We start from the raw sequence: 72,089 nt of genomic DNA on the forward strand, positions 1-72,089 counted from the left end.
CTTGTTTGGCACCAGCCATATTTGTCCTCCTTAGAAGCTGAGCATATGATACCTTGGGATCTGTGGTGAGGGGACCCATGGCTAACAAATGTGATAGGACTAAGCATGAAATAAGCTACAAGGACCATGACCCAATCATTTTGTTCTCTGACAACGTAGAAAAAAAATTTATTTTTTTTAAGATTTTATTTATTTGACAGACGGAGATCACAAGTAGACAGAGAAGCAGGCAGAGAGGAGGAAGCAGGCTCCCCGCTGAGCAGAGATCCCGATTCGGGGCTTGATCCCAAGACCCTGGGATAATGACCAGAGCCGAAGGCAGAGAGGCCTTAACCCACTGAGCCACCCAGGCACCCAGAAAAAAAAATTTTAATCAAGAGCATGCCTATGTAAAAAGTTAACACTTTAAGTGATCTGTGCTCTTTATAATGTTGCTCTTGGCCTATTAAAGAATCTTGTGATAAACTGTAATGCAAACCTGAAGCATATTCTCTTGTAACAGGCAATGTGCCTGAATAATGCTTAATAAAGGTAATGAAGTATCCTGAAATTTGGCATCACAATCTTGTGACTCAAAACCTAGATCTGTAATCTTCTGTTACTGAGTACTTTGGGTCAATTACTTAACCTCTAAATCATCAGCTTTATCAGCTGTAAAATGTATTCTGACACCACCTGTCTCACAGGACTGTGTGATATGAAAACTTTCTTAGCACACTACATAACACAACTACTAGAATTATTTTAAGTTAAAATATTTAATCTTCTAGAATTGGTAATTTACTAGTTGCTTAAAATCTAAGATAGGCTTTAAGAGACTACTGTAGTAGACAGGAGAATTTTGCTTGATGTTTTATCTTTTGATGTGACGATTATGTCAAAATGAAATCTTATTAACTATGAAGCTTGGATCATGAGAATAAATGACAGAGTAACTGATAAAATCTTCACAAGTTGGGGGCATCAAGGCTTAGGAAAAAAGGATTGGGTAGAAAAAAATATGAGTAGAAAAGGAGACTGTTCCAGCTGAGGAAGAAAGGGGCAAGCAAAAATGAGCGCAGTCTCTCTGAAGGGGCCTGGGGGATCTGGGTTTAGCAGAGGAGTTAAGTGTTGAGATAAAGGAAAAAGATGTACTTAAAATTCCATGGGGTGGAGCCAGGTTCTGGAAAATCAGATTACATAGATAGATAGCAAGTGTGGAATTTCTCATTGTCTTGCTTGCAGTTAAAAAAAAAAAAATCACTGTAGTTTGATTAGCAGGGGATTGACGGATGTAGTGAAAAATGTTCAGAGGCAGAATTGTGAAACTTGGGAAGTTGTGCGTGTTTTCTCTACACTGAGGCCAAGGATGAACTATGGGATTATCCCTGGACTTCCCATGTGTGACACATTCCTCAAGCTGTTATTTCTACTCTTGATTTTTCTACCCACAACTAATGCCATGATCACTTCAGTGAACGTTGAAAACTTAACAGTGAACTCAGGTATTATTCTCTGATGATTTAAGATTAAGTTGTATGGCCTAGTTCTGAGGGAGCCTTCCCCACCCCGAGGGCCTCAAGAGCCAGGCATCTCAGGACCTCACAGTCCCATAGGTGGGCGGCCTCAGCACTGGGCGCGAGGGGGCTGGCGAAGGGGGGTGCTGCGTTCAGTCCCACCGCGTTTCTGCTGCCTCTGGACTCCAGTGTTCACGGTTAGTGGTCAGGCTCTAGCCCCTGCTGTTTGTGTAACTGGGGTCGCCGGATACCTCTACTCAGTGTGGTTGCTTCATGTGGATTAATTTATGGAAGCGTAAATCTATGTGTGTTCTGAGTATTTCGATGATAATGTTACTGGAACAGAAAATTCTTAATCCAGAAGGTAGTATTTATAATGCATCATCATTTCCTTATAGTGAAGTGCTTCAAGTTAACACTTGTTTAGATTTTTTTTACACTACAGCATTTATGCAGTGGTTTACAGAATTCATGGAATTATTTTTACCAGTCCAGGAATTAATTAAAACTTCGAATTAAAAAAAAAATGGTATGGCTAAGGAGAAAACACAGTGAAATTCTGGGGTAAGGGCTTGTAGAAGGATTTCTTCCTTTGAATGAATGAATGAATGAATGAACAAATTAATTAATTTAAAAGGACATATATTTATTATATATACTATATATATAGTATATATATAGTTAAAACTTTAATTAATAAATTACACACAAAAAATTAAGGGGGTACTTTGTAGTAGGCATTGTTTAAAACCTTGGAGATAGAACAAAATAGTGACCCACCCGAAGAGATTAAACCAAGATCACTGGCTATACTGCACCTTTTAGAAGCTCATTAAAATATAAAAAGACTCCATACAGCTCTTTCAAATCCGAGGGGGGTGGAGCCCAGAAGTCTGATTCCATAAACTCAAATGATTCTAATGCTTGCTGAAATTTGATAACCACTATCCTAGATTTATTATATGGATAGAATTTGAAACATCACAGGTTTGCCACCTGAGGATGGGAGTGGAAGACCAGGGAGCAGCTGAACAGATAAAGGCTCTTCGGTTACCGATCTTCTCTTTGGCTTTTTCCCTGAAGGGAAATACCAGGATTACAAAGGTGAGCTTTCTCGGAAGACCATTTCCGTAGTCATGGTTTTCTTTAAATATCTAGACTTGATCTGAATGTTTGTGGAAGATTTAATGTATATTATGGAATGTAACCATATAAAAAAATGAGAAAGCCAAGTCAGAGAAAAAAAATGAAATTAAGAAAAATGAAATAAGTGTTGGTAAGTTTAGCACATAGTCAACGTTCTAGGAAGACACACTATTCTCCAACTTTCCTTTCTCTTGTTTTCTGTAAAAATATCTAATCTCTCTTTTCACTGTCCTCTTATTTCCTTTTAACTTTGTGCTGACTTAAAACATTTCTTCAAAATATATATATATATATTGAGCATCTAGTATGTCAGGTGCAGATACATCTAAGAAACTCTAGTTTCTTGTGGATCGAGAGTGGCCAACAAATATATTCATTCATACTTTATATTAGATACAAAGAAAATGAGAGGAGTGAATGTTGGGAGAGTATTTTCAAAAGGGCCTCTTTGAAGGGACATTTGAACTGAGAACTGAAGGTAAGAAAAAAGGAACTAGAATTACAAAAATATGAGAGAAAATCATTGCCAAGCTGAAGAGCACAGATGGATTTATCATCATAACTGGAATGGACAATGGTTCGGTAAAGCTAGAGGTGAGATTATATGCAGGCAGGAAGACCACGGAGAACTTGGTTAGCCATTTGGATTATATCCTAAGTGTACTGGAAGGTTGTTAGAAACCTTGATTTAGGTTTAAAATAGTACTCTGGTCGAACTGAGGATTTGGAGGTGTGAGTAGGGGCAGGGCTGAACATAAACTAGTTGAGATGTTGTAAATGAACGAATTTTAGGGTGAGCTGGGGAATCCTGGATAGTGTTTTAGATTTGCTAATTTGGGGGACGCCTGGGTGGCTCAGTTGGTTAAGCGGCTGCCTTTGGCTCAGGTCATGATCCTAGCGTCCTGGGGTCGAGTCCCACATCAGGCTCCTTGCTCGGCAAGGGAGCCTGCTTCTCCCTCTGCCTCTGCCTACCACTCTGTCTGTCTGTGCTAGCATGCTCAATTTCTCTCTCTCTCTCTCTCTCTGACAAATAAATAAATAAAATATAAAAAAAATAGAATTGCTAATTTGGGGTGCTTATTAGACCTTCAATTGCAAATGAGTTGGGAGTATTGTATGGAGGTAGAAGATTAAATTGGATAGTGGTACTTAAGTTTTTGGATATGTAATTATTTGGGGAGACACTGAAACTAGAATAAGGGATTAGAATTGATCCATGAAGCACCCCAAAACTTAGAGGCTCTAGAGGATATGAGCTCAAAAAAGATTGCTGAGAAGCAGACCAGTAAAGTAGGAGGGATATCAGATCTATGATCTTGATAGCAAAAGAAAGAAAACATTCCAAGGGGATGGTCTTGGTCAACTTTGTTAACTGCTGCTGAGAAATCAAGTAAGATAAAGCCAGGAATGGTTGCTGGATTGTGAATGTGTTCAGTTGGCAACTGATCAGTCTTTTCAGTTGAGTGATCTGGGCCATGTTCAGGGAAGCAAAACAAAGGAAACTACAAGGAGGTTCAAGAATCCAAGCAGCAAAACAGAAATTGGAGCAAATTCAAAATGGATGGCAAGGAGAGAGAAAATATTTGCAATTTGTGTATTAACAAGTGTATGCTCTTTTCACTGTATAAATAGCTCTTAAAATGAAGGAAAGACGACCACAAAAATCAAGTAAAAGAAAACGGGTAAAAGTCTAAAACATAGAGTTCACAGAAAAATAAATGAAATAGCCCTTTAGCATAGGAAAATAAAATGTAGGGGCTCCTGGGTGGGATTGGCAGTTAAGCAGACAACACTTGATTTTGTCTCAGGTCAAGACCTCAGGTGCGCACGGAGATCAAGCCCCATGTTGGAAGCACGCAGTCCGCTTGACATTCTCTCTCCTCCTTCCTCTGCCCCTTCCCCCTGCTGCTCACACTCATGCACACTCTCTCTCTAAAATAAATCTTCTATAAAGTGTAAGCTGAAAATAATATAAAGCCAAGTGGGCAAAAAATTTGACACCCTTACTCATGTTGCTTGGAATGCAAAATTGTACAACCTTATGATTGGAATCCAGCAAAATGTACCAAAATTATGGGTATATTTTTACCAGGAATCCCATTTCTAAGGAATATGCCTTCTCTGAACTTTGGCCTCACGACTGCTCTGCACTCAAATTACTAATGAAGAGCCCAAAAAGCATTTTGTGTGTCGTATCTGTAGTCCCTGTATTACAAGTGAAAACTTAGTTTTAAAAAAAGTATCAACTTACTAAAAGTAATCCTAACATTTTTATGAGGAATCCTCTGAGCAGTTACAGGAAAGAGGGGCATGGTTTTACAATTTTGCAAATCTCTTTAATTTCTGGTTCATTCAATAGCTAGTACCTATTACATCTGCTCCAGCATTCCATCTATTACAGTGCTATTTTACTTGAAATGTATAAAGAACATCTGTCCTCATACAAGTACATTGTTGGAAAAGGAGAGCACATTCTAATAGCTTTTTTTCAGATAATTGTGACTTTTCTTCCTGAAATCACCAGTAATGTTTTCTGTTACATTAAAATATTGGTCTGTCTTACACTTTGCATCCACATTTTACCCTTGCATAATCTCATAATATCACGTATTGGTCTTTCAGAAAATATTGGTTCACTGAGTTTTCAGACTTTCCACATGTTGATGTATTTCAATATACAATATCCAAGTCACATTTGTTAATATCACCACCAATTTTGTCAGAAAAGAAGCTGTCAAAGTCTTGAGGAGCTGTTAGGCTTACAATAGTGGATACAAGTTTTCCAAAGCCAGAGTTTTGTCATTGACAACTAAGACACTCAGTTGGTTTCCTTGAAATGACAGGGTCACTCTGTTAGTGTTTGAGAAAATATCTTCCAATTTGCTACATCTGAATAACCACATTTGTCTCATTTCTTCTTTCAACAAAAAAAATGTGCTGTGAAAAAGTGTGGCTAGTATAGCTTGTAACTTAGTTATAGAAAGTGTTTTTCTTGAAACAACCACTGTATTCCTATATGCAGCATAAGTGCTTTATACATAATTTTCATTTTGTCACCCAGAATAGTAATTAAATCCTGTACTCAAAAGTTGAATTAAGAAATTAAGAATACTCAAGTAAAAAAAAAAATTAACTGGGAGTATGCAACTATGTAGAAATTGAAAAATACAGTACAGGGGTGCCTTCGTGGCTCAGTCAGCTAAGCATCTGCCGTCAGCTTAGGTAAGGATCCTGGGTTGTGGGATCAATGCGTTGTATTGCTTCCTGCTCAGCGGGGAGTCTGCTTCTCCATATGCCCCTCCCCCCAACTCATGATTGTGTGCTGGCTCGCTCTCTGAAATAAAAAAAAATTTTTTTCAAAAAGGAAAACACAATACATGACAACAGTTGGTGCTACTTTCTTGATTAATGGAAAGATGGCAACAGTTTTATCTGTGATTAGTGCACATGTCAACATGGTAAAAAGGCAAATCAGGTCTTGAGAACCACACTTTGAAAACGGCTGCTTATTCTAACAAATAACGAAGTTATCTCATATATACAGTTAATCAACTTCGGAATTATAAAAATGTTTTGCAGATCTTAAACATAATGAAAGGGCAGGAGGTTAGTTAATCACCAGGTTTCAGTGGTAGTGAGAGCATGGGGGGGCAGGGAGGGGAGAAGGAAGTAAATCCACAGATTAGGGGGTTTTTAGGTCTGTCAGGTTGATTTGTTTCAAGGGACATTGTCCAAAGAGGTGGTTAATGAGATGAAATGGGAACAAATGTAAATAGGATAGAGGAATTTTTTTTTCAAAGAAATCAATACTTTGTACTATGGTGTACCCACCATAACAATGGCTGGAGATGGAGTTAGAAAGGAATTAAGGCAAGGCAATTAATCAATGGGGAAAAGTTTCCCAAATTAAGCGGTTAACCCCTTTTGAAATAATAAAATGTTTCTAGAAAAGACATAGAATTGTTGCTCGAGGGAATCAGAATTGTCTGGAAATGGGGATGCTGGAGATAACGCCTTGTTCTGTTTCCTGAATTCAAAAAAAATCCCTTTAGTATTTTTGTAAAGTTGTTATTTTGGGGGTTGCCTTTATATTTTCTTAACCGGTGTCTTTATTGGCCAGCTCTCAGGCGACACATGTGTTGGGCTTTGCACACGACACCTGAGGTGCCTCGCTCTCAGGCGCATGCGGACTTAGAAAATGGGAGCCCCTTAAAGTTGGCACCCACGTGCCGCTCCCTCTTAAGGAGGCACTGGAAGCAGCCAGCGCATTATGGTTTGCGCAATTCCTGGGAGAGGGAGCGCTTCCTTAAATGCCTAAAGCCAGGCTTTTGCCTCTAGTCCCGGATGTTCTCCAATGCTTATTAATGCGCCTTGCTTTTCCGTAAGTACCTTTTTTTTTTTTTTTTTTACCTTTTGCTGCCTTTTTTTGTTTTTTGTTTTTTTAAACACCTTACAGGACAACGATGTGAGAACACGTATAACTAATTCTCAGCCAATAGCTGTAAATCCTCAGAAAACCCGAGAGCCCCTCCAGTCTGAGGACTTGGTGTAACTCCTGGGGTCTTTCTCCCCAGGCGTGTGGCGGAGGAAGACCTGCTGGTTTGAGGCGCCCCGAAGGCGCGGCCCTGCTCTGAGGCTCGGTCGTGGGTTGCACAGGGACCGTGAGGTCGGCAGCTGTGAGTGCCCCGCTTCACCGTGACACTCTTCGGTTCCGAGCGCAGGGGAATATTCCGCGGGAGGAGCCGTCGCCCAGGACACCTGCAGGGATGTCCGAGAAGCTCCGCTCCCAGTTACAGCATCAAATCCCAGAAGATGCCTACTGTGGGGAACACCAACAGCCACTGCAGCTGTTCTGTGATGACGACCAAATGCTGCTTTGTGGCCAGTGCTTCCACCCCGAGGGGCACGAGAGTCACGTGGTGTTCGGAGTCCAAGAGGCTGCTGGCCGCTACAGGGTGAGCCTCCTGCAGATCCCAGAACACTCAGGCACTGGCTGCCTCCTCTTACTAACTTATTTGGAGGACAGATTCCCTGACCCCCCAAGACCATTCCCTCAGGCTCTGCTTATCAAAGAGTACTAGATAAGTACCGTACCTAGACAAACTTCGAGACTAAGCCAACATGGGGCTATTGGCCTTTTCCATAGTCTCCGATTAATAAGCTAACTGTTGTAAAGCAATTACTTGAGCTAGAATCCTGTGATCTGTTTCTCTGCAGGAGTTATTCCAGGAGATATTGAACACATTGAAGGAGAAACTTGAAGTAGCTAAAAGCATATTGGCTGATGAGCAAGAAAGAATGGTGATGATTCAGGTCAGTGCTTATCTCCAGCCTGAGCAGGCAATTACCTATAATGTTGGATCGCGAAAAGCATAAAGTCAGAAGATAAATAACAAAGCGGGGAAAATATTTGAAATCCATAGGTATGAAAAGTGTTAATTTCTTTACGAATAAAGGGTTCTTAAAAGTCAATAAGCAAAAGGCTAGAAATTCAATGAAAAAATGATTGAAGGAGTTTTCACAGAACAGAAAATGCAACCATCTTTTGAGCATTTAAAAAGATCCTGAACTTTGTATATGATAAGAGAGGTACAGATTAACTCTTGAATTTGTGAAACATCATTTGCGAGCCTTATTGACAGGCAAAGAAGATTGATAACACAGTTTATACCAAGCCAGGGGAGAATGAATATCTCCTCTACTGTTGGTAGCCATATAAATCCTGAAACGATTTAAAAAGGCAGTTTGAGGGGTGCCTGGGTGTCTCAGTGGGTTAAAGCCTCTGCTTTCGGCTCAGGTCATGATCTCAGGGTCCTGGGATTGAGCCCCGCGTGGGGCTCTTTGCTCAGCGGGGAGCCTGCTTCCTCCTCTCTCTCTGCCTGCCTGTCTGCCTACTTGTGATCTCTGTCTGTCAAATAAATAAATAAAATCTTAAAACAAACAAAAAAATAAATAAATAAAAAGGCAGTTTGAGAATTACGTCTGAAATGAGGGCTTATCCTCTGTTATGCCCACATTTCACTTCTGAATTCACATCTTTTCTTCGTATTTAACTGTGTTCTGTGCCAAGTATCCCAGATTCTGGGTCTTCTTCCTTTCAGTTTTTAAAGAGAATAAATGGCCAGTTGAGGATGGTAGAGGAGGAGAATTGACTGGCTCTCCAAGAATTTTTCAACTGATCCCCATACATTCAACAGATATTGGGGCCCTGCTTTTGGGAGAGACTATACTAGGTGCTGGGGATTTAGCAGCAAGAGAGGAGGGGAAAAAAGTCAGCCCTTCTGCAACTGAAGGAAGGTGAACAAAGCAAGTAAAATGAATGTTAAGTGGTAAATGCTATGCAGTCTTAAAAAAAAAAAAAAAAGGAAAGCATAATGGGGTGTACTTTGAAATAAAGTGACCTTGTTCAGAAAGTGGCGTTTGAAAAAACTCAAGCTGGTGAGGAACTGAGTTACGCAGTCTTTTTTTTTTTTTTTTTTTTAAAGATTTTATTTATTTATTTGACAGAGAAATCACAAGTAGACAGAGAGGCAGGCAGAGAGAGAGAGAGGGAAGCAGGCTCCCTGCTGAGCAGAGAGCCCCATGCGGGACTCCATCCCAGGACCCTGAGATCATGACCTGAGCCAAAGGCAGCGGCTTAACCCACTGAGCCACCCAGGCGCCCCCTGAGTTACGCAGTCTTGGGAAGAACCTGGTATGTACTCATTTGGGGTTGGGAAGGCAGTGGAAACTGGTAGGTGAGGTCAGAAGATAAGGGGGCCAAATCATACAGGGCTGCTGACTTTGAATGAAATAGGGAAACATGGAAAGTTTTGAACAGGGGTAGCTTGATTGAATTCCAGTTTTCACAGAAGCACTCTGGCTGCTGAGGTTAAGACTAGACTGTAGGAAGGTGAGAGCAGTGGTGGGGACACCCACCGGGGGACTGTTAAGGTCATGAGCCGTGGTCAGATTCTGGATAAATCTCAATTCCATGAAGTCTCATGAGATGAAATATAATTAAGCTGTCTACTCCCAATGTACATCTCTAGCTCAGTCTTCCAGGTGATAGACTTTCATGTTCATCTTCCTACTGAGCATCACTCTTTGGATGTCTGAGTGACTATTTAGAATCAGGATGTCAAAACCTGAGCTGCTGATACAGTCCCCACCTCGATCTATCTCTTTCTTGTTTCCCTTTTTCTGTTGCAGTTGCTTTCTCTAAAAACCTTGGGAGTCACCCTTTCATTCCTGTTTCCTCATTGATCCTATCCAAAGCTTTTGCAAAAGCCATTTGCCCCACCTTTCAGTTTTCCTGTCTCCTCTTTGTCATGTTGATCTTAAGATTTCTCAGTTTTCTAAGTCAATTAACATTTTTTTTTTTTAAGATTTTATTTATTTATTTGACAGAGAGAAATCACAAGTAGATGGAGAAGCAGGCAGAGAGAGAGAGAGGGAAGCAGGCTCCCCGCTGAGCAGAGAGCCCGATGCGGGACTCGATCCCAGGACCCTGAGATCATGACCTGAGCCGAAGGCAGCGGCTTAACCCACTGAGCCACCCAGGCGCCCCTCAATTAACATTTTTTTACCTGCATTTCACGTTTAAAGATTATGGTGATGTGTTCGTTGATCTTGGCTCAAAACTTCCTTTGTCCTTTGTATATATGCCTTGTATTTCTTTCCCTGTACTTCAGATTTTCTTGTCTTTATGTCAGAGTTGGGTCTGGAAATTGACCATAAATATTTATCCTGGTGTTTAACTTGAAGTCTGTCATACCTTTATCTGTCTTGAAGGGAGAAGAACAGGATTTTAAAGACATGATTGAGTCTGAATATAGGATAAGGTTCCAGTTGATGGTTGAAGAGAAGACGAATTTCCAGAGGCTTCAAGAGGGTGTGTCCAACTCCAACACCAGGGAAGAAGGTCTGAATCAACTGATAGAGTTCGCCACAGAGCTGAAGGAGAAATCCCAGGAAACGCTACAGGTGAGAGGTGGAAAACTGCATGCTCACAGTGTGTTTGGGAACTGAGAGAAGGGAGAGCCGCGCATTATGCCAATTCTAAAAATGAGACATCCAGTGACAACCATGAACGTATTAAAAGAATATATATATATATTCACCCAGCAGTTCTGTTTCTGATCATTCTCTTATAATACATTTACATGCCTATAAAAAGATAATAGGGAATGCTGTAAATATTCCAGTATAAAGCCATGGTTTACAGGTAGTCTTTGAAGGCAGATTGATGAGGATCCTATCTGGCTTCTGCTATTTACTAATCTGTAAGTGGCTAATTTAACCTGTACACATTGTTCAACCTGTGACTCCATTTCCTTCACTATTAAAATGGGGATAATGCCCCTACTTTATAATACTACTGTGAGGATTGAGTGTGATAATCTACATAAAGCTCTTTTTTTTTTTTTTTTTTTTACATAAAGCTCTTTAAACAGTGTTTGTACATATTATGCAGTCAGTAACTATTAGGCATTATTATTAACACTGTAATGTTTATGATAGCAGGAGATTAAATACAACCTATATCCATCAATACAGGACTCTCAAAATAAGTTGTATTATATACTTACAGTGGGATGCTCTTCAGCATTTAGAAAAGATAACACAGCTTTATGTGTACAGATTAGGAATGCTCTCCAAGAACATATTATTTTTTAAGAAAAAAAGCTGTGGGGTGCCTGCATGGCTCAGTGGGTTAAAGCCTCTGCCTTCGGCTCAGGTCATGATCTCAGAGTCCTGGGATGGAGTCCCGCATTGGGCTCTCTGCTCCGCGGGGAGCCTGCTTCCTTCTCTCTCTCTGCCTGCCTCTCTGCCTACTTACGATCTCTGTCTGTCAAATAAATAAATAAATAATCTTTAAAGAAAAAAAAAACAAAAAACCTGTGACATCAGCAGTAGGGTATAATATGCATCATTTATGTTAAGGAAAAAAAAACAGCATCTTTGCAAGGATTAAAAAAATCAGTGGCTTGTTTATTTCTTATTAATTGATTAAATTATTAGAATCAAATCTTAATGAAAGAAATGGAAACTTTCTGAACAAAATAGCAAAATAATATGATTGGTTTTACGGTCGGGTTGTTTTCTGAATAAGTGGACTACATGCACACCTTCCACATCAATATAAATACATCGTGTCAAAGAATCAAGTTTCAATTGAGATGTCTTCCTTAACACAAAGGGGTATTGGGCCTTATCTAATTATATGTATTTCTGAAATGGCAGTCAGTAAATTGGGTTTAAGGGATGGTTAAATTAGTGAATAAAAGAAGTTAACCACTTGTTAAATAGTAACAAGGAGATGCTTCTGCAGAGACTGAGCGATTTGGGGAAAGAGAACATGAATAAGCTGAAGGAGAGTGAAGTCAGGCTTTCTGAACATATCTGCAGCCTCCAAAGGATCATTGCAGAGCTAGAGAAGAAGTGTGGGGAATACAACTTAGCGTTCCTCCAGGTAAGATTCCAGAAATGATCGTCATTACAGTATTTGAGAAGGGAGAGGTGGACAGTACTCACTAGGGGTCAGTTGTAGAATATTCGATGGTTTTCAAACGTGCATGAGGGTGGTATAGGCTATTTTTCAGTCACCAGAAACATTATGAGTTGTCTAAAATCCTGGCCTAGTGAAAGCTACTTCATGATGCAAATTCTCACCTTGAAGCTATCAATAATTAGTTTGAATTGAGAGGTCCCTCGGTAGGGTAAATAATTGATTAGTCCAACTATGACATCAATAGAGTAGAATATTCTGCAACCAGAAAAAAAAAAAATGAAACAATTCCATAGTGGTAAAAGTTATTTTCAGGACATTTAGTTAAAGTGAAAACATGTAGAACTGCCTTTTGTTTGGTTTTAGTGGATATGTATCTATGTATAGACATATGGTCATTAACATTCACAGACTGCCTTTGGCAAAATAAACACAAAGAACACAAACTTTGAGCGGTAACCTTGGAAAAACAAGGGTGAGATTTATTTGTATAATATTGCATATTTTAAACCTTGTACCATGCGTTACCTTTCAACAAGTTAATTATTGTCTTTTTAAGACTCTGTCCACATCCTTCTGCCACCAGGCTTACGTTTGCAAAGTGGGTGCTCTTATTTGGGAAGCCCCTGCACTTAAACTATTAGGTTCTATTCTAGGGCCAAACCTACTTCAGGACGGGTAAGGTAGGGGTGACTCCGTTAAGCTCAGCTTCTGACCTAGCTCCATCCACTGTCCTCAGTTCATTAGCATGTTCCTTCACCGCAGTGTATGAAAAGAAAGTAAATGGGCAGAGTTCGAGTGATGACTGTTCAGGATAAGATAGCTGAGGTAAGATATGGAAAATATGGCCTTTGAGAAATGCAAATCAAACCCACAGCTGTTAGGTAGATCCTCTCAGCTGTTGTTAGAATGGCTATCATCAGTAAGAGATGATGTGTGCTGGTGAAGATGTGGCAAAAAGGGAGGGAAAACAATATGGAGGTTTTTTTAATTTTCAAAAAATTAAAAATTGATTTACTGTATGATCCAGCAATTCCACTTCTGGGCATATACTTAGAGGTAATGAAAACAGGATTTCCAAGGGACACACACACTCCCGTGTTTAGAAATAACCCAAATGCCCATTAACAGATGAATGAATGAAAAAAATGTAGTACCTTTATATAATGGGATTATATTGCATTTATGTAATGTAGTACATTTGTATAATGGAATATCAGGAGAAAGTATCTGTGCCAAGTAACCGGAAAATATCCTTCCATCTGGACAACATGGATAGACCTTGAGCACATGATGCCTTTAAGCAACATAAGGGAGAAAGACAACTATTGCATGATGTCACTTATATGTGGAATCTAAAGAAATTTAAATGTGTTTAAAAAAACAAGTAAAATGTTGGTTATTGGGGAAGTGGGGTAGGGGTAGAGGGACATTGATAAGAGTGATGGTGTTTCAAGGTACAAACTTGTAATGAATAATAATAAACCATAGAGATCTAATTCATGGTATAATGAATATGTAAAACAATACAGTGATATAATTGTATGATGTCATAAATATTGCTTTATTGGCAATCATTACATTATACAAGGGTATCAAAATAACACATTATACACCTTAAGCTTACTGTTACATGTTAAATTTATTTAATAAAAGAAAAAAAGATACCCAGAATAAATATAAATCTTGCCAAGACATCATCTGATTGAGCAGGTTCCAGATGCCATATAAAATAACTATAACAGTACCCAAAGAAGACAAAAACAGGAACATTTCCCTTGGGAATGTAACAATAATTTCAAGCATTTTTCTGACTTTTACTAATCAGTGTTTAAATCTGATCTCTGAGATTTAGCACCACAAAGCTGGGGAAATTACATACAAATCAAGTTTCATCATTAGAACATAATTTTCAGGGGCACAGCTCAGAAGAGGCATGGCTCAAATACCAGAAGTGTGGCTCAGATAGTAACCTTATCTCTTTTTCACCCTGTAGAATGCGAAATATTCTGTGGAAAGGTAAGTTTTCATTTTGGAAAGGAATGGAAGCATTGGGGTGGGATCCAGGGTCTGAAACGTGAGCACACGAGAGTAGAGATACTGGGGTAAGTAAGGATCATGAGGTCATGTAATGACATCCATTCTCTGATTGGTGGGGGCCTTGGGTCTGCACAGATAGCTGAGATTGTCCTTTCTTTAATAGGAGCGAATCAATACTGCTTGAGTGTCTGGAGCCCGCCCATATCACAGACCTGAATCTGTGCCAAGTAACCGGAATGAGCAGGATGCTCAACACTCTCCAAAGTAAGTTGACACACATCCGTGATAACAGGGCACTTGATTTTTATATCTGAGAAGTCAAGTGAACATCCTACCATAAATAAAAGTCGATTCTGGAGAGCTTAAGGATTTAAAATGACTGGAGAGTTTAATACACTATATACATTGAATAACTATTTAGAAAATAATTTTATGATCTTATGTTGAAAGTCTCTCTTTTGCATATCTTTTCCCACTTTTCCAAGCCTGAAACAGGATTGCAAGCAGAGTCTGATAGGGGAAAAAAAAATTAAACTTCTAGGGAAAAAATGTTGGGGTGCCTGGATGGCTCAGTCAGATAAGCATCTTGATTTTGACTCAGGTCATCATCTCAGGATCCTGAGTATGAGCTCTGCTTGAGATTCTCTCCCTCCCTCACCCTTTGTCCCCTCAGGCTCCTACTTTCTCTCTCTTTCTCTTTTTGTGTCTCAAATAAGTCTTTAAAAAAAGAAAGAAAAAATGTCAAGAAGTATAATGAAAGATTTATTATCTCCTACCCCATAGTTCTGCCTTTTCTGGAATGTCCCGTCGGTGGATCCATGTAGTGTGTGGCCTTTTGTGTCTGGCTTTTTTCACTTAGTGTAAAGCATTTGAGGCACATACTGGTTTGTTGTGTATCAGTAGTTGATTCCTTTTTGTTGTTGTGGGATACTCCATTTTATGAAGATAACCACCATTTATTCTCTTGAAATTCCAAGGCCATTTGAGTTGTTTCCAAATCTATGCTATAAATAGTTGCTTACGGAGTTTTACGTGGCCGTGACTTCATTTCTCTTCATTGTGTATCTAGGAAAGGGATTGTAAAATTTGTTTTCCAAACTTACTGTGTCATTTTGCATTCCCGCTGGTGATGTATGAGATTCAGTTATTCCACATCCTCACTAGCATTTCGTATTGCCATTTTTTTTTTACTTATTTAAGGCAGACCTGGGATCCCTGAGTGGCTCATTGGGTTAAGCATCTGTCTTAGACTTGGGCCATGATCTCCAGAGTCTTGGGATTGAGCCCCACATCAGACTCCCTCATCAGGGGGGAGTCTTCTTATCCTTCTCCCTCTCCCCCTGCTCATGTTTTCTCTCTCTCAAGTTAAAAAAAGAACAAACAAAAAACTTAAAAGAAAATTATATTTTAAAAAGTAACTTACTTAAAAAAATAAATAAAGCAGACCTAGTAGCTACGTAGTTGTATTTCACTTTAAATTTAATTTGTGTTTCTGAAATAACTAGTGATTTTGAGCATATTTTCATATGTTTATTTGCACTTGATTGTATCTCTTTGAAGTATATATATATATATATATATATATTACTATTTTTTAAAATTGTGTTGTGTATTATTGAGTGCTGTGATTTCTTTATATATTATCCCGATTACCAGTCCTTTGTCAGATGTTTTGAAAATATTTCTCTCACTCTGTGATTTATATTTTCTTTTTTATTGTTTTAATCCTCATATTGTCATCAGGCAGTGTTATATTAGTTTCAGGTGTACAGTATAGTGATTCAGCAGTTCTCTTCATTACTCAGTGCTTATCATAAGTGTACTCTTAATCCCCTTCACCTGTTGCACCCATCCCCCACCACCTTCCCTCTGGAAGCCATCAGTTTGTTCTGTGTAATTAACAGTCTTTTTTTTTTTTGTGTCTTTTTTTCTTTGTTTGTTTGTTTTCTTAAATTCTACGTATGAGTGGAATTATGTGGTTATTTGCCTTTCTCTGACTGGCTTATTTCATTCAACACGATGTATTTCCAACCGCGTTGTTTAAAATGGCAAGATTTCATTCTTTTGTATGGCTGAATAGTATTCCATTGTGTGTGTGTCTGTGTGTGTATATATATATACCAGTTTATCCATTCATCAGTCAGTGGACACTTGGGCTGCTTCCATATATTGACTGTTAACGAACAGTGGGATGCATGTAGCCCTTGGAATTAGTGTTCTTGTATTTTGGGGGTAAATACCCATAGTACAATTAGATTGTAAGGTTATTCTATTTTTAAGTTTCTGAGGAGCTGTACTAGTTTGGCTACTACTACTAGTGGCTGTACTAGTTTGCATTTCCACCAACAGTGTATTAGGGTTCCTTTTTCTCCACATCTTCACTAACACCTGTTGTTTCTTGTGTTGTTGATTTCAGCCATTCTGACGGGTATGAGATGGTATCTCATAGTTAGATTTACATTTCCCTGATGATGAGTTTTGAACATCTTTTCATGTGTCTGTTGATGATCTGTATATCTAATTTTGAGAATGTCTGCCCATGTCTTTTGCCCCCTTTTTAGTTCTATTTTTTGTTTTTCAGGTGTTGGGTTGTATCAATTCTTTATATATTTTGGATGCTAACCCTTTATTGTATATGTCATTTGTAAGTATCTTCTCCCATTCAGTAGGTTGTCTTTTAGTTTTGCTGATTGTTTCCTTCACTGTGCAGAAGTTTTTTATTATTATATAGGCCCAGTAGATTATTTTTGTTTTTATTGCCCTAGCCTCAGGAGACCTATCTAGAAAATGTTGCTATGGCCTATGTCAGAGAAATTGGCACCTGTGTTCTCTTCTAGGATTTTTGTGGTTTCAGTTCTCACATTTAAGTCTTTGATCCATTTTGAGTTTATTTTTTCATATAATGAAAGAAAGTGGTCCCATTCCATTCTTTTACATGTAGCTGTCCAGTTTTGTTTTTCCATTGCATATTCTTTCCTGCTTTGTTGAAGATCTATTGACCATATAGTTGTGGGTTTATTTCTGGGTTTTCTGTCTGTTTTTGTGAAGTAATATACTGGTTTGGGGTTTTTGGTTTGTTTTTTTTTTTTTTAAGATTTTATATATGTATTTGAGAGAGAGAGAGAACACAGGAAGAAAGAGAAGTAGACTCCCTGCTGAGCAGGGAACCCAACGTGGGGTTCAATTCCAGAACCCTGGGATCAACACCCAAGCCAAAGGCAGATGCCTAACCAACTGAGCTACCTAGGCACCCCCATACTGTTTTGATTACTACAGCTTTTTTATATAATTTGAAGTCTGGAATTATCCTTCCAGTTTTTTGGCAGCAAAACTTTCTGCTGGATTAGACATTAAAGTAAGATACAAGGAACTATTCCAGGCTTTTTGGTTTATGATTTAGCAACTGAAGAAGTAAGTATGCTATTAAATGAAGTAGAACTGAAAAGGGGTAGTTTTGAAGTTCCATTTTGGACTAGTATGTGTGAAATGCTTCCTTTATTTCTTACTGGTATTTGGCAGCTTCTTTACGAAGTAAGCTGTGAACCTATAGAAGGTATTGAAAACTAAGGCTAGGTGAAGTCACCTAGGGAGAAAGGAGTACAAGCTATAAAAAGGAAGATCCAGTCCTATGCCCTGAGAAATCACAATATTTAACAGTTGAGGAGAAAGAGATAAGAAACAGTTTGAGATACGAAGTAAAGTGTCACTTCATTCAAGTATAAGAAATCACATTGAGCTCTCTTGTTCACAGCTTGATTTTTTTCTGGAGGATTCCCACAGGCTTTCCCCTCTGTTAATATGTTCTTTTGATTTACTCAGTATTAAGAGCCTGCTGGCAACAGTTTCTAGGCATCTGTGTCACACTGTGGTGATATTTAAGGGGAGAGCAATTCAGTCACAGGGAAAACCCAGGAATCACGGGGAATCACAGCCAGTCACTGGGAAAAGCCTGCTCTGTTAGGAGATTCTGATGAGTCTTTAGGGGAATGAAGCCTGGAGTTCCAGGTTTGGAGATCTTTAGGGGAGCAGAGTTGGCTCCCAGCTGATGCGTGACTAAAATTGGATACCATTTTTACAGTCTGCCAAAATTCCTTTCTGGTCTGACAGGTTCTTCTAAACCTCCGAGTAGTCTTCTAACTAACTTCTAACCTCCGTTAGTCTTCTTCCTCCTCAGATTGCATCTCCTTCCAGTATCGTGCTGACCTTCTCTTCTGTGATGTCCAGTTCTTGAAACAAAGCTCAGAGGTCACCTTTCCTGAACTTCTGGATTGCCTCTTCCCATATCTATGCCTGCAACTTGTACCCATTCACTGACAAGCCTCCTCTTGTTAGAAATCCTCCAAGTCTGGTGGTGGCATGGATAACTCTAACCGAACTTAAATGAATTTCTTTCTCCCTGCAGGAACTGTCACTTTGGATCCTAAAACAGCTCATCCCTTTCTGGTCTTATCTGAGGATCTGAGAAGTGTGAGTCTCAGAAATGTCCAGCAGGACATTCCTGGCAGCCCAGGGAGATTCATCTTTGGTGCCACTGTGTTGGGTGTGGAGGGTTTCACCTCAGGGAGGCACTACTGGGAGGTAGATGTGAAAAAGGCAACCAGGTGGCAGTTGGGGGTATCCAAAGACCCTGCCAGCAGCAATTGTGACCTACCCGCTGTTTCCAGAGATAAATTCTTACTCACAGGTTCTATGATGGGAACCGATTATACGTTCTGGGTCTTTCCCCCTCTGAAAAGGGTCTTCTTGAGAGGAGAGCAAATGCATAAAGTTGGAGTCTTCCTAGACTGTGAGTATGGGCAGGTAGCCTTCTATGATGTGACAAATAGATCCCTCATTTATAATTTCTCTTCTCTCACCTTCTGTGGAGCTGTCAGGCCCATATTTTCTCTTTGTATCCCAAGTGGATGCCCAAGTTCAGACTCGCTAAGCATTTGCTTTCCTCATGTTTCTTCTTGTGATGTTAATGTTAGTCCACAGTCTTCCTCGGCATGAAATCTAAAACCACAAGGGGCCAGAAAGTAAAGAGTTTGACTTTGTAAAAGAATCCATATAAAGTAATCCAATAAAAGTTTCTAACACTTGATTGAATTGGAATCCAGTTCATTACCCCAGAGTTTTCGCATTCATGTGGCTTTCAACACGTATTTAGTGAAAAAGGTTATGTTGAAACTGAGTGATGAATGATGATAATGGAAGGACCCTACACTAATTAGAATAATAAATGCATATGCAGCATAAAATTGGGAACTTAGAAAAGTAATATAGTCTGGGATCTCTAAGACTAAGTTAAGGACTCTAGTGTAATTTATGAAAACGCAATTAGATATAATCAAGACTTTAGATTTGAGGATATCATCATAGTGACATATGAAATGAAGACATCCTAAGACTGATCCTATTACTGACAGTGTTAAGACTTCCTGATATCATTCTAAACAGAGAATTTAATTTCCCTGGATAATGTATTTGGGTAGGGAGGTGGTGGTGTAGAAAATGTGAATAATTTAAAAATTTTTTTCTCAAGTATTCTACTACTTTCTTACAAGGAAAATTAGGTTTCTTAAAAGAAGCCTGATAATTCAATGCTTTGGAACATAGAAATAAAACTGTAATGTTGTTTTGTATTTTCTGCCTTCGTTGATCCCCTGGAAAGGTTTTCATGGAGCCTTGCTCAGGGGTGGTTCTACAATGCTGAGGTGATGATGACAGAATATTCATAAAGGGACTTTTACGTGAATGGTTTATCATACTGTATTTCCCTTCATATTTTTAACGACCTAGAAGTACATATTAATCTTAACTCCTCATGTAGAAACTGGGACTCAGAGGTGATTCAGTTTTCCCAAAGTCACAGTAAGTAACCAGGATAATCTGGATCATCCTATAAAAAAGCAAGCTCTGACTCAAATCCTGTTGCTTATGCAGTAGGTTCCATTACATGACTAGGTAGGTCAGTGGTCTAATTTTATTCAGATTTTCCCAAAATGGAAGCTAATTTCTATAGGAAGTGGCGGGAACATTTGTATTTGTTTCTGTAGATATTGTGGGGGCTGTGTTCTTCAGGAAGGACAGAGTAAAGGGGAAGAAAAGGAAAATACTACAAAATGGCTTCAGTCTTTTGGGGGATCTGAGAAGGTGTAAAGTCTTACCTATTTTGGAGGACAGTTTTTTGTTTTGTTTTGTTTTTTACATTTATTTGAGAGAGACCGAGCACAAGCCGGGGAGGAATAGAGGAGGAGGGTCAAGCCGACTTCTGAGAATGGGCCCAGAAGCAGGGCTCAATCCCATGGTCATAGGATCATGACATGAGCTGAAATCAAAGTGTCAGATGCTCAACCAACTGAACCACCCAGGTTCCCCTGGGGCAGATTTCTTTTTTTTTAATTGACTATTTGCAATTCTCAGAATTTGCTTTTACTACATCATATGGATAATTTGTGTGTGTGTAGAGATGTAAGCTTAGAAAAAAGTAATTTGCACAAATCACAAAAAGTCTTGGAGGAAAATAGCCCCCATCTGAGAAGTGGAGGGTTAGGTTAGGTGAGTGAGTTGTAAGTGAAACAATTATTTGAGACACAGATCAAGAATTTGGAGCAGTGGCTCTCAAGCCTCTCTCCAGTTTCCTGAGGGAAATGATACATTATGTAAGAATATGAGAATTTAATGTCTCTGTGATTCTTAAACTCCATCCACATCTTGGGTCAGATTTCTCCTGCTTTTGCAGCTTACCTATTAAGAATTATTTCCAAAACTTGGACTCCAAGAGAGTGCAGTATGTCCTTGCAGTGCCAGTCTGGGATGAGGGGCACCTAGATGGCTCAGTTGGTTGGACATCTGCCTCCTCTCAGGTCATGATGTCAGGGTCCTGGGATCAAGCCCCGTGTCCAGCTCCCTGCTCAGGGGAGAGTGCGCTTCTCCCTCTACCGCTTCCCCATGCTTGTGTACCTGCTTTCTCTCTCAAATAAATAAAACCTTTAAAAAAAATTCACACGAAGTGGTTCAGTTGGCTAGGGCAGTCAGTCATACTGAAGTAGCACAAAGTGGGTAGCTTAAACAACTGAAATGTAGTGTTTCCAAGTTCTGCCTAGAAATCTGAAATCATGGTGTTGGCAAGGTTGATTGCTTCTGAAGACTGTCTCATGTCGCTTTCCTAGCTTATGGTGGTTTGCTGACGGTCTTTGGTGTTCTTGGCTTATTGATATTGATACCATCCCCTTCTCTGTCTTTATCTTCACTTGGCATTCTCCCTATGGCTCGCTCTCTTCACATGACTTTTTTTTTTTTTTAAATGAAGGAATCATTTATATTGGATTAGGGGCCCACCCTACAGTATGGCCCCATTTTAAGGACCGTATTTATACACGAGGTCATATTCCTAGGTACAGGAAGTTAGGGCATCTTTTTTTTTTTTCATTTATTTATTTGACGGAGGTATGACATGTAGGCAGAGAGGCAGGCAGAGAGAGGGGAAAGCAGGCTCCCTGCTGAGCAGAGAGCTCAATGCGGGGCTTGATTCCAGGACCCTGACAACATGACCCGAGCCGAAGGCAGAGGCTCAACCCACTGAGCAACCCAGGCGCCCCGGAAGTTAGGACATCTGGTTTTATATATATGCTACAGGGAGTAGGGACAATGACAGTTCAGTTCATAGCAAGTTATAGAAATTAATTTTCATGTACAGTAGCAGGTTTGCAAATTTGGTTTATCTTAAAATCACATGAGTTTTAAAAAAATCTTAATATCTAAGTCACCCCTCACGACACACACCATTTACATTCAAATTTCGGTTGGAACCCTGGCATCATTTTTCCAGACTTCTCTGGGTGTTTATAATGTGCAGCCAAGATTAAGAAAATTAGGAGAGACAAGAAACAAAACATCTGGTTTGGTCAGTGGCTGTAGCCTTTTGTGTGGCTCAGGGTTCCAAGTCTTAAAGTATAAAGACCTGGTGATAATACCAGGAAGGTGGACTCTTTGGTTTGCAGATGAGAGTCTTTTTTTGGCCTCTAGTGATGAGCAGGCATGTGTGGTTCAGGTGACTGGGACTGCCAATCAGACTGATGTTTTAGGAAAACTGTTGGTCAGGTAAGGTAAAATAGAAGTTGCTTTAAGAAACTATGTCTCTGATATCTGGGGTAAGTAAGCTAAAGAATATCTTGGGTCATAGGAGCCACCAGTGGTGTGAAATGCCTAGATTCAGCCCACCACACTGAGGAGATACTGCTACCCTTAAAGCATTTTGCATATGGTTAAGTTTTTCACCTGGGATACATTTAAGTTAAAAATCCAATTTTAGGGGCGCCTGGGTGGCTCAGTGGGTTAAAGCCTCTGCCTTCGGCTCTGGTCGTGATCCCAGGGTCCTGGGATCGAGCCCCGCATTGGGCTCTCTGCTCAGCGGGGAGCCTGCTTCCTCCTCTCTCTCTCTCTCAGCCTGCCTCTGCCTGCCTGTGATCTCTGTCTGTCAAATAAGTAAATAAAATCTTTAAAAAAAAAAATCCAATTTTATACTGCACTTACAACTTGGAAATCGTGCTCTACAAATATGTAGCAAAGTCAAGCTGTGAGGCTCTTTATAGATGAACTACTGATACCTTTCTGGGTTAAGAATTAAGGGAAGGCTCACAGCAGCTACCAGTCTAGACCTACTCCTGCCTTCAGTTGAGAGTCAGGGAAGGTTGCTTGAAATTCTGTCTGTGGCTAAAAGAAGGAAAGGTAAGTGACCTCACTCCAGTTAATTTTCTTGATCTTGTATAAAGCAAGAAAAGGATAAAGAGAAGATAAAGAATTCATGGGAAATTATTTGAGGTTCTGATTTTTTGGCTTTCCTGATACAGCGTGATAAACATCATCTATCAGTGGTACATGGAAGTTTAAAAGCAAATAGACAGGGAATGTGAAAAGATGGAGAAGGTTACATTTTAGTTGTGTCTTGACAAATTGGAAAGTATAGGAGAGAATGGAAAATTGGCCCTCAGAAGAACCTAGTGTAAAACAGGAAATTTATACCCACAGGAGAAGAGGAATTCTCTGAAGCAATAGATGAATGTGGTATGATGACAAAAACTATAGTAAATTTAAATACTACATATTAAGATAATTTAAGTTGATAATATGCTGTCTGCAAGGTAAGTTTCCAAATAATTTTATATGTATCATCTTGTTCTTTTAACTCTCTTAGAATCAGAAATATGCTAAAAATCCCCAAATACTAATAGAAACTCTTAAATAACAGGCAGCTTAATCTCTTCACCCACAGGTTGTATTTCCCAAAAGGTATTCAGTCAGATAACTGGGATTGACTGGAAGGGAAGGTGGGGGAAGTCAAAGCCTGATAAGATGTAAAGTGAAATTCACATTTCTCAAAAGCAGTTGATGGAGAGGTAAAAGTATTTTGTGAAAATAATTCTACATTATGTATTTGAATAGTAAAATTTTTAACAAATTATTAGAACTTAGGTGAATTTTTTTTCTAAATGAGCATTTCAATGATCTTTGTGTTTATTCTAATGGATATTCTCCAGTCAACTAAAGATACTCCTCATGTGTTTCTTAATACAGATAGAACTATGTGGTCATTCTAGATAATTCAGAGATATTCCTGTGAAGAAGGGGATGGATCTGAGGGACGAAGGGTACTCGTTGCAGTCTCCTTAACTCTTGTTCTTTGGCCTGTGAAATTTCTGAAGCTAAAAGCTATTTCTATGTTTTGGTGTTGAAATTCAGAACTTCAGAGGTGAGGAACCTTAAGTGTGAATTTTCTCTGAGAATATACTATCCTTTTCACTATTGTGGAGTTAGATGGCTTGTTTTGAAGGAAAAGGCAGAGATTCTACTTTCCCGGAGTATTTTGAGGAACTGAAGACAGATTGTGACATGCCTCACCTCTTTAGGACCAAAGCTTCTTTAAAACCTGATGAAAAAGACGTGTGAATATTCATCAAGAATATCTTTCCCACCCTCAGAGCCCACTAGGTTCCCAAATGTGTCAACATCTTAGGCTTCCTGTGCTTTCTGTAAACTTCGTGAAGCTTTGTTTCAAATTACTCTGGAGTCTCACTGATTACTTTATTTCCGCTCCCATTCTATATTGAATCCATCAGCAAGTGCTATTAACTCTATCTTTCATATATATCCCAATTCAGACTTTAGTGTTTTTAAATTATTTCGCCTCTTAGAACACTAGTCCAAACTTGTCTTTCTTTCACCCATACAACTGTGGTGGCCTTTCTTTTTTTTTTTTTTTTTTTTTTAAAGATTTTTATTTATTTATTTGACAGAGAGAGATCACAAGTAGGCAGAGAGGCAGGCAGAGAGAGAGAGGAGGAAGCAGGCTCCCCGCCAAGCAGAGAGCCCGATGCGGGACTCGATCCCAGGACCCTGAGATCATGACCTGAGCAGAAGGCAGCGGCTTAACCCACTGAGCCACCCAGGCGCCCCCTGTGGTGGCCTTTCTGAAGCGTTCCTTCCACTCTTGTCTTCCTCACTCAGCTACTGATAAAAATGGGTCATTATAGGTTAAGATTTTGTACTAACTAGAAATCCCAAGAGCCCTTTCCCTGTTAGTTCATATTAGTTGCCCTGGGAAACTCCCCTGTGGCTTTCACATGAGTATCAAAATCCAAGGCATTCTGAAGAGGCCTGTTTGGCATTTGCCAAAGGAAAGCATTTGCCGTTCCTCTCTTTGGTTACTTTCCCCTAAATTAGAGTTTCTACACAAGGTTTAAAACTATTCTGTCATTTTAAAAACTAGGTCCAGGAGAAGATAATGCATATCATTAGGTATCAAAAGTATATATACATATATGTGTAGATACAGACATATATAAGACCACTAGCTAATTGAGAACATGACGAGATTTATTCCCCTAGTGGAAGATTAGTGGCTTATTTTTGACAATAGAGCTATACTTTTATAGCGTATAGCTTAAATAATGCATTTTCCCTTTGGAAAAGATATCTTATTTACCTCCGTCTCACTTTAAACACTATGAATGTTCACAGTAGCTATTCATTAAATATTGGGGAAAAGATACCTGATTTACCTCTGACTCACCTTAAACACTCTGAATGTTCACAGTAGCTATTCATTAAATATTGGTGAATGGCTGCCTTGTTAAAAATAAATGGCCTTTTGGGGCTCCTGGGTGGCTCGGTCAGTTAAGCATCGGCTTTTGGCTCAGGTCATGATCCCAGCATCCTGGAATAGAGCCCTGGGTTGGGCTCTCTCTCTTTGAAAGAGAGAGAGAGCGAGCGCAAAGCAAGCAGGAGTGGGGGAAGGGCAGAGGGAAAGAAAGAATCCCAAGCAGACTCTACATGGAGCCCCATTCAAGGCCCAAACCACTAATTTTCCACTAGGGGAATAAATCTCGTCATGTTCTCAACTAGCTAGTGGTCTTATATATGTCTGTATCTACACATATATGTATATATACTTTTGATACCTAATGATACGCATTATCTTCTCCCGGGTTGGGCTCCCTGCTCTACAGGGAGTCTGCTGCTTCTTCCACCCTGCCACCACCCCCACTCTTGACCCTCACTGTCTGTCTCCCTCTCAAATGAGTAAAACCTTAAAAAATAGAAGGCCTTGTAATGTCTTGGCTGATAGTTTACTGAAAAGAGGGAAAATAAGTTAAAGCTCGACTAGTGAACAGTGAAACCCAGGTCCCTAAATGGCTTCTGGAATGTTGTCAGTCAGGTTTATCCCTTACCCTGAGGAAGACTAGAAAACTAAGAGGGAAGACCTTGTATTTGGTGTTTCACATAGCTTCTCAGTCACCTTTTACGTGCCCTACTCTGATAAAAATTAACTACAAGGGGGCCTGGGTGGTTTAGTCAGTTAATTTCCTGACTTGATATCTGCTCAGGTCACAATCTGGCTGTGGGACTGGGCCTTGAATGGGGCTCCATGTAGAGTCTGCTTAGGATTCTTTCTCTCCCTCTGCCCCTTCCCCCACTCCTGCTTGCTTTGCTCTCTCTCTCTCTCTCTCTCAAATATTTTTTAAAAACAGCAACAAATAAGGGCACCTGAGTGGCTCAGTGGGTTAAAGCCTCTGCCTTCAACTAGGGTCATGATCCCAGGGTCCTGGGATCGAGCCCCACATCGGCCTCTCTGCTCCTCGGGGAGCCTGCTTCCTCTTCTCTCTGCCTGCCTCTCTGACTACTTGTGATTCTGTCTATCTAATAAATAAATAAAATCTTTAAAAAAAAGCAACAAATAATTTAAGAAAACTCTGGAATGTGATAGACAAAGACCAACAGTAAGAAGTAGAATTTGGAGGAAAACCTCAAAACCATTTTCTCATAGAAACGAAAAGATACTCTAGAAATACTATATACAAATAAAACAACAACAATAACAAAAACTTCACAACATAAAAAACAGCAGTAACGAAATTGAGTAAAACCATTGGAAGAAAATGGAAATGTCCTAGATTAGGAAAACAAAAAGATGAAAAATAGTTGAAAAAGATAAATCTAATCCAGGGAGTTTACCAAGTGACCAATGGGAATTACAAAGAGAACTGAGAAAGTGGAGGGGAGGAAAATTTCAAACCATTTTAAATTGATGGATTTTTACATTGAAAGGGTCCCTCATGTGCTGGTATGATGAATGAAAACATCCACATCAAGGTAGAACATTCTAGGGCTATCTCTGAATATCAGGATAAAGAGAAGAGTCCTAACAACTTCCAGGAGTAGAGAGAGTAGGTCGTACATAACAAAATTCTATTTCGAAAGGGCTTTGGACTTTGCAATATTGATAACTAGAAAGTAGATAATAGAAATAAAAGGACTCATGCCTTTCCCAGTTTGGGGGAGAAATGCTTCCAACTTACATTCCATATCTAGCCAAATTATCAATTTTGTGTAGAATATCTTTGCTTGCAATGCCATAATAGAATGTGCTCCATTATAATGAGGGAGTATACCAAGAAAAAAAAAATCTCAGAAGTGCTAAGTGGAACACAGGAAAGAGGTAAGGGAATTACCAAAATCATGGTGAAAGACAAAAATCCCGAAGATCAGCAGTAGCTTGCCCAAATTAGAACAAAAGACTCATGGAAAGAAGTGGAAAAAATAAATAGAATTGATTTTGAGAGAGATCTATCAAGAGCTTGATAGCTCCATAGGAAAATTAAAGGAATGATTTAGGTGATTGGTACTTTGAAGAATAAGGAAAGAAAACATATCAAAAAATGATTTAATGGTTAACTCCATAGAAAACAATGTTGGTAAAAGAAGACTATATTTGCTCAGCTGAAGGATATGTCTTGGGTCATAAAGTTCAGTGAAATGTGATTTCAATCAAATGTTGGCATCACTTTATTGCAATGATGGGGGAAAGGAAATTTATCTGGGGGTGGGAGATAATAAAAATTCTGAGTTCTTATGGTAGGGAGCTACTGATAATGCCTAAAAAGGAAACATTAAGAAATCTAAATTCTGTAAGTATTGACTTGAGTATGTCTATGGAATGGAGGGAGGTGGAAGGCTTGGACATACAGATTTCATTTTGATTTTTCTTCATATAACCCTCATGGCACTTCTCAATCTTATGAACTAAGATTTTTATTTGAAAAAAGTAAAAACACTGAAGAGTCAATGGTATCATTTCATTTATAATGACTACACAATCTCAGCGTTTACCTTGACTATCAGATTATTTCCATGAGAGTATTAAAATATTCTAACTGTGGTGTTAATCAAGATCTTTGGAGCTCATGAGAAAATTACATAATTCTGAAGAAAAGCAAAACATGCACACCTCAATTTCACCAATTTAAAGAGAGAAAGGAGAAAAAAAGGCAATGAGAGAGAAGGAGGCTAGGCAGTGGGAGCTTGTCAGACAAGCTTCAATGCTGGCAAAGAACGTGGAACTTGGGTAAAGATAAACTATCCACTGTTGCTGGATCGCTGAAGTTGGCACTTTAAAGAAACTTGATAAAATGAAAGTCGAATACAGAAAATTATTCTTGTAAGAACATAGCTGGAGGAAAAAAAAAAAAACACCACATGAGAGGTTCCAGCTGGGATTTGGTACAGAGCCCAGTGTTTAGCTACTGGTTATTTTGTGAGTGATTTTGGTCTCCACCAATACTGCTGTGTTTCCTTAAACTTGGGTTTAACAAAAAACTTGTGCTTTTCAGGCTACTGGTTTCCAAGTTTGACAGCTGTAAACAAGTAGTAAGCACCAGTTTGAATCCCGGATGGATGGGAATTGTTTTAAATATTTAAAATTAATAAATGTTTACTCTTAATTAATATGTGACAAATTGAAACTCCTTAATATTATTTATATTAAGTTAATACCAACAATTAACAGGTCATAAATTAATCAGCTGACAATTGTGGAAATGCTAGGATCTTCCAGGCACTCAGAATAACAAGGAGATTGGGAACAATAAATCTAGGGGTTGACTGGCTTTTCTTGTCCCCTCAGGATAATGAGGTGTTCTGACACTTTCTGTCCCAGGTAGATCCCAATGTTTGCAGAATTTCTAGAAGTGGAAATATTATGAAAAAATCATGTCTGTATTTTTGAATGATAATTAAGCATTGCATAGAAAGTGTCTATGATTCAGCTTGAAACTGTACTTTGGGGATCTGTCCTGAGACTTACACAAAGGATGTCAGTAGCAACTGGAAGATATACTAACCTGTCTGCTCTTGCTCTGCGTGGCTGCCTTCCTCCAGTGAAGTTTCTCTGCTACTGATGAAAACAATTGGGGAATGTCGTGTGACCTTACTAGGGGTTCCTGCCTTTCTTTCATTTTTTTTTTTTTAAGATTTTTATTTATTTGACAGAGAGAGAGAGATCACAGTAGGCAGGCAGAGAGAGAGAGGGGGAAACAGGCTGTCTGCTGAGCAGAGAGCCCGATGTCAGGCTCCATCCCAGGAGCCTGAGATCATGACCTGAGCCAAAGGCAGAGGCTTAACCCACTGAGCCACCCAGGCACCCCCCTGCCTCTGTTTCTGTGCATGCTCTTCCTGCCGGTCTGTCTCTCACTGGAAATGCTCTCCCTTTGCCCTAACCACGTTGAGTAACAGGCAGCACAGGGTGGTGAATCCCAGACTTATTTGACAGTCCCACCATCCGAAGATTGGTCCATGTCCTCTTCACCCTTGGCCATACTCCATCCATTCTCCCCTCCCTCCCTTTCTCAGTGTGTTGCCTTTTGTCCTGAGAGGGGCTGTCTTTGACCACAGGCAGGCACTGGTTGTAGCTTTGGGAATTCGTCCAAATAAGAGCATCCAGAGCTGGGCAGGGAGGGAGCATATGTGTTTTTGAGAATCTTTAAGATAAATTGGGAAGTGAGTGAAGAATATAGCGTGTCAAGGGCCTGTGTCAGGTAATTTCTAAGGTGGGTTTTGCAAGGCAGAGAGACTAAGGGCTTAAGTATTGCTGAGCATGCTGTTGGTCTTGCTAATCCAGTCATTTTAGGTGGTTCATAGTCTTATCTTTCAGGAGTAAATTGCCTGAAGTCAGTTGCACAATTACCTTTGGTCTTAATGTTTAACATAGGGGTGGGGCGTTATGTTGATTTCAGTTCTCATTTCGTAGGCACAATTTTTCATAGTTTCCAGAACGCTGCCCTTACCTTAACTGGGTCATGTATAGAATTAAATAAAACAACTTAGTGTGTTTCTCCGTGTATCTCTTGAGTGTGTGGAAAGATAAAGTATCATAGAAACTAGATCACATTAGAGATGCCCCCCCTTCTTTTTTTCTTCCTCTGTGTTACTCAGGGAGTTGGAAAGCATTATTCAGCCTCTTCCAGTTCCTGTTTGTCCCCATTTTGTCAGTAGACTTCTTTAATCTGAATGCTGATAATTCTGTGTGAGTCCCCCTTTCTCGTTACTGTGTTAAAGCTAGAGCTGATTGTGACATTCTCAGGAACTGTGCCAGCCAGCTGACATGACATTCAAAGCCTGAAATCGGTCACAATGAATGCCACCCCCCCCCACGCCATGCTGCCATCAGAGCTGCTCCCCTCAGCTGGTTGGTAAGCATTGACCGGCCCAGCACTACCTATAGGTGCCACTCTTTAACCACATATTTGATTTTAAAATAACTATAGGGGCACCTGGGTGGCTCAGTTGGTTGAGCGACTGCCTTTGACTCAGGTCATGATCCTGGAATCCTGGGATTGAGTCCCGCATCAGGCTCCCAGTCCCATGAGGAGTCTGCTTCTCCCTCTGACCTTCTCCCCTCTCATGCTCTCTCTCACTCTCTATCAAATAAATAAAATCTTAAAAAAACAAACAAACAAACAAAAACTTTAAAATAACTATAATTAATTTTTCAGGGAAAAAATCGAAGAATTGTTTAACCTTAATACTCATTTGCTATGAAGAACAGCATTTCCTGTAGGCCTTCTGAGGTTATGACAGGGGAAAGTTATGAAAAACATAAAGGTGTTTCACTTTTCATGCATTTGGAAACCGAGCTTAATTAGGTTTATTATTCTTTGACTCTTTGACCCATCTATCTTGTAAGTGTTCCTCTTTCTGATTGGCTGTATTATTGTTTTCGAGATTTCATGGGCCTTTGAGCAAGCTGACTGGCATGTGAAATATGCTGATGAACTCCTACAGGTGGCTCATCTTCTTGAGTTGGTTATTAAAAACTTCATCTGGGGGCACCTGTGTGGCTCACTTGGTTCAGTATCCAACTTGATTTCAGCCCAGATCATGATCTCAGGGTCCAGGAATTGAGCCCCTGAGCAAGTCTGAGCTCAGTGGGGATTCTGCTTTGGGATTCTCTCTCTCGCACTCTGTCCCTCCCCCTACTCACTGGAGCACACTCTCTCTAATATAAATAAATAAATCTTCTTCAAAAAATTTCATCTGAAATTTTCCAGTTCTTTAAATGAGAATGTATGTGAGAAACGCTATCCTCCTCTGTGCACCTTCTATGTTGTACGTCTGCACACCCTTTTCCCAAGCCACCTTGCCACCTGTCCTGCAGTTTATCTCTCAAAATATTTGAAAAGTACCTTGGAAAAAAATGCCTAGTAGCTAGTAGGAGCTCAGTATTGTTATGCAGTTGTTATGCAATTGGAAAATTATCAAATATATCAGGCACTTTCTTAGTTTCCTAGGACTGTCTGCTGTAACAGGTTGTTATAAACTGATTGGCTTAAAACAATAGAAGTATATTCTCTGGAAGGCAGTTCTGGAGGCCAGAAGTCTAAGATTAAGGTGGTTTTGGTGCTGTATTCCTGCTGAAGGCTCTAGGAAAGAATCTTCCTGTGCTTATTCAACTTGGGATGGCTCCAAGTGTTCTCATCTTCTGCCTGCACCGTTGCAATCTCCGCCCCCACCTTCAGTTGGCCTTCTCCTACTTCTCTGTATGTCTCTTATAAGGACACTTGTTAGTGGATTTCCTGCCCACAGGATAACCCTCATTTTGGGGTCTTTAACTTGATTATACTGGCAAAGACCCTTTTACCATCTAAGGTCATCGCCACAGGTTTATAGAATTAGACCATGACTATATCCCTATTTGAGGGCCACCATTCAACCCACTTGTATGACCTAGACCTAAAAAAATGATTAGAACATTCACTGAGCTGACCATGAGTTCACAGTATACAACCACAGAACTCAATGGCTGTGATCTTGAAGAATCACATACAGGGTATTAGCAGAACACAGAGGAAGAATGCTTTACCTCATTATAGTTGGGGTGAGGATGGGTTGCTGAAAAGTCCTAGAGGCAAGTGCCCTCTATACAGAAATTTAAAGATGAGTCTTGAGTTTTCTAGGGCAATGGGTGGCTTGGAGAAGGCCATTTAGGCAAAACAAATCACACCATAACAGCAAGAAGACAAGACACTGGTTTGAGTAGGAAAATCACAGTATTGCTATAGTATAAAGTTGCACATTAGTAGATGGTAAGTAAAGGTGAAACAGGAAGTGATCAGGGCCTCTTAAACATTAATGTACAATGAAATCTTATAGGCTTCTTGGTAAAAAAGTGGACTCTGATGAAGCAGATATGAAATGGGCCTGTAATTCTGCATTTCCGAAAGTTCTAGGTAATGCTGGTGCTACTTAGCTACAGAGCACCCTGCGTACCACAGATTTAGATTAGTGAATTGAACTCCTACAGGTATAAAGAAGAATGAAGCAGGGCAGTGCTAACTAGGGTGTACTAGAGGCATTCCATTCCACAAAAATATTGGCTGGTTAGAAGCAAAGGGTCCATTGCTGCCAGATCTTCCAAGAGAAATACAAATCAGTATTTCTATTTGAAGTCAAATAGAATTCTAACAACAAAAAAAAATGTTTGTCTACTAATTTTTGACCCCTGGGAAGAACTTTGGATTCTTTTAGGAATTCTTACATCTGGGAAACTGAGATAGGGAGACCCTGAGGGCACCTTGGAACACCCAACAAAAGGGGCAGAATTAGCAAGTATCCTAAAGCCAATTACAGTTAAGAAAAGAATGACTTCGATCTGAGGAGACAGAATGACCTTTGGACATTGCCTAGGATCAAAAAACAGGAATCAAAAGAACCCTCCTGATTTTATCACATACCTGTAGAAAAATGGGGTTTTAGTATTACCAGTGTTGCGGGGGGAGTGGTTTTTCAAGGTTTACCCCAGGCATGATTTGGCTTTGGAAGGTTCTTGAAAAATGGTTTTTCCTCTACATGATAATCACTGAAGAAAGCACCAGAGAAAGGTATAAGTATAAATCCTTACAAAATCAAGAGCAGATGTACCCAATTTTAATTTGCATCCGAGCATTCTTTTCAGTGATAGAATGCATGTCTGACCAAGAAAGCCAAGCATCGGGCACCTGGGTGGCTCAGTGGGTTAAGCCGCTGCCTTCAGCCCACATTGGGCTCTCTGTTCAGCAGGGAGCCTGCTTCCCTCTCTCTCCCTGCCTGCCTCTCTGTCTACTCTGATCTCTGTCTGTCAAATAAACAAATAAAATATTAAAAAAAAAAAAAAGAATGAAAGCCAAGCATCACTCTTACTTTAAAGGAGGAACTGTTCTGGGCGCCTGGGTGGCTCAGTGGGTTAAAGCCTCTGCCTTCAGCTCAGGTCATGACCCCAGGGTCCTGGGATGGAGCCCCACATCGGGCTCTCTGCTCCGTGGGGAGCCTGCTTCCTTCTCTCTCTCTTTGCCTGCCTCTCTGCCTACTTGTGATCTCTGTCTGTCAAATAAATAAATAAAAATCTAAAAAAAAAAAAAAGGAGGAACTGTTCTGGAGCAGTCAAAGCTATGCCGTTGGTGTAATCAGGCACCACTCTTTTCCATGTCCTATTTCCATTCTCAGGAATGGGGAGCTAGTGAATTGATACCAAAGGCTGCAGAAGAATATTGGGTTGGATTCCCGGCTTGGCCCCAAGTCTACAGCTTCCTCTTCACTAGATATGAATCCTTGAAGGAATTATGTAACCTCTCTTGTACCTCAATTTCCTCATCTATAAAACAGGGAATAATAATAAAGATCTCACTGGGTTGCTAGAAAGTATTAAATGAGTCAATAACTCTAAAGCTCTTTTTGTTTGGTATATAGCAATCCCAGAAAGAATAAAGATCCCTTGATGGTTCTCCTTTGATGCCAGGGACAGAGAAACCCACTTGGGCCCTGACTTGATGGATACTGACTGCTGACTGAGTATTAACAGCCCAGTATTGACTGGGCAGTTTTGTAGGGTGCAAGCTGTAGAGAGGACATGTATTTTCATTTTCTGGAGATTAAAGATATTCTGGATAACCTTAGGAAGGATTATGAAGACCAGAGACTGACGAATAAGAGAAAGAGTTTCTCCCTCAGAGAAAGGTCTGTGTCTTGTTTCATCTTTTTCTCTGATGCACAGGTTTACACAGAAAAACTATAACCGTAAGTTGCATCTTCATATAATTGGCTGCATCATATAGAAGGATGGAACTCATATTCAATAAGAATATGAGTCAGTCTGCATCCCCAAAAATATCCCATTGCCTGGCAGCTGGGAGGCATTCAGTAAAAATGCCCTGGAGTAAAGATTTATCTAGAGTTTCTGCAAACCCCTTTGATTTAAGGTTTATATCTATTTTCTCAGAATATAAAATTACTTTTACAAATATTAGCAATGATAAAGGAAGTTTTAGACCTCTTTCCATTTGATTTGTATGTTAGTATCTGTGGATATCTTAAGAATATCTTCACTTTCAGGAAGGAGTGAAAAGGTATACAATGTTTTTGAAATTAAGACATTGGGAATAGTACCTATTCTTGGCGAAAGAAAAGATTATAGCATAAACAATGTAATAAGAGAAAATACCATCGACCACAGATCTCACTGAGTAAATATGGCCCATAGAAAATGATGTAAAATTTCAGAAACCTTTCCAAATTATAAAGTTATACCAATTTCTAAAGATATTTTTACGTGGACCTCTATGGTGATTATATACACATAAGAACAGTGTAAGCTAGGCTAAAAGATTCTCCTAGATTATTTAATATTCCTAATTTGGAAATATCCAAACTAGAACCAAATGGCACAAATCATACAAATATCCTCTAGGAGAGACTGGGCTTCAACTATTTAAAATGGGAAAGTGGGGAGGGTCTTAAAGATGATGACAAATGATGCACATGATCTCTGAAAATACAAGGAAGAGCAGTTTGAACAGTCTTAAAAAAATACTTTTTCTTGTTAAGGTGGTGTGGCAGACAGTCTGTAAAGGGGCCTCCTGACCCCACTGCCTGGTATTCGTGTGTGAGTTAATCCACCCCCGTGGAGTATAGGCAAGACCTCAAATTTGCTTCTAACCCATAGAATACAGCAAAGGTGACAAGATACTGCATCTGTCATTATGTGATGTAAGATTCTAACATTTGTCTTTTTGGAGAGGCTTTCTCCCTTGCTGACTTTGATGAAGCAAGTGGACTTTGGGGTGGTCATTATGGCAAGGAACGGTGGGAAGCCTCTGGCCAACAGTCAGCACGAAATGGAGTCTCTCAGTCCAAGACACATCCAGGAAGTAAATGCTTTTAACAATCTCAAGAGTTTGAAAGTGAATCTTTTTCCAGTAAAGTTTTCAAAAGATAGGGGTGCCCGAGCGACTCAGTTGGTTAAGTGACTGCTTTCAGCTCAGGTCATGATCCTTGAGTCCCAGGATCAAGTCTTGCATCAGACTCCCTGCTCAGCACAGAGTCTGCTCCTCCCTCTGACCCTCCTCCTTCTCATTCTCTCTCTCTCAAGTAAATAAATAAAATCTTAAAAAAAAAAAAAAAAAGGCTTTCAAAAGATAACAGCCCTTGACATCTTGATTATAGCATGGCAGAGCCCTGAGGTGAGCCATTCCCAACGCCTTATCTGCGAGTTGACAAATGTTTTGAGGTAGGAAATTTATAGTAATATTGTTATACAGCGAGAAATAGTTAATGTAGGGTATATGTTGTTATGATAGTTCTTAAAGACCAGAATGATACCAATGTGTTAAAAAACATGTAGGTAAGGCACAGTAGTGTCTTTTATATAAGAGCACGACCCCTGCAACCAAAGACTCAGATAAGGCCCACTCAATCACACCCCAGTCCTCCACTCTTAGGCCTCCCGTATTAGAAATTGGCTGGGACTGGAGAACTTTCTATATTAAGTTTTGACTGTTCGGAAATCCTTCCTAGCCAAATTTTTCTTTCCTTTTTAACTCAACTTTTTATAACAAACAAAAAATCCTATAGAAAAAAATGAAAAGAGTATCTGTGAACATCAATATAACTTTGCATTTTGCTGCATTGGGTTTATCACCTCTCTCCACTCACAAACACATTGAGTCTCTAGTTTTGATGTGACAAAATCAAATAACTCTGTGTAGTCTTTGGGGGGCTGTGTTGTGGTATTCTCACAGGGCAGTGTCACAAACTAGCCTAGATCCTCTTGTTGACTAGAAGAATAGTTACAACACTTCTCCTCACCTTTTCCCTCTCCTCAAGGAAGAAAGCAATTCACCTGGGAAGTTTGAATCTCTTCTGTTCTCCCGGAGAGGGTTTGGAATAGAATTGTATGTTTCCAGTTAAACTGAGGAGGTGTCTTTTTATTCATTCACCAACAAGCTACAAACTGTTACTCCAGCTTTTGTTAAATGATGTGAGAGGGTAACTGAAAATTTTCCCCACACAGGAGGAAGGAACTAATATTTTATCCTTTTTCAAATTTTGTCAGGACCAACTCTTTACGATAGCTCATAAAAAACACTGGAAGTTTGTGTTGTTAAGTGTCCATGAGCTGTCCTTATGAAAAAGGAGAAATGTGAATGAGCCTCTGAGCTCGGTCACAAAAATGCAACTATAATTAATTTGCTGTCGAGTGTTTCTTGCAATTTCCTTTCCTCCGTTAAGGTGTTAGTTTATGTAACAGGAATCATACTATGTATAATTATAAAATGCACTTAATTTACTTTGATGACTAATTACAAAGCTATGTGGAAACTTTTTTTTTTAAATTTATTTGACAGACAGATCACAAATAGGCATAGAGGCAGGCAGAGAGATAGGAGGAAGCAGGCTCCCCGCTGAGCAGAGAGCACGATGTGGGGCTTGATCCCAGGACCCTGAGATCATGACCTGAGCTGAAGGCAGAGGCTTTGACCCACTGAGCCACCCAGGCGCCCCTATGTGGAAACTTTTTAAATAAATAGATAATACTCACCCTTTCTTCCATCTGATCTTTCATCCAACCAAGTGTCCCTCTCTAGAGAATCTGTAAATGCGCAAGCATGTATGTATTTCTTTTTAATAAACTAATTATAGCATATTTTTCCGCATAGTTTTTCACAAAATAATATATCATGAAATTCCTTTATCTGTCTTCTTTTTTTTCTTTATTCTTTGTTACAGCTGCATGTGTATTAAGAATATACTACTGTGTTTTATATACTAGGCTCCCTGTCAATAATTTGTTACTGTAACTCATGATGTTACAATAAATAGCCTTGTATAATGTAATTTCATATAATACACGTTCAAGTATATATTTAAGTTTCCTAGAGGTAGAAATATTGGGTCAAAAGTAAGTACCTTATAATTTTTATATATGTCATAGTTCTCCACAGAAATATCAACATACATTTTCACTCAAAATTGTTTTTTTCTCTTTACTCTGACTCATAGGGAAATCAAATCTTATTTAACAATTAGTTTTTTTTTGGAAATATACATACAGAATATACACGTGTAGATAGATAGACTACACACACACACATATCCACACAGAGTGATTATAGAATAATCAAACACTTGTGAACCCATCACTTAATTGAAAGAAAAAAAAAGCTTACAAGTACCTTAGAAACGATCTACCAGCTTCTAATTTTCTTTTTCTCCTTTCCCAAAATAATGACTATTTTGAGTTTTTATTTATATCTCATGTATATTTTTATTCTCTGTTCTCTGGATTTATAGAATATACCTAGGTATTAAGGAAATTTCTCCTGGATGGTATTCTCCTTCTCGGTCATTTGTTTTGATACTGCTTTTTGTAGTTTTTGTCATGTAGCTGAGTCTTCTATAGTGTCTGGGTTATGTGCTGTGTTTAGAAAAGTCATCTCCATTGTGACATTATTTTTTAATCCCCCTTTTAATAATTAGTTTTCCTTTCCTCTTTTCAATTTAAATCTTTGAATAGATGGACACTTCCAATTTTGGGAATTGGTAAACATTTATTAGAATACTGCTCCCACCGTAGAATTACACTTGACATTGTTTGGGGACATATATGGAGTCTTTTCCAGAATCTCCATCAGTAGAGACCTATTGTTGAATAATTTAAAAAGCTAACCTTGGGATTTCTGTTTGCCTATTATTGCAGCGATGTATGGATTTTGCAGATAATGGTTACTAACTCAGAAATTACATCTGGTCTGGAAATATGCTGCTGGATTTGAATATGCTGTTTTCATTTTTAAAGAGTGTTAATATCAATTAGCATAGAAAATTTTGATTGACTACAAATTCTACCACCTGGAGATAAACTACTGCTGTTAACATTTTAATGTATTTCCTTTCAATTTATTCCTCTGTCAATGTCTACATATTTTCATATTAAAAATAAATTAGGATTGGGATGTTTAGTATTTGATATCCTGCTGATTTTATATTATAATTTGATATAAATATCTTTCTGTGTCAGTACAAATCTAAATCATTTTAATAGCTGTATAGTAATATCCTATTGGTATACCATAAATGAATCATCCAAGTTTTGATTGGATCCAATTAAGTTTATAATTTCTGCTTGTCTGTATATGTAATAGACAATATAGCCTGGCTTCAGTCACACATAGTATCTGTCATTTGGATTGGAGGCTGCAATAAAATGCTTTTTAAATGGGGGTGGTAAGTAGAAACCTTTGGGACACCTGTAGAACAGAGTCAGACAACTTAAAAATAATCTAGCATTTATGGTCACTGGTGAGAAGAGCTCTTTTTTTTTTTTTAATTTTTAAGATTTATTTTTTTGTCAGAGAGAGAGAGCACAGCAGTGGGAGTGGCAGGCAGAGGGAGAAGCAGGCTCTGGCTTACCAAGGAGCCAGATGAGGGGCTCAATCCCAGAATCCCGGGATCATGACCTGAGCCAAAGGTATACGCTTAACCAACTGAGCCACCCAGGTGTCCCTGAGAAGAGCTCTTGAATTAAAAAGCATTCTTCCTCGATGACTGCAGCCATGTTAGAAGAACAAACCCAGCTTAGATAAGTGTATTAGGCTGAATGACTTGTTTGTTTTTGATTATGAGGGATAATTGAACTGATATTGGTTCAGGAACTACTCAGGTCCAGTCAGTGAAGGTGTAACATCTAATCCCATCTGTGGAGCTGTGCCTTCAGAACTGCATTGTCCAACCCACTGGACACTAGCCACATTTGGCTCTTTATGGTTAAATTAATTGAAGTGAAATGAAATTAATAATTTAGTTTTCCAGCCAAACTGGCCACATTTCAAGTGCCCAGTACTTGTGGCTAACACATTAGATGGTACAGCTATAGAATACTTCTTTCAACACAGAGAGCACCGTTTTAGAAAATTAAACTGAGAACATTTTGCAAACTACACTAGGACCAGAGATTGTGTGGGGAATATCCCATCAGAAGGCTATTTTTTAGTCCATTCGAAGATAGTGTTAGTAAAAAGGGGAAAAGAGATTTATATGAGATGATGTTCAGTTATTATAGGGCGTAAAACATGATGCTGTAACTTTTAGCTTGGGAGACTAGGAGATAGAAATGTCACGAAGAGAAATATAGGACACATAAGGAGCAGCAGGTGTAGGAGGAAAGATCCTCCAGGAACACGCTGCATCGAATATTGGGGGCTATCCAGATAAAGCAGACCGAAGCATAGGGGCTTAGAATGAGTCTTATGGTCAAGAGCGGATTTTTGAGGCAGGTCAGACAACTATTTTCTCTTTCTTTTTTTTTTTTTTCCCCAGTTTGATTTTTATTTTACTGACTGGATAGGCACAACCCTATTAGGAAGCTTACTTTTAAAAAATGTAGGTAAAATTTATGTTGAGTACACTTAACAAACCTTAAGCGTGTAACTCAATTATCTTTTACACATTTATGTACCAGTGATTCAATGAGTTACTTTTAGAGTAAAAAAATTTCCGTTATACCCCAAGGTCATTGGCCCACCTTCCTAGACAATACCTAACCTCTCCCAAAGTATTCACTGTCCTGAGTTTTATTACAAGATTAGTTTGCTGCTTCCCGAACTTCACTAAGTAGAATGATGGCATTCTACTCATATTCATGAGATTTTTCCATGCTGTTTCTTGTATCAGTAGTTGTTTTATTATTGTTGGTTTGCTGTGTAATACCCCACAGCATAAACAAATCACAATTTATCTATTCTCCTAGTGGTAGACATTTTGGATTGTTTCTGATTTTTACCTCTTGTGAAAAAAACCGCTATAAATGTTTGTATACACATTTTTTTGGTGGACACATGCATTGATTTCACTTATCTGGGAGGGTAAGTGTTGGGCCACAGAATCCTGAAACATGTGGAAATAGCATGATGCACCCAAAGGTTCGTAGGTTCATATCCATCGCACATCTTAGTACTCTATTATTTTTTTTAAAGATTTTATTTATTTATTTGACAGACAGAGATCACAAGCAGGCAGAAAAGCAGGCAGAGAGAGAGGAGGAAGCAGGCTCCCCGACGAGCAGAAAGCCCGATGCGGGGCTCGATCCCGGGACCCTGGGATCATGACCCGAGCCAAAGGCAGAGACTTTAACACACTGAGCCACTCAGGTGCCCCTTAGCACTCTATTATTAAACTCATTTACGTGTGTGTGTGTGTGTGTGTCTGTACGCACACATGCAAAGATCCATTGTATGTTATAAATGTAACATTAGCAATATGTAAAATAATGTAGCAATATCTAAAATAATGTAAGGCAAAAATAATATCATTGAAAGGAAACAAACCCTCAAGGGTTGCCTGGATGGCTCAGTCAGATGAGCATCTACCTTCGGCTTGGGTCATGATCCCAGGGTCCTGGGATGAGTCCAACATCAGGCTCCTGTTTTTCCCTCTCCTCCCCACCTATGCTCTCTGTCACTCGCTCGCTCTCTCTCTCTGAAATAAATAGATAAAATTAAATATATATATATATATGTATATGTATATACATATATGTATATAAATATAAAGAACCCTCAAAATCATACAATATATAGGAATTAACAGGAACTGAAAGACGTATGGAGAAGTTAATGAGAAAGTTTATCTAAATATCTTAGAAGAGGGAAGACACACTATGCTGCACAAATGGCAGTTCTCACCTAATACCTAAAGTAATTTCAAATGTAGTCCTTTCAGGATATTCTTGAAACACAACAAATGGTCCTAAAGTGTATGTGGAATAACAAAGGTGTGAAAAGAGCCGATACATAGTATCCAAAAAATAATAATAATGAGATGGTCACTCCCAGTTGGATATAAACAATAAATTATTCAGTAAGCAGTCTAGAACAGTTGGCTCTGCATTTAGGAATAAAATGCGTATCCTTACCTCAAACTCAGTAATGAAGTCCAGATGGATTAAAGCTACAAATGCAAACAAATTAATCCAAGAGTGTGAGAGACTACAGAAAAAAAAATAGCTTTATAATTTTGGAATAGGAAGGCTTTTCTAAGCAAGCCGTAAATCCTGGATTCCATAAAATAAAGGTTAAAATATTTAAAACTACATAAAAACAAATGGCAAACTAGGGAAAATAGTTTCCAACACATACAACAAAGTATTAATAATCGTAATATAGAGAGCTCTAACAAATCAATAAAGACAAAGAATCCAATAGAAAAATAAGTAAAACAAAACAAAAAAAGGTGGAAAAGTATTTTTCAATGACAGAAACAAAAATAGACACATAAATATACATTTACCCTCACTAATAATGCTGGAATACATATTCAGGCATTAAGAAGCCAATGTTGTATTTTTTTACATGTACAAATATTTATAGCACCTCTTGCCAAGGTTGTGGGGAAACAGACTCTCTCATAATTACTTGGAGATAATGTATTTGAGTACAATCTCTTTATAGGGTAAGGTGGAAAAATCTATTTAAATGCATTGGTTTAAATCCTGCAAGTCCACTTCTGGGGTTTACTCCATGGCGATAATTGAACAGGTGCACAAACGCGTTAGAAGACATTCATTGTAAGGTAGTTACAAGAGGGGAAAATGTCAATGGGGAAGAGCCAAATAAATAAACATCATGTGACTGTTACCCAGGAGATGGATAGGTAGGTGGGAAGATAGGTGAAAAAGATTACTGAGATACATTTTGAGTGATAAAAGCGACTTCCAGAAAATCTTCTGGATTTATATGTTTTGCAAATCCTGGGCTAAACAATTTACATGTATCATCTCATTTAATTCTCAGAACATCGATTGTCTCCTATATCCAAACACTTATTACAAATCTATCTTTCTCATAAGAACTTGCCTTAAATGTACAGAAAACAGTCAAGGCTTTTATGGAATTATTTCTTGACTTTTATGTTTCAATGATGTTTTATTTATTTTTTTAAAAGATTTTATTTATTTATTTGAGAGGGAGAGTGAGTGAGGGAGAGAGCACAAGCAGTGGGGAGCAGCAGAGGGGCAGGAAGAAGCTGACTCCCCTGCTGAGCAGGAAGCCTGATGGGGTCTTGATCCTGGGTCTCCAGGTTGATGACCTGAGCCAAAGGCAGATGCTTAACTGAGCCACCAGGTGCCTCTTCACTGACATTTTAATCCTTAATGAATTGATACTCTTTTTAAATTCTTTTTTTTTTTTTTTTACTTTTATGGAATTTTCCAAACATATTCAAAGTAGAGAGAAAAATGAAATTAATCCTCTTATGCCAGCAACTTAACCTCAGTTAAGTGCCCACTCACTGCTAGTTTTATTTCATCCATACACCTGCTTCTGCCTGTTGGAGGAGCCTAAGCCAGATCCCAGATGTCACATCCCTTCATCCACAAACACATCCATGAGCATCTCCAGAAGATGAGCCTGCTCTCCCCTCATTATGCCACTTTGCCCTTGAGATAATAGCTCTATCATTTTTTCCATGCTTTCAAACCTACTCCGTGCATGTAACAGCTTCTTAGTTCTTAGTGTTCTATAGTGTGTCGATAGTATGGAATTTTTTTTATAACTGTTTCCCTATTGTGTTATTTCAGTTGTCAGATTTTCACTCTAGCAAACAATGCTGCAATAAATATCTTTGTAGATTGCCTTTTCTTTTTCTTGTTTTCCCTGTGTATGTTTGCGTCTCTTTCAGATGGATACCTAGAATTGAATGGGCTGGACACTTAACAGATACCAAAAATTTAAAAATTTTGCATATGATACTTCTCTGCTCTACTCTGAGTCGTATGTTCTAAATCTGCCAGGAACTTTTCATCCTATTCAGACTAGAAGCCAAAATCCTTATAATGATCTATAAGGACCGGTGTGGCTTTATCCCTCACATTCCATACCCCAACCACCATGACCTCTCTGATCTTGTCTTTGATCTTTACTCAACTCATTCTCTCTGCTGCAGCAATATACCAGTCTCCACATTCTTCCAACGCATCAGACACACTAGGCCCTGACACACACTATCTCTTTGGCCTAGAATGTTCTCCCTAAAATGGTTCCCTGGCTCCTTCCCTCATTTCCTTCAATCTAATTCTCAGTACACATTTTAATTAAAAGAAGAAATTTAAAAGCAGAAAGCCAATTTTAAGATGTGTAAGAAAATTTTTTAAATAAGAAAAACTAGAAAAATTCTAAAACAGATGAATACTCTATGCACGTGAGTGCCCTACAAGATAACAAAACAATATAAACAGTAGTAATTAAATCATGGCATTACTAGTGCAGGAATATATAGACTCATACCTGGGTAGCTCAGTCAGTTAAACATCTGCCTTTGGTTCAAGTCATGATTCCCGAGTCCCGGAATCAGGTCCCGTGTCTGGCACTCCACTCGGTGGACCTGCTTCGCCCTCTGCCCCTCACCCTGCTTGTTGCTCTCTCTCTCTCTCTCAAATAAATAAATAAAATCTTAAATTAAAAAAAAAAAAGAAAAGAAAAAAGAATGGATCCAGTAAAGGACTCAAATACAAGAATCTGGTATTGGATAAAGGCAGCATTCAGGCAACATTCAAACCAATTGGGAAAAGATAGATTTTTCAACAAATGGTGTTGCAACAAGTGGAAATAATTCAAGGAAGATCTAATGGTATCCATACCTCACACTTTGTGCCAAAATAAATCCCAATGATCATGTATTTACACTTGAAAACTGATCAAATGAAGTACTAAAAGAAGACATAGAATAGGTTGTAATCTTGGATTTTACAACACTCCTCAATATGACACTAACCTCAAAAACAACATAAAATACAGATTGATTTGGGTTAAAAAGTAATAGAAACTTTCTTCATCACTAAAAAATTAAAATAATAAAAATGAAAGGTATGTGTCAAATTAGAAAATGCATACTTCACATTGTAGACAAAAGATGAATTTACTTAAATAGAAAAATGTGCCAATAATATGTTTCTGGAGAAAGAAATGTAAATAGTTCTTAAACTTAAGAAAAGAGATTCATAATAAGGGAAATGGAACCTAACTCTATTGACATACCATTTCTTACCCATGAGACTGACAAAAATCCAAAACTTTGACAATTACCCTTGGCAGGGCTGTGGAAACATAGGCACTCTTCTGTCACTGTTTGTGGGATTGGAGAATTCCCTGTACCCAAGCACACTAGACTTTTTTATACCCTTCCTGAGGAACTTTCACTGAAGCTTTCTTTGTGTAGTGCCTAGGAACCCCTATTTAATTCTTGAGAGCCAAATTTAACATCACATGCTGAAGGAAGTCTTCTCTGTCCTTATCTCCCACCCCTAACTGTTCTGCCACAAATGCTCATTTGGAGTCCTCTTTCATAGCATCTCTCATAAATGGCAATTATTAACCTGGCATTTGTTTTCCCTACTCAAATCGAAAATTTACAAGGTCAGGTAGGTCAGTAAACTTCACTATTACTTCAAAAAAGGAAAATATTCTAATATTTAATTATCATCATCATTATGAATGCAGCATGTTTCTGGCTGGCGAGTGATCAATCAACATTTGTCAAACACCATCCTTAACTCTGCTTCGCTAGTGTTGCAAGAGCTATGTTCTCTCTAAACTCTTATTTACTTAATTTTTCTTTGCTGTGACTGACTTCTTAAAATTAACTGTCTACTGTAACCTCATACCAGATTAATCTTCACAAATTATGGGTTTTTGTAATATATTTTTTGCAATAAATCATTATCTAATAAAAAAGTGTTTCTGGTGACCAACTAAAATTATCACGAGAAGGGGCTACTTGACTCAGTCTTTGGAAATTGCTGAGATAGATAATTGCTTCGTGTTTAGTATTTTCTTTCTTTGCATGTCTCAATTGCACCTATTAAAGTTATTTATCTCTGTGTTTATTTTCGTCATTAACCGGGATCTCTAAGGGCAAGGATTATGACTATAAATCCTATTGCCAGTGATTACCAAGATACTTTCCCAGAACAGCAGCTCAATAAATGTTTGCTAAGTGAATTAAACAGTTTTTGAGTACCTATATTGATTAAGGAATGTGCTAGGCATGTTGGCAGAATTCAAAGAATATATTATGCATATATAGTTAGTTTTCATGAGTGTTAATTATAGTAAAGATAAATAACCTTCAGCTCAAAATTACACTTAAGCTATACCTAAAAAACAAGAATGGGAATTATTAACAAGTGTGTGTTAATGTGTGCGTTTGCTCCTGTATAGGTTACATATAAGCATTGTATAAAATCCAAAAGTATGAACGTTATTGCAATGAGAAGTCTAATCTCTGTTTCTGTTCACCCAGTTTGTCTACCTAGAAATAATCTGGTACAAGTTGCACCACCACCTGGAGATACTCTATGTATACGGAATTAGGATTCCCAGTTCAGACACAAGGCAATGCTGCTAACAAGCGTTTCAGGAAGAGGATTGCAAATGCAAAGCCAGTAGGGGGGAAAGTGAGAAAAAGGTACCGACTTAAATTGCAGTAGAATAGAAAACAGTAAAAATAACGTTGATGATGTGTAGCATTCCTGGCAATTCATAGAAATGAAAAGACAGATGTCTTTAAAATGTGAGAATAATTTGTTTTAAAGATTTTATTTTATTATTTGACTGAGGGAGTGAGAGAGCACAAGCAGGGGGAGCAGCAGAGGGAGAGAGAGAAGCAGGCTCCCCGCTGAGCAGGGAGCCCAATCTGGGGTTCTATCCCAGGACGCTGGGATTATGACCTGAGCCCAAAGCAGACACTTAACTGACTGAGCTACCCAGGTGCCCCTAAAATGTGGGAATAATTGATTCTATATGTCTGTTAACATATTAACATATATTATATATTATTTACGTTTCTTTTTCTTTTTTGAATTTGAACATCACATAATTTTATTCTGGTATCAGGAAAAAGAAGACAATTATTTTATCAAATTTGCATGCACATTAAAAATACTTTGTTATGACAAATTGCAGACATACACAAAAATTGATAAGGAAACATAAGCAATCTTCCTGTACCCTTCAACCACCTTTGTGAATAATCTTGTTTCTTCTATACTCATATCTGTTTCCCCTCTTCTCATTATTTTGCTGAAAATCTCAGCTGTTATACAATTACATTCATAAGTGTTTCCATAGATGTCTATAAAAGGTAAGGACTCGTAAAAAGAACATATTTTATTTATATTTAAAAAGGATGTGAAAGTTATAATGTGATACCATTTTTCAACTCATACATGTAAATGATCTCAAAACCTGATGATCTTGTTAGATGAGTGGATAAAGATGTGGCTATATATATATATATATATATGTACATATATATATATATATATATATATATATTACTTAGCCATAAATAAGAGTGAAATCTTGCCATTTGCAACATGGGAGGATCTAGAGAGTGTAATGTTAAGTGAAATAAGCCAGTCAGAGAAAGACAAACACCGTATGATTCTGATCACATGTGGAATTTAAGAAATAAAACAAAGAAAGGAAAAGAGAGAGACAAACCAAAAAACAGATTTTTTAAAAAAGATTTTTATTTATTTGGCAGAGAAAAAGAGACCACAAGCAGGGCGAGAGGCAGAGGGAGAGGGAGAAGCAGACTCCCCACAGAGGCTCAACCAACTGAACCACCTAGGTGCCCCATACACTGGAAATAAAAAAACAAAACAATAAAAAACTCAGATGATAGAAACATTAAAAAAAAGAGAAGAAAAAAATTCATGGTCTTGTCTTGGCCACTATGAAGGAAATGGTACTCTTATACCCCATTTGGTGGAAATATAAATTGGTATGTCTATGAAAGGAAATTTGCCAATATCAATGAGAATTTTAAATGCATTTAATCTGGTGTAGCAATTCTACTTCTAGGACATTATCCTCCGTATACTGGCACATAGGAGCAATGAGATCCCGACAAGAATTGTTTAAAAATCACAAAATCCTGGTAGCCCAAATGCTCCCAATAACAGACTGATCAAATCAATTGAGTACATGTTCATTTGAGGACTACTATGTCATCTTTATAAAGATGAGAGAGTTTTCCAAAAAGAAATGACCCCTAAAATATATAAATTAAAAAGGTAAGATAAATTTGTATAGATTGTTCCCATTTGAGAAAAAAGATAGTTATGGTATGTACACACACTCACACATACACACAAAAACTCATATATCTGCCTGTCTGCATAAATGCAGACATGCTGATCGGACTTAACAATACCTCCAAAAAAATACAAAAGAAAATGCTAAAGTGGTAATTGCCTCTGGGGATAGAAACTAAGTATTTGGAGAGATGGAAGGGAAAATTACTTTATACCTGCTTGTAGCTGTTGCAGTTTATAATTTTGGACTCGGCAAATATTTACTGAGTACCTACCAAATGCCTGGCACTTAGGTAGTCACTGGAGATAAAGCACGTACTCTTATGGAGTTTACATTGTACATGTTCATAGTACAAACAAATTTAAAGCTCATAGGACAAATATGATCAATCTGGTGGTTAAAATAAATAACACTTATTTTTTCTTTCGTTTATATGCATACATAAAATAATTGTTCTAGCCCTTGCTCTTTTTCAAAGATTTATTTATTAGAGAGAGAGAGTGAGTGAGAGAGAGCATGCATATGTGCATGTGTGGGGCATGGGCAGAGGGAGAGGGAAAGAGAAACTTAGGCAGATTCCACACTGAGCAGAGAGCCTGACTCAGGGCTTGATCTCACCACCCTGAGACTGTGACCTGAGCTGAAGCTAAGAGTTAGAGGCTTAACTGACTGTACACCCCGGCATCCTAGCCCTTGCTCTTTTTCAAATCCAAAACTCTTCTAGGGGCACCTGGGTGGCTCAGTTGTTAAGGGTCTGCCTTCAGCTCCAGTCATGATCCCAGGGCTCTGAAATCAAGCCCCTCATTAGGCTCTCTGCTTGGTGGGAATCCTGCTTCTCCCTCTCCCACTCCCCTGGCTTGTATTCCCTCTTTTGCCATGTCTGTCAAATAAATAAATACAGACTTGAAAAAACAAAAACAAAAACTGTGCTAGTTTTTATAATGAAACACAAGCAATAAAAAAAAAAAAAACTTCTTACATCAATTTTAAATACAAGTAAAACTGTGCATTTGAAATTATTTTTGTTGTAAATTTTTTAAAAAAGTAGAAAGCCAAATCTTAAAGTTAAGTGAAGAAGTTAGGGCTCAGATAAAGGAGGCTAGAGTTTGGATACTAGATTTAAAGGATGAAAATCTCAAATTTAGTGGAGGAATTCAAGGATTATCACAGTGGATTTTTCAACAGGTTTTATGAACCTGAATAAACAAAGGGAATGGTGCAGGTGAAGCAGGAGCCTCTCAGCCTCTCAGTGGGGAGCGGTTTAGAGGTTTCAAGGGCAAAATCTCAACTGTGGTCCTAAAGATTTGAGTCTTCTTGACTCTGTGGTAGAATATGCCAGAGTGAGAGAGAGAGAGAGAGAGAATAAAGTGTGGGCTGCATTTGGGATATGTTCAGTTCTAGATGATTTCAAGACTTATCATTTGCGGTGCACCTGGGTGGCTCAGTTGGTTAAGTGTCACCTTCAGTTCAGGTCATGATCTTGGGATGCTGGGATTGAGCCTCACATGGGGCTCCCTGCTCCATAGGAAGCCTCCTTCTCCTCCTCCCTTTCCCGCTGCCTGCCGTTCCCCCTGCTTATACTCTTTCTGTCAAATAAGAAAATAAATTCTTAGAAAAAAAAAAAGACATCATTAGAAATAGCTGAGAAAGGGAAAAAAGGTCGAGGGGAGGCAGACAGGTGGGGGTTTGAGATTTGCTTGGCGTTTCACTTGCATACAAGGTAACTATGGGATGACCAAGGTCAAGTCCACGGAAAGAAGATACATCTTTTGGGGTAAAACCTACAAGAGAAGCCATTGAAGACAGAGAGGCAACAAAAGGATTAAAGAGAAAATAAGGCCTTGAGGGACAAAGCAGTCAGGGAGGTGAGTTTTAGGATGACATAGTTCATGGGATCATTGTGCAGGGTGAAGAGGGTATCACTAGCCACTAGTTGTGCCACCTGAGGTATTTGCTTTAGAAAGGCACACTTCGGAAATGTTCTGAGAATAGAAGGTATTATATTAGAAGTTAAATAGTAAGCTACCAAGGAAGACAGAAAGTAAAGTAGAAATATAGATTATTATGAGGTCAAAATAGAAATGACTGAGGGAATGTTTGTTTCATACATTTCTTGCCAATCAGTTAGCTAAGTTGAAGTATCTTAACTTGATGTGCTTTGTGGTGTATCAAGAGGCTTGTAATTACTGGGATAGTATTCCACACACCATGCACTAGTACTGTATTTAATGTGATTATTCTCCTTGTTCAGTTGATTGAATTAAATTCCTTTTTATTTTATTGAGCTGTCTAATTGCTCTATTATAATTTCTGTGTATTCCCCAAAAGACTAGCTTCCTTATGATAGAATACAATGCAATAGCCCATGGAGATAAGCAAAGCATAGGCATATTACCGTTCCTTTACTTGAAGTAGAAATGTATTTGTTTTTGTGTTAAAATTAGATTGGATAGGGAGGTGAATTCTATTAAATTAAACCACAGAGAACTTACATAAATATGGATGGAGGGAATGTTCGTGAGGTCACTTTCCGGTTGTGTGCTGAAATCTGAGAGGAGAGATGCTTTAGCAAAACTTCTTTGGGAAAGTGCCGGGAGGTGGCCTGAGCCATTACAGTGTCCTTGAACATCACAATTCTTGGACAGCTTGGGGTCATTAGGTCTCTATGCCACTGAGCTGGTATAACATAAAAGAAGGGTACAGTTTTGTCTGTTGCTAGCTTTAAGGATCTTATCTACAAGCAAGGAAGATCCTTTTTTAGCTGTATCTGAAGATGACCAAAGATCACCTAGTTGTTCAGTTGTTGTTGTTGTTGTTTTAACAATATAATTAAATCCGCAGTCTTAGAATGTAGGTGTAGGTCTTGCTGAATATCTCAACAATATCTGTAAGATTATCTGTAAGAAGAAAAAAATAAAGCTTACCCCCATATTTCTGACTTGACTGGATATTAGCTTTGTATTTTAGAGATAGAGCCTTAAGTTAATTTGGGGAAGATGACCAAAATCAAAAGGAAACAAAGAAACCAGTCTCACTTTCTATAATTAAAGGTGAAGTGAATACAATGTGAAAACCAAAAACCGTAGGAGCAGGACCAGTGGAAACTACTCTGTCAGCAGAACCAGAGCCCTTGTGTGCTCTCTTTTCACTTCCAGGAGTACATGGCTCATTAAGTGCTTCCCAAAGAGAAGGGGACAGACTGTTGCTGGGAAACACAAAGAACTAGTAGTTCCTGCAGGCTAACCGAACATGTCATTTACCAGAATGTATAAACCAGAAAGCATAGTCTCCTGAAATTGAAGAGCTATCAGTCAGTACGTGGGTGTGTGTGTGTGTGTGCATGCGTGTGTGTATAATCTTAAATTAGGGAATCTCAAAAAGAGAATAAATCAGAAAAACAAAATAAACAACAAATTGTGTATGTGTGTGTGTGTGTGTATGAATGCTCTCTGCAGATAATTTTTTAAAAAACCAGAACCTTCATTTAACCAGAGGTGTGCTACTAAATTGAATTTCTAAATCAGTTAAATTAACTAATTTTTTGTTGTTGATGATGGTGGTCATTCAATACAAACTATTCCTCTGAGGAGGTACAATCATTTTTATAGTAGTCTGCTTCTTTACTCTCCTATTTATCAGGAGAATTGTTCCTAGTAGTTGCTATGGTTGTTATTATTGTGATTTTTTTTTATCTTTGTGAAATCCAAGTTTTCAGATCTATAAAGTTTTCTGATTTCTGGGCTTTAGGTTTTCTGTAACAAGAGGGATCTTTGGTCGATCTTCAATTTCATAGTCGTATTTGTGGTTATATAGATTAGCCAGAGAATGCTTTAAAGTTGACCCGCTCAGATATAAACTCAATACAACTCATTTGCTTTTTTTACAGTGAATAATACTGAATTCTGCAAAAGACAGTCCTTTATTCTTAAAAATTTGAGAAGTGTTAGATATAGAGACTTTATGCAGTATATGCTTGAAAAGTAACCTGGAAAAATTTAAAGATTCAGGAGTAAGTCTTAACCTCAATAAATCTTTATTCAAAGTGGCGGGAGTGGGGGTGGGAAGTTTGGGGTACCAGGTGGTGGGTATTATAGAGGGCACGGATTGCATGGAGCACTGGGTGTGGTGAAAAAATAATGAATACTGTTTTTCTGAAAATAAATAAATTAATTAAAAAAATCTTTATTCAAAATGGATATTTTTTAAAAGAAAACAATCCTTGTCTGACCTTATCAAAGTTATCACTTTACATGTTCCTGTAATATTTCCTTGTGTATGTTTTCAGATATTCTCTAATTGTTTAATCAGTTATTTAAAAATTTTAAAACATAAATGGAATTACACTATATACAGTGTTCTGAAACTTGCCTTCCTTACTAAATAAATCTTGCCCAGCATTTTGTATGCTTACAAAGAGAACTACTTAATTGGCTTTAATGGCTACTTGGCATTTTTACTCTAAATGTTCCACATTAAGTTCAGCAAGTCCCCTCTTGATGAACCCTTGATTATTTTTACATTTTTGTAACTATAAGTATTCCTGTCTTGAATATCCTTCTACATTATATTTATGAACTTGACAAAGGTCTGTGGAATATCTAATCATTGAATTGGTGAGACCAAAGGAAAATTCTGATTTTAGAATCTAATTTTTAAAAAGTGTTGATATTTTCCTGTCCTTGCAATTTTCTTTTCTTTTTAAGATTTTATCTATTTATTTGACAGAGCGATAGAGAGCACAAGTAGGCATAGCAGTAAGCAGAGGGAGAGGAAGAAGCAGGCCCCCCAGTGGGCAGGGAGCCAGATGCAGGCCTGGATCCCAGGATCCTGGGATCATGACCTGAGCAGAAGGCAACCACTTAACCGCTTAACCGACTGAGCCACCCAGGTGTTCCTCTCCTTGCAATTTTCTGTTATTTACAAGTATATTCTCAAGAAGCTATTAAATACATTTATTGGAATAAGTAAAATCTCATTAGGTAATAATCTCTCATTTGGATGAAAAATAATACGAGGTCTGTGAATGTGGTAAAACATTTTATTGTGCACACATCATGGAATAACATCTCAATGTAATAGTAGGGCGACTATTAAATTTAATAGCAGGGCGACTAAATAGTATATGGCTTGTAATGTGATATAATATAAAGTATAGTAAAACTTATAAAATTCCAAAAATGTTTACTCTATAACTAATGAAATCTTTCCATCTCATTTTCATGTTATAGGAAATACAGGTGATAAAGGAAATTAAATGATACCATGAGGAAACAACTAGACAAATGGAACACTACAGCTACTAGACCAGATTCTTCAATATGTCAGTATGATTTTAAAACAAAGAGGTGGAATTCTTCTAGATTAAAAGATACCCTAAGAGGCATAACAACAAAATGGGAATACTTGTCATTTATTATGTTTTGGTTTAAACAAATATCTCTTGTACCAGAAAACAAAGGCATGCTCAAAAACCAAGGAGTTAGGAGTCAACTTGAAAACACTCTTGCTTGTGAAATTTGGGACAATTTTAACATCCAAATGAATGAGGACAGAAATATATTAGAAAAAGTTAATAAAATGGGGCGCCTCTGTGGCTCAGCCTGTTAAGTGTCTGACTCTTGGTTTTGACTCAGGTCATGATCTCATGGTCCTGAGATGGCAGCCCCATGTGGAAACCTGCATCAGGCTCCATGCTTCGTGGGGGGTCTGCTTGAAGAGTCTCTCCCTCTGCCCCTCCCCTTCCTCTCAGGCATGGGCATGCACACGTGCATGCTCTCTCTTTCTCAGATAAATAAATCTTTAAAAAAAAGAAAAAGGGAATAAAATAAATTCAAATCAAGGGGATTCACTTATATAAACTCTTTGTTATAAAGTAAGTCACAGAGATGAAAAAAAAGTACAGCATAGGGAATATAGTCAGTAATAATTTAGTAATGTTTTGTGACAGATGATGACTATACTTATCATTGAGCACTGAGTAATGTATAGAATTGTTGAATCACTATGTTGTACACCTGCAGCTAATATTAACTTGTATATTAATTATACTTAATTCATTAAAGTATAAATTAATCATACTTACATTAAATATATACACACACACACACATATATATACGTGTGTGTGTGTGTATATATATATTAAGGAGTCCACTCTGGCAAAAAAAAAAGATTTTAAGATTTATTTATTTTAAAGAGAAAGAGTGCACACAGGGTAGGAGGCAAAGGAAGAGGGATAGAGAGAATCTCAAGCCGACTCCTGGCTGAGCGCAGAGCCTGACATCAGGCTTAGTCTCACGACCCTGAGATTGTGACCTGAGCTGAAATCAAGAGCCAGTGACAGCCACCTAGGTGCCCCTGGAGGGGTTGGGGGGATTGTTTTTAAATAGGAAGAGGGAAAAGAGTTCTCTTTTGAAGAAAAATTCCAACTAATACATGTATTTTTAACTACCATATGATAACTACCATCAAAATTTATTCTGACAAGGATCATCAACGAGCTAAAACCAATGAGTGAAGGATTATTGGGGGACATGACAGTCACTTGGTATCAAATTATCAGCCAAAAAATAGCTTATTAATTACAAAGATAAAAGAATACTTTTCAATGATGAAATCTAGAAGATAACTTTTTAACCAAATAGTCAAATTTAGTATCCTCAATAAGAGGACAAACTGATATAAGCTTCCTGATGCAACACACCAAGGACACATCACATGAGCAGGTATTCCTGCTTTAGAAATGTTTAACCTGAATCTAATTATGAAGAAACTATCAGACAAACTCAAACTGAGATAATTTGCAAAACAACTGCTTTTTAAAAAGATTAATATCAGGGGCGCCTGGGTGGCTCAGTAAGTTAAACCTCTGCCTTTAACTCAGGTCATGATTTCAGGGTCCTGGGATCGAGCCCCATATCAGATTCTCTGCTCAGCAGGGAGCCTGCTTCCCCCTCTCTCCTGCCCACTTGTGATCTCTCTCTCTCTGTCAATAAATAAATAAAATCTTAATAAAAAAAGATTAATATCATAAGAGTCCTAAAAAAAGAGGCTAACCATTCTAGATTAAAAAGACCTGACAACTAAATGTAATTTGTGTACCTTGATTAAATTTTGGGTTGGAGAAAACAACAACAAAAAACCCTAGCTGGGGCGCCTGGGTGGCTCTGTCATTAAGCGTCTGCCTTCAGCTCAGGTCATGATTCCGGGGTCCTGGGATCGAGCCCCACATCGGGCTCACTGCTTGGTGGGAAGCCTGCTTTCCCTCTCCAGTTACTCTGCTCATGTTCCTACTCTCGCTGTATCTCTCTCTGTCAAATAAATAAATAAATAAAATCTTTAAAACAAATGAACAAATAAAAAAAAAAAACTCCAAGCTATGTTAGGGCAAATGGGAAAATTTAAATTTAATAGTATATTTAATAAATATATTATATTTCATTTATATTTCCTGAATGTAAAAATTTGTGATGTGGTTATATGAGAAAATGTACTAGTTTTTGGGAAGTGCCCACTCTGAAGTATTTAGAGAAGAGTATCAGGATGTCTGCAGTTAACACTCAAATAGTTCATCCCTTCCTCTGGCCTGGCCGAAAGGTGGTTTTATAGGTGTATATATGTATGCTTTATGTATATATGTATATGTGTGCTTTATATTCAGTGCATGTGCACGTCTGTGTGAGTGTGTGGAGAGAGAGAGGGGACATGCAAATGTAGCAAAGTGTTAACAATTAGTTCTATATGAAAAGAATATAGGGGTATTCACTAGAGTTGCATAATAAAATAATACCAGCTGGCTGGCTTAAACAACAGAGACCTATTTTCTCACATTTCTGAAGGCTGTAGAGCAAGATCAAAGTGCCAGCTGGACTGGTTTCTTCTGAGGCTTCTGTCCTTGGCTTGTAGATGGCTAGCATGTTTCTGCCTCTTCATAGGCCCTGCGCATTTGCACCCTTGGTATCTTCGTGTGTCCAAATTTCCTCTTCTTATACTAGTTAGATTCAATTAGGGCCCATCCCAATGGCCTTCACCTAACATGATCACTAACTTAAAGCCCTATCTTCAAAAATAATCACATTCTGAAGTACTAGGAGTGAAGGCTCTAACACATAAATTTTGGAGGGATACAATTCAGTCCATGGAAATAGGTATTCACTGGATTTTTCTGGCAACTTTCCTATAGATTTGAACATTTTCAAAAGAAAAAGTTGGGAGAAAAAAAAAAATGAGGACCCAGCTGGTTCCCATATACTTCTCTAAAATCAAATTATTTTGAGAACCAGAAACATTTTGATATATACTTGTGGCTAAATTAGTTAGACAAACTTTATAAGACACTGTAGAAAAGGTGTTTTTTTTTTTTTAAGAAAAGGAATAAAGGGAAGCTGGACTATGTTAGTCAATTTCTATTTGCCCAGTCTGTGAAAGGAAAATAACTTACACCAACTATCTTTCTAACACCCCTGTCTTCTAACTAAAAGTATTCTAGAAAGTGAAGCACAAGTATGAAATTCAAAATGAAAAACTCCCCTATTACCTTTTCTGCAAAGTCATTTCTTCATTAACTTATTAAATTTAACATCTCATTGAAAATGGATATTCTTAATGTACAACAGATCAACATTATGATACTGCTAATGGTTATAATCAGTCTTCAGATTAAAAAAAAATATATTTCTATTTGCTTTTCTTCCTATCATAATTTACCTATAAAATGAATGAATATAATTGCATTCACCTTTCATTTCTAATTCCTCTTGATATTTTTCAGTCCTAAAGCTTTTTCACCTCAAGCTGTGATTTGTCAGGTTTTATAACCTCTGAGTATTGTCAGTGTTGCGTATGTGTGGATAGGAAGCCTCTAGGGAAAATTGAGGTTCTGTAGAAAAAAGGTATTGGTGATTCAGGAAGTGCTGTTCATTCCTCTGAGTGAGTATTGAACCAATGCCCCTGCACAAGAGGTGCTATCTTTTTGAAAATGACATAAAACAGAGGTCTTAACTTTAGTACGAGCCTCTTTCATAAAAAAACATCCAGAAACGACCTCAGTTTCAGATTTCATGAGAAGTCTTAAATTTTTTTAAATGTATATACAGAAGTTTTAATACTTCAGAAAAGGAGAGGAATTTTACTGAGTTGCAAATATATCTTTACTGCCTGATTTCTTTTCCAAAAGGAATGCTTCCCCCCCACTCCAATTATAAGGTTAGACATTTTTCATTAAAAAATTTTTGAGAAATGGAAGTATAAATGAAGTAAATATTCATTTATAATCCCACCATCCTGAGATGAGAATCATTATTTAATCAATATAGCATTCTATAGTCTAGAACTGTATGTACTTCAGGAAAACTAAAAAGTTAACTCTTAATTTGTCTGTTGCCAACGTTTCTTATTTTTTTTTTTTTAAGGATTTTGTTAATTAGAGAGACAGACAGACAGAATGAATAGGGGGGAGGGGCAGAGGGAGAAGGAGAATTACCCACTGGGCAGGGTATCTGACTTGGGGCTCAATCCCAGGACCCTGAGATCATGACTTGAGCTGAAGTCAGATATTTAACTAACTGAGCCACTCAGGAGCCTCCAAAGTTTCTTATTTCTTTTCTTTTTTTTTTTTTTTAAAGATTTTATTTATTTATTTGACAGACAGAGATCACAAGTAGGCAGAGAGGCAGGCAGAGAGAGAGGAAGGGAAGCAGGCTCCCCTCTGGACAGAGAGCCCAATGCAGGGCTCAATCCCAGGACCCTGGGATCATGACCTGAGCCGAAGGCAGAGGCTTTAACCCACTGAGCCACCCAGGTGCCCCAAAGTTTCTTATTTCTTGATTAATGTATTTAAAGTTATTTCCCTCTAGATACTGCTTTAGGTTTCTTCCACAAATATTAACACAAGATGTTTTTGTTGTTTAATTCTAAATTGTTTAATATTATTCTTGGGCAATCCTCTCGGGGCCCCTCCCTCTTTGGGAGCTTTGTACTAGCACTTTACTATGGCTCAATAAACTGCTCTGTTGCGACCTAAATAAATAAATAAATAAATAAAATTATTCTTATTTTTTTTTAAAGATTTTATTTATTTATTTGTCAGAGAGAGAGCAAGCGAGAGCGAGCATACGCAGACAGAGTGGAAGGCAGAATCAGAGGGAGAAGCAGGCTCCCTGCGGAGCAAGGAGCCCGATGTGGGACTCAATCCCAGGACGCTGGGACCATGACCTGAGCCGAAGGCAGCTGCTTAACCAACTGAGCCACCCAGGCGTCCCAATTATTCTTATTTTGTTCAGAACTAAAGAAGATGGCTCAGCATTATTCTTTCAGGAGCCATTGTATATCTTCTTCTGGTTTTGTGTATTCAACCAGGAACAAGTCTTGTTTTTGAAACTCTGAGGACACAAGCCATTTACATGTTACTGTCTTCTGCTATACAGTTCTTTGCTTTGCTTCCTTTCCCTTTTTAGATTATTGGACTCATTTCCAGACTCCCTATTTTTCTTGTTTCCTTGTCCAATTCTTCCTTCTGATGTATCTAATTTAGGCTCATTATACTTGGATAGTACCAGATGTTCCAAAATTTTTTTTTAAAGATTTTATTTATTTGACAGACAGAAACCACAAGTAGGCAGAGAGGCAGAGAGAGAGGGGGAAAGCAGGCTCCCTGCCGAGCAGAGAGCCTGATGCAGGGCTCAATCCCAGGACCCTGGGATCATGACCTGAGCCGAAGGTAGAGACTTAACCCACTGAGCCACCCAGGTGCCCCCAGATGTTCCAAATTTATTTGACTTTTTATACTGTCAAAATTCCCAGTTGCTTAAACATCTACATTTGAGTTAGCCACTGCCCCAGAAGTGATCATATAGGATTTGAAAGACTTGCCATTTAAACAAATTTTCCTAGGCATCATTCTTTGTGTTAGCAAGGCTACTTAGTGACTTTGTTACTGTCATATGTAACTACTTAAAATTGGCCAAAAGATGTTATTTGTTTTTTGTGAAATGCTCAGGTAATATTTGACTTCCAAAATGTATATACTTTTCCATAGAGGTATTAATATAATAGTACTAATTTGAATTGCGTTATTTTCTTCCTTTAGATAAGGCAGGTTTATAGTGAATCTACCATATGAGCCCGTGGATGGAGCCAACCAATCTGTGGTGTCTGGGTTTGTGTTCCTGAAAGTCTCCAGTTCCAAGGAGATCCAGTGTCTTTTCACTTTCTTATATGTGTGTGAGTGTGTGTGTTTATGTGAGAGCGCACACATGTGTGGTTTTTTCTTTCGTGTCTAGTATGAGGGTAGACTTCTTCATAATGGTCTCTGTGACCTCGGACCCTTACACTCCCCTCTGTATTTTCTCTCAGGCAATCTCTCTATCTGATATGACCAATCTCTCTATCTGAGCTGATATTTTGCTCCATTGCAGTACCCATGATAATTTGTGATCTTTTTTCAGGAAGTCATCTCCTTTGGGGGCTCTGAAGCTCAGCCATGCTGTTGGAGGAAACATTTGCTGTTCATAACCATGGCCTTTGACTGATATAAGGCCATGTGTAAGCCTCTCTACCACCTGACCATCATGAGTCCATGAATGTGCATTTTTATTTTACTATTTTTATTTATTTTTAAAAAATCATATGGTCCTTTTTATTTTTTTAAAGATTTTATTTATTTAGGGCGCCTGGGTGGCTCAGTGGGTTAAGCCGCTGCCTTCGGCTCAGGTCATGATCTCAGGGTCCTGGGATCGAGTCCCGCATCGGGCTCTCTGCTCAGCAGGGAGCCTGCTTCCCTCTCTCTCTCTCTCTGGCTCTCTGTCTACTTGTGATTTCTCTCTGTCAAATTAATAAATAAAATCTTAAAAAAAAAAGATTTTATTTATTTATTTGACAGAGAGAGACATAGTGAGAGAGGGAACACAAGCAGGGGGAGTGTGAGAGGAAGAAGCAGACTTCCTGCTGAGAGGGGAGCCTGATGTGGGGCAAGATCCCAGGACCCTGGGATCATGACCTGGGTGGAAGGCAAATGCTTATGACTGAACCACCCTGGCGCCCATGGGCATTTTTATTTTAGTGGTTGCCTGGACCATTGGTCTTATTTGCTCATTTGTCCATTTGGATTCTGTGATAGACTTGTCCTTCTGTAGCCCTTAACATATTAGACAGCTTTTACTCTGACATACCTTGGCTCGTCAAATTTGCCTTCACAGATACTTATAACTGAAGTTCATGGTCACTACTAATAGTGGGTTCACTTAACTTGGTTGCTTTCTTCTTGCTCACCCTTTTACACCTCCATCCTGGCCACTCTGCAGAAACACTCCTCAGTGCTCCGAGACTCCTTTTACTCAGCCAGCTCACATCACTGTGTGATTTTATTTTTTGCCCACTGACTTGTTTTTCCGTCCATGTGATCCTGTCCTTCAATGCATCTGGATAAACTTCTACCTGTATTTAATGTAGTTTTAACTCCTTTTCTAAATCTAGTCACCTACACATATGCACATTCAGAAACAGAGATGAAGATGGCAATGAGGAGAGGATTCAGTTTATGAGTTTTAGAAAGAAAGATTGCTAAATGGCTTTATTGAAACTTCTGGATGACTATTAATAAATTTTCTGTCTCTAATAGCCTCATGAAGAATCTTCCTCATGAAGAAGAGACCACCTTTCTCAGATACTAGTTTTTTCTTTCATTTGGAACATATTTCTCTCTTTCTTCATTTTGCTTGACTCTCTGTGTTGGTCTCTATGTCCTAGATAAAATGTGCACCTCTTCCGGTCTTGAAGGAGGAGACTCAGAGGAAATGAACCTGATTGTTCAACCGTGCCCTACCTCTCAGTGGTCTCTCAAAACTTTATGATTATTCAAGCAGCCTATTTTGTTTTTAATATCAACCAGTAGTTGAGGATATACCAAGACCTGTCGGTGTTGCAAAGCCAGATCCTCAGGGAGCAGCTTTTAAAGTATGCAAATATAGACGGTCCAGTGGGACTGCAAGCCTAAACTCTGTGAACCACGAGTGTCAGGCCATCTAGAGTTGTCCCCTGGGCAGCAGCTACAAATATCGGGACTCCAGATCAGTGTATAAGCTCCGGTCTGGGATATAACGGTAAGCTGTAGCAAGGCGGTGGGAGAGCACAAAGATGGAGTGCACCAGCCTACATTCTTTGAGAGCATGAGAACAGAGGGATCTGATGGGGTTTGAGAGTCAAACCTAAAGCCCATCTCTTAGGCGTAAACTTTAGGGCAAGCAAATAAGCTTTTTTTCCCCCCAACAGAAAAGACAGGTCTGTCAGTCTGTGCTGTGCCCTGGGCATGGTACCCTGCCAAGAATGATTTCCCGGATTGTTAAAGCCCCAGAGGACCCAGGAGTCCAGCAGCACTCCCTTCAACCCCCCGCAGCCACCAGAGCCTGATCAAGGGGCATCTCCTCCGCGCAGCCGCAATGACCCGCGCAGCCGCAGTGACCCCCCGCACCGCACGCAGGATAAAGCTGCCGGCGGAGAGAGACCCGCAGGCAAGCTGAGGCTCAGGGGAGGGCGCCCAACACAGCTCCCACGGCCAGCAGGTCCCCTCCCTGGTGAGGCTCCCAGCAAGTGCCCGAATGGGTGTTAAATCACATGCCTGCCCCTCGGGCTCAAGCTCTGAGACAAGTGAAAGCAAAGGAACATCTCCCACGCGGAGTCTGGACGGCCCTCGCGGCTCAAGAAGCTGCTTCAGCGCCTACCACTGAAGCGGGTGAGTCCGAGCGCGCGAGCCCGGGATAGCCTTGCGGGTCTTGGGGACAAGAGGCGCCTTGCCGTTCAGAGCTACGTATTGTGGGGGCTCGGCATGCAGGTGCAGGTCTTAAAAACTTGGGGTGACGGTTGTGGGGTTTAAACCCTTGCTCCTCAAGGAAGAGCTCAGGGTTTTGAGTTCCCTCCCGAACTGCGCCAAGGATGGGGTTCGTGGCTAGACGGTGACCCAGCTTCTCCTACCCGCTGATGTGGGCCTTCTCTTCCTGGGGTAGGAGTCGAACCACCAGCTTTTGGTCTTTCTTGCCCCCTGAGGCCCTTGTCCCAGATGTTACTGTGGGTTAGGTGTGTTTGTGGGAGGATGTGGGTTCAGGGAACTCATGCGTCACCATCTGGAACTAAAACCCCTCAGGAGCTTTCGAAGAGCCACGTTGGTAGTATTTTAAATCTGTTTTTAAACCTGCTTAAACCTTTAAACCTTTTAAACCTGATTAAACCTTTAAACCTGTTAGTGATTTTGAATTTATTGCATTGACAGCAGACCGTAATTTATAGGATTGATGTTGATCTTCAGAATGTTTTGAGGCTTTCTTGTGTCCTGCAACATACTCACAAATTTGTTTTAATATTCCATGTGTGCTTGCAAAATTAATGTGTTTTTCTGTGGAGTGAGTATAAACTTCTTTCTATAGCTCATATTTCAAACATTATTTTTAAGGGTTCTTTCTCAAATTTAGGTTCTCCCTGAAAATCATACCCTTCTAACGAGTATTTTGGTTGTATATTTTAACAAAAGTAGATTCAGACAAGTTTAGGAAAAAAAGAGCAGTAAGTCTTTAGTATATAATCTGTTTATGTGGCCACCACCGAGGACAGGGTCAACATTCGTAACTGTTCTTTCTCTGTACCTCTTGGATTCCCATCCTATCTCCTCTAGCTCATTAGGTTCCAGAACTGGTCAGATCTCCAATTTACTGCTTTCTCGAATCTCTAGAAACACATAATGAATTCTAATCGGTTTTAACTGATGTGGTCAGAGGGAAGTTCTCTCTCCCTTTAAGTTCAGGTCAATTTTATTTTACCTATAAAACTCATACAAAATAGACATACAGTAGGATGGCAATAATTGAATAACTAGGTTTCTGAGGCAAAGTGAAGTTTTAAATCCTGTTACCCTATTGATCCATTTAGTCCTCCCCCCAACCCCCCTGGGAGGGAGAGAGAGAATCTTAAGCAGGCTGCAGGTCCAGCATGACATGGGGTTCGATCTGACAACTCTGAGATCCTGACCTGAGCTGGAATTCAAGAATTAGACGCTTAGCCGACTCAGCCACCCAAGGCATCACAATCCATTTAGTCTTATTGAAGAACGAATAACTCAATAATACTTATTTGTGATTAGTTGTTGGGTGATTTTGTGTATGTAGTGGTGGAACAAAGGTGGGAGAGAAGGCGCGTAATCAGTTATTAAGATGTTGAACTGGTTTGTTTAAGTAGCATCTATTAACATGATATGGAACTTACTTTGAGAAACTATATACGATAAATGGTATAGTTGACCGGAAACCTATAATCTATGGCAGTTATCTTTCAGGCTTACCAGAGTGGGGATAATCATCATTTCCTTCCTCCTTCCACCCCCGGGGGTGGAGGGGAGACAAAATGTTCCCCTTTTTCCTCTTCTACTGATTTCTATAGTATTGACTTTCTCATTACATCTTGTGTACTTTCCAGTAAGAGGCCTGTCTGTATCATGATAAGCTAGCTTTCTCATGATGTTCCCCATGAAGAGCTCAACATTTTAAGCAATGGCAGTCGTGCTGAAATAAGCAGGAGACACTTATTGGGGAGGCTTTGAAGTCTCCTTTAATATATGGGTTCACATCCATTCTGTTCATAGATTTGTCATCATGCCATGCCACAACTACCATTTTCAGTGGGGCTTATCCCCTGAGCCCTCAGTTTAACTCTAGAGGGGTCAGTGTTAGTCCCGTTGTTGTTGCAATCCCAGTGGGGGTCTCAGTGATGTTTATTGACTCATATTTATCTTCTGGATCCATGTTATTCTTAGGGCTAGGAATCACCCACTTGCGTTCTTCCCTATCATTGGAAAGATCTTTATTTTGCAGGACAAGTCAGCTTTACTCTTTTGAGAAAAATCACAGCATTCTCTTGTTCTAATTACAGTGATCAAATGTGGTACTTTCAAAGTCAGAATCACTTCTTTTCTGTTAGGATCAGCAAAAACTATTTCATCTCTGGGGAAAAACAAGTAGGTTAGTTTTTCCCCTGAAAGGGGGTTTTAGAATATGAAACTACTCTCTACCCAGAGCATGCACATTCACACCTGTTTTCACACCATAATTATTGGACTATGAAAATCACTAGTCAGAATTTGTAGGAAATTAGATGGCTAGGGTAAAGGCTTTTAGAAACAGGTTAGGGACTGCTTGGGAATACCATTTTCATTTTAAACTTAAGTAGATACTGCAGTCTAGCCTCACTCATAAAGAAGGAAAAAAAAAAGGTATTATCTCTGAAACTTGGAACGCTTACCAGAGTGGTTCCTGTCACCATTCTAGCTGGTATATATGATTCTGTCAGTTATCTGTTGCTTTGTAATCAACCATTTGAAACTCAGTGTCTGAACCCTACAATCATTTTTTGGCTCATCATCCTTTATATCATCACTTTGGGCTAGGCTGATCAGGACAGTTTTTCTACTTTTCTTGGAAGGGCTCATTCATGTGTTTGTGGTCAGTTGCCCATTCTCTGGCCAGTGAGTAGCCTACCTTGGGGTTGGTTTATCCAGATGGCGTCACCTGCCTTTCTCGGAGTGGCTGTTAATACTTGAGGTACCTCGGTTCTCCTGCACTGGTCTCATCCTTTAACAGGAAAACCTGAATTTGTTCACATGCCAGCAGGACTCCAGAATCAGCACAGAAATGAACCCCCTCCCTGAACTAAGTTCTCTTAAAGCCTGTGCATAATGTTTACTTATTTCCCAATAGCAAAAGACAAGTCATAAGAGGCCAACCCTAGATTAAAGGGTAGAAGAATGGTCTTCACCTTTTGATGACCCAAATGTAAAATCACATTGCAAAGACATGCATAAAGAATGGAGAAAATAGGGGCACGGGGTGGCTCAGTGGGTTAAAGCCTCTGCCTTCGGCTCAGGTCATGATACCAGGGTCCTGGGATCGAGTCCTGCATTGGGTTCTTTGCTCATCGGGGAGCCTGCTTCCTCCTCTCTCTCTGCCTGCCTCTCTGCCTACTTGTGATCTCTGTCTGTCAAATAAATAATTTAAAAAATCTTAAAAAAAAAAAAGAATGGGGAAAATATGTAGCCGTTTTTGATGACTTAGCTTGAATACTTATAACAGCTTTGAGACAATAAGAATAAGAAAGCTCAAGGAATTAAAGTTATTAATCTAAAATTAGACCACAATACCTGGGAGACATTGGTGTCCAAAAAAAAGCACGTCAGTCTCCAAAGACCGTGGTTTTTGGGTTTTTTTTTCCCTTTTGTTTTACATCATTCCACCAAACCACAGAACTATATTAGTAGGAGGTACCTATTCTCTTCCATCTACCACTAATTTTTACACATATAAACAGTCGACAGTTTTGCAATGTATAAAGATCTACACAAATGTAATTTAAATTACCTGGGATCCCCTTCCTTCTAAGAAGTTTGATTACCATAATTTCCTTCTGAATAGAAGTCCTTAGTGTGTTCTGTATATTCATATATTCACACTAACTAATGACACCATACTGTATATTTCCATTAGACAAAAGTTTCATTGTGAGCATTCAGTGTGTTATGTAATATTTATCAGTTGCTTAACAAAGAAGCTTGTCTAAAGATGTTCAATATATGTTAGTTGGATAACCTAACAGTTAACTCAGCATTTACTTTTTTCACTTAGAGGTATAACAGAAATATCTCAGGTAACAATGTTTAATTGGAGCTAGTGTTTCTCATAGATAAATGCAAAGAACCCTGTAATACACATGAAGTAGAGTCAATAGTGGAGAAGAGACAAATTTCCCATAGAAAAGAATTCCATAAAATTTACATAAATACCTCCCCCAGTTAATGAGGCAGAGCTTGATTTCCTTCTCCCTTGAATGGGCTTATGCTCAGTGACTTGTTTTCAAAAATTAGGGGTGCCTGGGTGGCTCAGTCGTTGGGTGTCTGCCTTTGGCTCAGGTCATGGTCCCAAGGTCAAAAATTAGAGTATGGAAAAGAAATAGAAGGAGTCATTTTATAGGAAAGGAACCTGTCAAACATTTCTCACCTAGGTGCTTAAGGGTGACATCATCAGCAATGTCATATTGATAGCAAGTACTCTGATATGATAAGAATGGTACTTCATCTTGATCTTCATCCCCAAAATCTGTAACTCCAGTCTAATCATTAAAAAAGCACCAAGCCACAATTGAGGAACTTCTGTAGGAATTTGTTGTAAAATATCTTGTCCGTATTTCTCAAAGCCATCAAGGTCATCCAAAAGGAAGTCTGTGAAATTGTCACAGACCAGAGGAGGCTAAGAAGACTTACATTAGGGAAAAATTAATTTCTTAGTCATCTCAGGTTGCTTGAACAAATTACTATAGACTAGGTGGCTTAAACAACATATATTTCTCACTCTTCTGGAGGATGGGACTCTAAGATCAGGGTACCAGTGTGGTCAGGTTCTTGGTGAAAGCCCTCTCCCTGGTTTACCCACAGCCACCTCTTGCTGTGTTTTTTTTTACATGATGGAGAGAGAGATATCACCTCTTTTGTGTCCCTTTTTATAAGGGCACCAACCCATTCAGAAGGGCTCTACCCTCATGACCCAATTATCTCCAAATACCCCCACCTCCAGCCATCATGAAAGGGAAGATTAGTGCTTCAGCACATGAATTTGGGGGATGGTAGACATAAGCATTCAGTCCATAGCTCTAGTGAAGTAGAGTAAACTGTGTATAGTTGATAGTTAATAGTATGAATGTTGGTGCTTAGTTGTGACAAATGTACCATCACAGTGTGATATATTAGCAATAAGGGAAATTGAGGGCAGGTTATGTGAGGTATCTCTGTACTATCCAAATTTTCTGTAAACCTACAACTATTGTAAGATAAATGTTTATTGAAATTAAAAAAAAAAAAAACTATCTCAGCTAACAAAAAAAGTATATCCACTTTAAGTTCTGAAGCAGTTCATTTTCTGAAGAAATGAAAATAATTATTGAAAGAATGTAAAGCACCTTGAGCTTTACTTGTAAAATGCCACATAAGCCCATCTTAAATGAATAAAGGTTATAGAAACATTGGAAAGTGCTCCCTCATTTTCCAGTTTTTCCCAGAGATGACAAAACAATTGTAAGCTGATCTCAATCTGCCAAAATTATGCAAACTGGTAGGAAACAGGGTGGCCGGGAAATTTGTATGAGAGAGAGACTTTCCATTGTAAATCATTATGTGTATTTCAAATTTTGTATCCTGGGCACACATGTACTACTTACTCTTAAAAAGTTAATTAACAGTTGGCTCTGTTTGAAAATAACAAATATTACAGTTGAAACTTTGTATGTATGTAGGTGAAAATCTGCCTCTCTCAGCCAAAAATGACAAGATCAAGCCTGATAAGCTATAAAGTCAGTGGCCATGTAAATTAAGCCAGTAGGCCGAATGCCTTTTATGCCTGGCACAATTTCAAATTGACACTACCTCAAAATTTGACTCATGCCAAATAATACAGACAGGGTTTTAAAAAAACAGAAAAACGAACAACAAAAAAATTTTCATCTGGAAACTTTCTGCCATGAGAATTAGATATTAGCAGAATAAAGCCAATTTGATAGTATTAGCAAGGTCCTTTAGCAATTAAGTAAAACTTTTAAAATGTAGTTTTATATTTGCAAGACAGAACCGGTGGTCTTCGAACAGAAGATTAATGTGTATTCAGGCTTCATGTGTTTTATAATCATCAGGTTTGGCAACTTTGATTAGCTTTTAAGTTAACAAGGCAAGTTATGAATCAGAAGATTTTCCAAATTACTGTGCATGTGATCTTATTTACACAAAGGTTTTCCAAGACCCTGCAGAAGATCTAATGTGTAAAACAGTTCTGTTATTGAGCAGTTGTTAATCACATGGTTACCTTATCTTCCTAGTTTATGAAGTTTTTTTGATGGTGGTTATAAGGTAGACTCTATTAATACTCTCATGACTGTTGGCCCATGAGCAGACAGAAAATCTTGTAGAAATCTGACCCCCAATGAACTAAGAGTTTTTAAGGACTCATAGGATTTTAGACTGGGAATAGAGTTTAGGAATCAGTTTAATCAAATCCCTTTATTTCACAGATGAAAAATCTAAAGGTCATAGAAATTAGGTGACTTGTTCATGGTCACCCGTTAAACACTTTCAGAAGAGAACTAAACTCTAAGTTTCTCCCCAGGTTGTCTTGCAAGGGATGAATATATACCTATCATTAAATTGACATATGTCATTCACTGATATTCCCAGTATAAACCATGACATAAAAATACTGAGGTAAAAAAGAGGTATTCAGGAAGTGAACAGTTCAATACAAACTGAATCATAGGAGAAATTTTGAGACCTAAGAGAGAGGTACAGAAATTAAGCAAGGGAGAAAAAAGATAGCTATCTAATATCTCATAAAATAAACCTCTGTTTCTTGATTTCATGACAAATGTTCTCTAAGTAATAATACTCTAAATGTTGGTATTCATTTCCAGGTAAGTATCCCTATCTAAAATTCAGCATAGGCTCTATCATTTTTGAGATATTTTCCAATTCAAATTAATATTAGCCTTGCCCCCTACTTACATCAACACTGGACGGGGAAGTCACATGTGGAAATCAGGCAAAGGGATGAAAAGTCGAGCTGAGAGAGTGTCAAGAGCCAATTCTGGGGTAATGACAGAAAAGGAAAGTTCTAATTAGTAAGAACCCAGGCAATACCAAATAATGAACTTAGCATTCTAATTCTTAAAAGGCTGGTATAAGAACACCTATTTACTGTATCCCAATTTGCTTGTTTCACTGGTATACCTGGAATCATGTTTTTATTTCTTAGCTATAACTAAAATAATGCTTTACTATCTGTAATTATTAACAATATTTATAAACCACTTCTCTTTGGTGCAGTCTTGCCACAATCATCCTTAATTATGTGGCTTTATTTTGATCACTTAAACAAAATTATCCTTGGACTTTGTATTGAAAAATGCAAATTAAGCATTCTACTAATTCTTCTAATTAGGTACACACATGAACAGTGAGTGGTTTCCGAATAAAAGATGCTTACAAAAGGCCTCTGTCATATTTATTTGAGAAGCCTTGTTTTGTTTTTTGTTTTTTAAGAAACATATCTCTCCAAATTTTCTTGTTATCCTTGGTTTTTACTTGAACAAGAGTGAGGGAAATGCAACCAACAGTCTTTCAGCAATTCCCTACTCCAGTATCCTGCAGTGGGTACTTGACATTTTGATGCAGGGGTTTAATGTTGCAGTTTTATATGTCAGTTTTGACTCAAACTGAAAAAAAAAATGAACATTAAACTTTTTTCTTATATAAAGAAAGCTTTATTTTTCCTGCATATTTAATAATAAACAAATTAACAGTTAAAAATGGAAACTTGATTTCATTGTTTATGTTTATATGTTTATATATTGTTTATGTTTATACATGTCCTGAAATGTCACTGAAAACATATTTAAAGAATGTAAGAGATTTCAAAGAATTTTTGGAAAGAGAATAATACTGGTTGGGAGCTTGAGTCTAGCACCATGTAAAATAAGGCATTATAAGTAACCTTACCTTCAGTGAGTTCACTGCATAGGTGGAGAACAGATCCATACATGAGAAATTTGAAAAGACAGTTGACAATTAAGAGCTAAATTGTATTTCAGGAACCAAGAATGCTACCAGTTGAAAACACGGTGGCCTAGAGCAGAAAAGAAGGCTTCCTGGTGAAATGTCTTCATACCTCCTTCTCCCCACTTGCCTGCTTCAGAGGTTTATACTTTCAGGAAAATAACTAATTTGTTCTCTCACAAAGAATACATGAGAACACTACGAAGAAAAAAAAAAACTTTAGTGGTTAAAAAAAAAATTATAGGAAAGAGCATCTAGAATGAATCATAATTTTGTTGGATGTGATGATGGTATTACAATTGTTTTAAAAATTTTTCCTTATCTGTTAGAGATGCATATTAAAATGTTTATAGATGGTAGGGCATGTCTGAAATTATTTTAAAATACTCAAAGGTTTTTGGTATAATAAATGAAGTAAAAGAACAGAATATTGATCATTAATGAAACTAGGTAGTAGGTACAGAAAGACCTTTTCTATTTAACATAGTAAAACAAGAAAGAAAGAAAGACAAAGAGAAAAAGAAAGAGAAAGGGAGAAAGAAAGCAAACAAAACTGTAATCTAGAGCAATTGTTATACTGAAATGCAAGATTAAAGTCAGAAACAAAAATAGAATGTTCTCTGTCATCATTATTTCTTTGGCATCTCTAGAATTTCACTGTGGAAGGAAATAGGTGGCCTGCCCCAGTTGTCTGTTTTCCCATGTATCTCATATATAATATATGAGATATATATGAGATATACATATATATGTGTGTGTGTATATATATCATTTATATACATCATTTATATGTCAATATATATATATAAATTTATATCATTTATATATAAATGATATATATAGAGAGAGTAACAAAATATAAAAATATGAGAGGGACTGTGGATATTGCTAGTTGACAGCTGAAATCCATTTTCTTTTTCTTTAACATTGATAGAGCCATTTTCTCACTGTTAAGTATGGTCTTGTTACTCAATGCTTATGAATGGAATGAGTGAGAAACTAATTCATGTCACTTGTGGAACTGAATTTTTAAGTTTTCTCCAGCCCATTGGCTCTGATAGAAACATAGTAGCAACCCAGCCTTAGCCAGGTAGTTGGTAATGGAGGGCGTGGCAGAACTAAAGAATGGGGAGGATCTTGTATCCCTGAATGACCATGTGGAACAGAGCTGCTCAGTCATCTGGGCCCTCATTGAAAAAATAGGAAAAAGAAATAAATTTTACATTTTATTTAAGCTAGTGGGCAGAACATTCTTTTTTAATATCACTATTTTATGTATCTATCCCTATGTAAAAATGTGTACATAATCACATTTCTACAGCAAAAAATCACTGAGATCTTTAATGTACAGAGGACTAAAATTATTTTTAAATGTATATACTTAACATATTTGAGTACTCATTTTGAGAAATTAAATATTAATATTTCAAGTCCACAAGTCATATAGGTTATATTTATACATCCATTTTCACACAGATGCCAATATATTTAATATATAGAAATTTAAATTTTTTTCTTTGTGATAATATTTTGGTGGTATTATCTGATCTCCATTGAATATAATGAACTTTTGATCTTTCAGCCATGTAGCTGAGTTTAGGAATAAAGTAACACATACTTTATGTTTTATTAAATCTCATTTGAAATTCTGAAGACCTTAAGGTTTTTTGAGTAACAACTTACTAATTTTGTGAAATGTAGAGAAATTATTCTTAGTAGATAATCAAACTTAACTGATAAATGTTTGACACATTTTTTTGGTACTGTGAATAGCCACATAAAAAGAATGATTTTAGAAGGGAAAGAAAAAAAACTTCAATTAGAACACATAATTTCAATTAGAGAATCTAACTAATGAGGCTTTCAACAGTAATTTTGAAAATCCTTTAAAATTTTTGTACATAGGAAGATATTTTTATTTGATTCTATTTTGAACTTAGTATGAAAAAGTTAATGGTACCATATTGGATTTAAGTGATGTCTATCTTGAATGGATAATAAAATTTTAAGTTGAAAAGACAATTTAACTGAGCAGAACTGTGTATTTAACTAAATAATTTTGAATGCTTGAATATCTTTTACTTGTGATCTCTGAATAAAGTAAGAAGTCAAAAGCAAATATTTTGTGGTTATTAAAGGAAATAATGTCCAAACCCAAATGTCCATTGGTAGGGGTCTGTTAAGAAATTATGTCCATAAAAGTAGAAAGAAGCAGCTGCACAAAAAATGAGGATACTTCAAGAGACTAATAGGGAAGAATTCCAAGACAGATTATTAAGTTAAAAAAGCAAGGTATAGACAGAGAGTATATAATATGCTGTATTTGCATCAAAAATGGGAAGGATAATTTTCTTTTTTAACTATATGAATAAATTATTATATAGTTTGCACACAAATTAAAAAATAAGTTGTGCTAAAATATATCTATAAGAAGCATTAAAAAATTGGACTCATTTCAGAAAGTTACTTACTTTGCTTTATTTTATAACAGGTAATCTATTAAGTAAAAAATGAATATTATAGATCCTTTACAGGAATGAAAGATGGGGGAGGCACAAAGGTTACTAGAATACTATGAAGTAGTAGTATTCTTTTTTGAAAGAGTTCTTCAGAAACTGCCTGTTTTTTAGATCACTCACTTTTACTGTTATAGGAATGTCACACCTGTCTGCTCATTGTTTTTTGCATCACCTTTTATCACAGATGAATTTCCAACACTTTATTAACCTCTTCACTGTTTAACCTCTTCACTGTTTCTGTTTTTAACATCCTTCTCTATTTGCTTATTACCCAGCAGGGCTTGAAAGGGAGCAAGTTTCAGATTTCTTTATGACACAATGGCTCACCTGTTAGGAGAATTGCTTTGATTTGAAAAATATCCTATCTTTCCTGAAGGCTTGAATTCATAGTCTTCTATTGTTTTGTCTCATCTTCCTAGAGAGACTTGTTCTTTAATTTGGACCATCCACCTGACTTTTCAGATTATTACACATAACTATATATTCAATTTAGAATCTAAGACCCATGAGAGAAGTCATTTTTTAATTTACATATATAGCCTGTCCATTTTTATGCACCCAG

General features: G+C 38.2%; 1 protein-coding gene across 4 annotated transcripts; it reads left to right on the forward strand.

Annotated features, from left to right (window-relative positions):
- Window positions 1–2,522: 2,522 nt before the first annotated feature.
- Window positions 2,523–53,326, forward strand: TRIML2 (tripartite motif family like 2). Of its 4 annotated transcripts, none has more exons than XR_009401065.1 (9): window positions 2,523–2,600; window positions 7,217–7,597; window positions 7,860–7,955; window positions 10,416–10,607; window positions 11,956–12,096; window positions 14,129–14,151; window positions 14,336–14,436; window positions 45,592–45,756; window positions 51,277–51,361. XR_009401065.1 is itself a non-coding variant. In XM_059384093.1 (9 exons), the coding sequence occupies exons 2-9, from the start codon at window positions 7,409–7,411 to the stop codon at window positions 52,646–52,648; spliced, it is 837 nt and encodes a 278-aa protein (XP_059240076.1). In that variant the 5' UTR covers window positions 2,523–2,600; window positions 7,217–7,408; the 3' UTR covers window positions 52,649–53,326. The 4 variants fall into 4 exon arrangements, 3 of the variants coding, with proteins under 3 accessions (XP_059240076.1, XP_059240075.1, XP_059240074.1); XM_059384093.1 differs by lacking the exons at window positions 45,592–45,756; window positions 51,277–51,361 and adding exons at window positions 18,575–18,639; window positions 52,619–53,326; XM_059384092.1 differs by lacking the exon at window positions 45,592–45,756 and adding an exon at window positions 52,619–53,326 and having other exon boundaries at window positions 51,277–51,399.
- The last annotated feature ends 18,763 nt before the right edge of the window (window positions 53,327–72,089 follow it).

This window comes from Mustela nigripes, chromosome 18 (assembly GCF_022355385.1).
Source record: "Mustela nigripes isolate SB6536 chromosome 18, MUSNIG.SB6536, whole genome shotgun sequence".
Classification (NCBI taxonomy): Eukaryota; Metazoa; Chordata; class Mammalia; order Carnivora; family Mustelidae; genus Mustela; species Mustela nigripes.

Coding starts and splice junctions, on each gene's coding strand:
- TRIML2 (XM_059384091.1), top strand. CDS start 7,409: ATGTCCGAGAAGCTCCGCTCCCAGTTACAGCATCAAATCCCAGAAGAT. Junction 14,152..14,335: donor GCGAAATATTCTGTGGAAAG/GTAAGTTTTCAT, acceptor TTTCTTTAATAG/GAGCGAATCAATACTGCTTG. Junction 14,437..18,574: donor GATGCTCAACACTCTCCAAA/GTAAGTTGACAC, acceptor TTCTCCCTGCAG/GAACTGTCACTTTGGATCCT.